The 72,089-nt window shown below is 33.2% G+C and overlaps 2 protein-coding genes and 3 non-coding genes across 6 annotated transcripts; 2 read left to right on the forward strand and 3 right to left on the reverse strand.

The window, feature by feature from the left end:
- Window positions 1–3,744: 3,744 nt before the first annotated feature.
- LOC121221477 (small nucleolar RNA R71) lies at window positions 3,745–3,850 on the forward strand. The gene has a single exon (XR_005918869.1). It is a non-coding gene; the product is annotated as a small nucleolar RNA R71 (small nucleolar RNA).
- Window positions 3,851–19,713: 15,863 nt separating this feature from the next.
- Window positions 19,714–21,772, forward strand: LOC107891933 (sugar transport protein 8). Its single transcript, XM_016816853.2, has 4 exons — window positions 19,714–20,019; window positions 20,105–20,424; window positions 20,558–21,184; window positions 21,269–21,772. The coding sequence occupies exons 1-4, from the start codon at window positions 19,890–19,892 to the stop codon at window positions 21,713–21,715; spliced, it is 1,524 nt and encodes a 507-aa protein (XP_016672342.1). The 5' UTR covers window positions 19,714–19,889; the 3' UTR covers window positions 21,716–21,772.
- An 8,924-nt stretch (window positions 21,773–30,696) lies between these two features.
- Window positions 30,697–30,803, reverse strand: LOC121221512 (small nucleolar RNA R71). The gene has a single exon (XR_005918903.1). It is a non-coding gene; the product is annotated as a small nucleolar RNA R71 (small nucleolar RNA).
- A 5,821-nt stretch (window positions 30,804–36,624) lies between these two features.
- On the reverse strand, window positions 36,625–36,731 carry LOC121221485 (small nucleolar RNA R71). The gene has a single exon (XR_005918877.1). It is a non-coding gene; the product is annotated as a small nucleolar RNA R71 (small nucleolar RNA).
- A 21,866-nt stretch (window positions 36,732–58,597) lies between these two features.
- LOC107891934 (5'-nucleotidase SurE) lies at window positions 58,598–65,042 on the reverse strand. 2 transcript variants are annotated; one of them, XM_016816854.2, is made up of 10 exons: window positions 64,847–65,042; window positions 64,636–64,730; window positions 64,479–64,543; window positions 64,362–64,405; window positions 64,134–64,211; window positions 63,363–63,404; window positions 61,272–61,434; window positions 59,533–59,643; window positions 59,029–59,088; window positions 58,598–58,903 (listed from the first exon to the last, which is right to left on the reverse strand). In XM_016816854.2, the coding sequence occupies exons 1-10, from the start codon at window positions 64,996–64,998 to the stop codon at window positions 58,784–58,786; spliced, it is 930 nt and encodes a 309-aa protein (XP_016672343.2). In that variant the 5' UTR covers window positions 64,999–65,042; the 3' UTR covers window positions 58,598–58,783. The 2 variants fall into 2 exon arrangements, with proteins under 2 accessions (XP_016672343.2, XP_016672344.2); XM_016816855.2 differs by lacking the exon at window positions 59,029–59,088.
- Window positions 65,043–72,089: the final 7,047 nt, after the last annotated feature.

The following is a 72,089-nucleotide window of genomic DNA, read 5'->3' on the forward strand; positions in this document are numbered from 1 at the left end:
GTGTTACAGTGTTAGAGTGTTACAGTGAGTCCCGAGTGATGGATGATCTAGCTTGTGTTGCAGACACCTGACAGCCTGTGTGAGCAGGCCCGTGGACATTTCCATTGTTATTGATCAGTGGTAGCTTCGGCTACATATCAGTGTGGCACTTATGTGCTAAATCTCTATGTATCTGTCTATATTCCGAGTGTTCAACAGGATTAATAATGAGTTAAAGTGAGTATGAAATGAAGTGTGTATGCAGGTACGTTTAAAAGAATGAGCATATGTGATAAATGTTAAGTGTATAAGTGCATGTGCAAGTGAAATGGGTAAGATTATGCATGTGTAAGTGATTGAAATTGCTAAGAAATGTCTGATTAGTTATATGAGAGAAATTGTCAATTATTAAATGAGTACTTATTGTTTACATGTAACTTACTAAGCTATTTGTAGCTTACACACTCCTTTCCTTTGTTTTATAATGATTTGAGCTAGTTCGAATTGGGGATCGTCGGAGCTCGTATCACACTATCATAATCATCTCGGTATTATGTGTTTTCAAAATGTTTAAAACTATGGCATGCATAGAGTCTTAATCGTTTTGAGTATGTTCATATTATATGGCTAAGATTATCTATTGAAATGGTTAGTAAAGATTATGTTTTGGTGTTATGTATGTTTAAATGGTAGCTAATACAAAGAAGCAGTTTCTTTGACAGCAGTAGTAACGTAAATGTGAAAAATCACCATAAATAGTAGAAATGTAATTAGAGAGTGAATGATAAATAGAATTAAATCTTATCAAGTCTATTTTTACATGAAAGAAACAGTGTAAGCAAATGAATTTTATATTTTGAGATATTTGAATTTTAGTGAGACAGGGTCAAAATGGTTTTTGAAGTCCTCTGTTCTGACTTTAGAAAATCATTATAAATTGTACAGAAGAAATTATGGGTCATAATTTTATATCTAGATTACTTAGTGAGATATTTTCAAAAGAAACAAACGATAACATTATATGAATTCTGTAAAATGAGATAATTGATTTTTAGTGCCAAGAGGTCAGAACTATTGAGTAGTGAAACAGGGGAGAATTTAACGAATAAACTGTACTAATTGGCTAAACCAAAAATTCTAAAAATTTTATGGTAAGAGGGTATATGAGTCTAGTTTTAGGGAGAATTAATGGATTTAAATTTCAAGTTTCGTAACTTGAGAGATAATTAAATTAGTGACAGTCCCGCAGGTGGACAGTTTTGTTGTGAACAGTGAATTTAATTTTAAAAGCAAATTTTTATGCTCCGAATTGGTAAGTTAAGTTGGATGACATCTCGTACTCAATTCCGGCGATGGTCTCGGGTAAGGGGTGTTACAAGCCATGATCGATAAGCTTATTCTGAGCTAAAGAATAGTAAGCTCTATGAGCTAAAATGGTAAGCTTATAAGAGCTGATATATTGGTAAGCTCATACGAGCTGCGGTGAGTCCACAACAAATGCAGGAGCTGGACGAAAATGGTAACCCTAGTGACATGTCACTCGTATCCTACGATTTTCTATAGTTCAAACGGGACTCAGTATTACACAATACATTTCAAATTAAGAAATTAAATATTGTTTATTTCAACCATTCAATTCACATATATATATACCTAATCATTTCATACAATTGCAATTAAATGAAAATTTTATTCTAATTATACGAACTTACTTCAAGTTGCTCGGATGGAAATTAACGACTATTCGTCCGCTTTTCCTTTTCCCTGATCTAATCCCAATCTCAACTTATCTTGATCTATATATTATCAAAATAGCTTATCTAATCAACTATTTATTCAATTTAGTCCAAAACACACATTAGGGATATTTTAAACATTTTCCCCTAAACATTCACATTTTTACAATTTAGCATCTATTTCAAAACAACACAACATACACATAATTTCACTAAACCCATGCTTGGCCGAATTCAATACATGTTACTAGCAGCCCATATTTTCAATTTATTCACACTTTTAACCACCACATTTCACATTTTAGCAATTTGAAATCTATAACAGTTTCAAAAATAAAGGTACGGGCTAGCTAGTACTAGTTGCAACGATCACAAAAATATAGAAATTATCAAAAACGAGACAAAAATCACTCACCTATTGACAGAATAGGGTTGGCCGAACCTAGCTCAACAATGGCTTTCTTTTTCTCTTTTAATTTCGGTTGATGATTATGAATAAAAGATGAAGACTTGTTTTATTTCATTTGTTTTTATCATTATTTTAAAAATTACTGAAATAACCTTTAAAAACATCACTAATTACACAAATGCCAAGCGATCACATTCCACTATCTTTATTAGTGTTCTAATTACCATATAAGGACTCTTACTTTAAGGTTCTATAGCTATTTAATACTTTTGACTATTAGAACTCAACTTTTGCACTTTACGCGATTTAGTCCTTTTTATCAAATTGAGCATGTAAATGATAAAATTTCTTCTCGATATTTTCACCTAATAATTCTATCATCATGTAAACTTTAATATAATAATAAAATTAATATTTTAACTTTGAATTTGTGGTCCCAAAACCACTTTATGATTTGACCTAAAAACGGGTTGTTACAAGGTACCTAGGGAATTAGTTTTTAATCCTGAATGAAAACATCTCAAAGTTAGAATAACCACAAGACATAAAAAAAACTCAATAAAACTTCGAAAAAAATTAAAAAGAGATCTTTGATCTTGAAGGGGATCTGCTTCTGATTTGATTCCGTTGGTGTTCTTCGAGTGTTTTCTTCAATCTTCTCTGATTACCCCCTGATGTCTTCTTCTAATTGGTATTTATATACTTTAGAATTCTCAGAAAGCCTAAAAATTAGGGTTTTTCGCGTATTTGGGAAGCAAGGTGTGAAATCTACACTGGCTGACACATGGGCGTGTGTCGAGCCCATGTAGAAATGCCCAGGCCGTGTGGATCTTGAAAATAGCTATATTTGTCTGATTTTGGCTCATTTTGTGCTCCTTTATCTCCCAAATGCTCTCCTAAGTATAGAAACATGAATTTAAAGGATTAAGGGCATCAAATTCACTAATGTGCATAATTAATCATCCAAAAACGCATTAAGAATGGGATTAAAATATGTTACTTTTATAGCTTATCAATTGGTGCACTCAAACTGCACCTATTTGACATCTGTTCTCATTGATTGCATCTCTCCCTCAATTCTATCCAATTGTTGACTACATCCAGTATGGTCATTTGGGTTGACCCTATCCTAGGGTTTTTGCAAATAAGGAGGTTGGTAATTAGTGTTTTTAACTTGATTTAGATTATTACCTGCTCCTTGGTTTCCCCCATCCTAGATTCGGGTGATCTCTTCAGCTAGGATTATATGTATTTGAATAGTGGTTTCCACCCCTATTCTTGACGTAATATACATCCTCAGTCAGATTGTTGATATAGTGGAAAAGAGGTTTGTCTCCTCCATGCATAGACGGTGTATAAGAATATTCGATACGTTTGGGTCTATCCACTAACTATTGATAGTTATCATCCTCTTGGATAGCTTTTACCATACAAAGTTTTTGACCATATGTGAATCGTTCAATTGGCCACTGGTAGGATTTTAGTGTCATATTCTCAATGATTTCATATGCATCCTCATATGTTCTGTTCATAAGGGCTCCTCCTACTGCTCCATCTAATCAAGATCGTGCATTTGCATCCAACCTATTATAAAATACCTGTAGTTGCATCCACTCAGGAAATCCATGGTGCGGGCATTTTTCAATCATCATTTTGAAACATTCCCAGGCCTCATAGAAACTTTCTCCCTCTATCTATCTAAAGACAACAATCTCTCGTCTCAATTGAACGACTTTGCTAATCGGGAAGAACTTCTGTAAGAATTTCCAACGAGTTCATCCCATGTTGTAAGAGATCCTGGTGCCTGCGAGTCTAACCAATAAAATGTGTTATCAATCAAAGAGAAGGGGAAAAATCGAAGACGAATAGCGTCATCAGTGACCCCGTTAAGTTTAAAAGTATCACAAAGTTGAAGAAACTGTTTTAGATACTGATTAGGGTCTTTTGTCATAGTGCCCCTAAATTGCAGACTATTCTGGATCATCGGAATCATAGCCGATTTTATCTCGAAATTAATATTTGTAATTTCCAACCTTGATATACTTTCTTGAACCATGTCAAATCTTGGTAGGGCATAATCCTTAGGGTTCTCTTTTTTCGAGCCATCTGTACATTCGTGGGTAGCTGTGGTGCAAGTGGATCTCCTAAGACATTATTATCAACATCGTTAAACAGTGGATTTTTAGGTGGTACGTCACCTGCAGCAGGTGTAGATCTTGCATCTGCTGTTGCTGCTATTGTTGATGGCGGTTTCTTCGTATTCTTCTTTTTAGATTGGTGGCTGCTACAACAGGTGTGCCTCTACTACGATTCATACACTAACTTAGAATGAATAGATTAGTAACAATAAATAAAATCGTATCTATAACTAAAAAATTTCCTAATCATTCTAACTAAATGTGAAAATTAAAATTAACCTAGTAACATTGCCTCCTCAGCAACAGCACTAACAACTTGACCGCCTCCAAATGTACAAACGTCCAGATTGTGAATATTGCGTTAAAATATAAAATTACAAGGCGGTATTTGCAAGTATACGAGTCTAGCTGTAATATAGTTTTACAACGAAGTGGATGAGTACTCCAAGGATCATACCTAAGGGAGGCGAAGGCTAGATCAATTTTAACATATACACTAAAGGATCTAATTAATAATTTAATCCAGTTTTTGGAGTTTTATAGTACTAATAATAAAAACTAAATAACATAAAAGAAAAAATAAATTTCAAGAGATAGAAAAAATAGAAGGAATCAATCCTGATGATGGGTGATTAGCTTGTTTCGGCAATCACAATCAATTGTCGTTTCGGGTTTCTCATCAACCAACTAATTGGTACCCTAGTAGGATCTTCCAATTACATAACGAGTCAGCAAGGACTACTTATCTTCCGACCTCACAGTCTAGACTGGCATGGGGTAAAGGTGTTCACGGATGGCCAATACCAATTTGGGTTAATTCCCACCTCGATTACTTTCCAAGGTTGTTAGGCCTAGGGTTTGTTTCACTCTTTTCATTTCCCAAACAGCTGATCTATTGAGTAACCCTACAAAACAGTTAATGAATCATGCCTCCACTCACTAATCCCCCATAGAAGGATTAGTTCCTCATGGCTTTCATAAATAACATGAAATAGATGGAAGAATAAAGCATGGTGAATGAATTGTAGTGAAGAGTTTAAGAAAAGAATGATTTATATAAATAATAACACGAATCCTCAAAAGTTGGTCATCTTTACAAATCATATCTTTTGTTGGAAAGCAATGGACAAATAACCTAAACTCTGAAAAACCTAAGAAAGAAAGAAAACAAAAATAAATCTAAAGAGAGAATCAAGGTTAATGGAATGGTGTCCATAACATGTGTCAAAGGAGCCTATTTATAGCTTTTACATGGCCGTTATCCTTAACCCTAGGTCAGCTGACATTCTCGAGTTTTAATTTCAATTGCGTGAACCAAAATGCCCCTGCTTTGTATTTAATTTTTGTCCCAGAGTTGATGTTGCAACACCAAGACCTGTGTCGTGACATAGAAGTCAGTATGCTCCTCCTTGGGATGTCTTCAGGGGTATGTCATGACATCCTTAGTTAGTGTTGTGACATCGAAGGCAGTTTCGCACTTTCTCCATTCTACTCTCCATGTTGCATCATCAAACCTCCCGTGTTGCGACACAGTGTCTAGTATCAGCCTAAAATGCCTTGTACTGGTCTGCTGCACACTCACGAAGTATGTTAGCTCTCCCTTAGGCCTTATTTGGCCCTTATGGTTAATAAAAGACTCAATTTGCACATTTTATTAGATATGAGTAAAACTAAAAAAACTTAACTAAAATGTAATGAAAATGCATGTATTCAAGCTCATTAAAAGTGAAAACTATTTAATCTGCTACACCTAATTACGAAAGATCATTTAGCTACCTTAGAGTTTCCAAAAAAAATACTAAGCGAACCCAGCTCTAGACGGAGGCCCAAATAACAACAAATTGATTTCCAACACTACCATCTAACCCGAAACAAATTATCCATTAGATTGAAGGGTGACATAGAGCTTTCCTTGAACTTTCTCTTCTTTAGACAAACTAATTATGAAGATTAAAAAAAGGAGGAAATGAAAAGGAATTGAGAAGAATCTCCCCCCAGAATAACACTTCTCAACTATATATAATCTTACCGGCATGGTCACCTAAAAACCACATCAAAACCGACAGTCAACATGATTATGTTTCCCACTCAAGAACTAGACAATTCTAATGTAACTGAATCAAAATTGAACCCAACTATTTTCCATTTAGCCACTAAAAATTTCAGATTTTATAGTAGAGGCCACCAAACCCATGGTTTCTTTTAATTAGCTCCCAACTCCTTTCTAAACTTTAAAATTCTATTGCAAACCGAGTGTCACATGTCACAAGTGAATAAATTTATAAATGGATTCAGGATGTATTCTACTTTGGTCCTGTTTGATGTACTGCCAATCCAATTAGTCATATAAATGTCTCTATCTTTTGGGAGTCTTCCGCTCTGATGTTCAAGATAAAGCATATCCCTAATTGGACTTGATACATGGCATACTAGTCATTCAATGGGTTTGTCCATTTTCGATTAGACTAAGGACAAGTTTATGTTTATCAACTAATATAATTTGTGTTTTCGTATTACGATTCGACCACGTAATAACACTTAGTATTATTAAACATGAGATAACCAATGAACTAATATTTGCTTCCATACGTAAAAAAACCGTTGAGGACAATATACAAAAAGTATTAATGTAATTAATGGATAATTTTATTAAACTAATTTATTAAAAAAATACAACTATACAAAATGAATATACTACATTTAGGGCACAAGATCCAACAAAAGTCCTTAATTAAAGTTCAGGGACTAAATTGTAAAAGTTAAATCACTATTGAGTTTTAAATTAAAACATGCTAGAGGAACAAATTACAATTGTAACACCCATTACCTGGTCTGGTCACCAAACTTGAGTAATGGGATGCTATAAACAATTTCAATCAATTATAAACAATTTATATAAGTTTCATTGACATTTTATGCAACATAATAATTTTAAAAACTACAAGGACTTAATTTTGAAATTCAGGCATGAAATAGGATTGAATATTAAATCTCCAAAATTATAAAGTTTTTAAGTCAGTATCGATATTTAATTGTTGGGTATCGATGCCGTATCAATACCACTTCACAATTCTATTTGTCATGAAAAACAAGAGTGTCGATATTTAATTTGTGGTACCAATATTTTATGAAAAATAACGATACTCAAATAAATATCGATACCATTTTGGCATTCTGATTGTTTAAAACTATTCATATGGTCAAGTATCGATACCAAATGCCACAATATCGATATTTAAGTTTAGAAACTGTAAAAATCTATCTTTAAAATGTTCATTTCGTGCTCAATTCACATACCATTCAAAAGTTAACTATATCAACCAAGGGCATATCTCAATATCACCTATACAATCAACCAAAATGTCTAACCAATATGCCTTCAGTGGCACCTCATTATCAAGCCAAAACTACAAGTATTTAACCATTCAACATGTGATTTCATATACGTATTATAACCTAAATACTTGAACTATCAAATCTTTTTTCAAACAAAGCATAGATGTAAACATGAACTTACCAACTCCTTGCTAAACATTATCTAAGTACACATTTACCAACCCACATCCAAGCATTAACCAAAACACAAGGTTTAGCATGTTACTATCTCATTCATGAAGATTTTAAGCCTAAAAACCAAACAAACTACCAATTATCTACCAAATGACCATTGCCACTACACTTATACTTAATTACCTATTCTTAAAAGACCAACAAGATTCAAAATGATCATAATAAGGATTAAACATCCTAGGTACATGCCAAGACCAAAAAGAACCATTCACCAACACTTGAGTTCGGGATTACCGCTAGATGTTGAGTCGAGAATAGAACCGATAAGTACCTAACCTGCGCATGGGAAAAACAAAATCGTACACTGTGTATAACTCAGTGGTATTTCTATAATCTGAACATTTAAAACATAATAAAATTCATAATGATGCATAAATTAAATAAAGATAATATGCAATATGCAAATCCAATAGTTTAATTCACATCATTATTTGCTAATTCAACTAATATAATGGCACATTTCATATCAATTCATAATTCAAAAGTTTGTTGTTCGTATACAATCAATATTCATAGTTCAATTCACCATTCCATGTCACTTTTCACATTTCATTTTCATATTTCAACATTCGCCATTTCAACATTAAATATCCCGATTTTACCATTTGTTTTCTCCTATTAACAAGACATCGGGCTTGAACGGATAAACGAATCCAACCTACACACCAGTTTGGCACCCAGTGCCTCATCAAATAAATTCAAAGAAATTAGTTGCACCCAGTGCTATAGATAGGTCGACATCTAGTGTCTCATCGGTTAAACCAAAGAAAATTTGTACCCAGTGCCTCATCAACTTGTAGTCAAAGAATCCCTGAACTCTTCCTATCCTATGGCATGCCAACTATATCGAACTCTGCTCGAATCGTTAATAGGGTTTTCTTTTAGTATTGCAATACAAACCAATGTTTCAATTTCACATTTTCTCTCAGCAAGTATAGATTTATTCAACTTAATATCAACCGCGATTATTCCAAACACATTCAATTCATACATTTATAAATAAAAACATACATTTCTTAAATATGCATAATTTAATCCTTATAATCACCAATTGATTCGAATCAGCCCATTTGAGCAAGAATTCTCACCTCAAATGCTTAGCATGAACAATAAGTCAATATGCAACAATTTATAAGTTAGTTCAAATTACAAAAACACAAACCGCAAACTCCAAGCTATTCGTCGACGACTTTGTCTTTTCCTTTGTTTATCGAGGAATCTGGGTGAACATTAGCTACAAATTAACAAAAAAATATGAAATTATTAATATACAACCATTTTCACATTCAATTTCTAATTTATGCAACACTTGCATTTTATTCAATTTAGTCCCTAAAACTAAGACTAACATAACTTCAACAATTAACCACAAATTTTAATACTAATTTCACTCTAGGCCTAATTTAACTCCCTTTTTTTCTCGTTTCTTCCAAGAATTTCAAAATTGGTGCAATTTAGTCCTTAAAGCACAAAATCATCAATTTACTTTACAATTTAGTCATTTTTCAACTCTGAACTTTAAATCTATCAAACTAATCCCTAGAATGTCAACTATGCATCCATATAAACTTTCTTAATCTTTAATATTATCAAAAAATACGACATGGGTCAACTAGCCCAAGCTATCGGGATTCTGAAAACATAAAATTTATAAGAAAATGACTAAATTGCACTAACCAATTGAAGCTGGAAACTTAAAGAACCCTAGTTGTGCATTGACTTCTTCTCCACCATTTGGTTTGTTTTTACATGAAGAATGATGAATAAAAATGTCTTTTTATCCACCAAATTTATGTTTAAAACATAAAAACATACATGTTTTTAATTCCTTAACTGGCCACTATATACATATTAAGGGTATATTTACTTTAGAATTCCCTTACATGAGTTCTACTTAAATATTCTTTAAGAAATTATACTTTTAACACTTTTACATTTTAGTCCTTGTACATTAATTAAGCCCAAATTCGACAAATTACTCAACCAAAATTTTATTCACTTTTACACCAACTCTATAAATATTTAATAAAAATATTTACAATTTTTATTTACAGAAACGGGTTCTGAAACCACTCTTTTCGACACCACTAACTTCTTGGTTGTCATAACAATTAGTCAGATGACCAAATGGTTTATTAACCATTAAATTGAAATGAGTTAATGGAATTTGATGGTAATCCACTCTCTTGTGGTTAAGAAGGTTAATTAATGTATTAAACATTTTTAAGGTTAAAATTAAAGTTAATAAAGTTTAATTAAATGGTTCATCATCATATATAAGGTCATGTTAGTGGAGAGATGAAAGACATACACCCTTCATCCTTCCATTTTGTTGTTCAAGTGAAGAAACGAAAAGAAAGAATGTTTTTCCTTTTTTGCAATTTAGTCCAAAATCTCAAAGATAATGTTTTTTCTTTTCGTTGGAAAGTTTTATGTTTTTATTATCATCTAAGCTTGATTAAGCTTACCTATACCTTAGATTTTTCAATTGATAAATGCTTATCAAATTTCCATTAATAGGTAATTGATGAAATTGAATTTCACACAAAACCAACCATTGGCCACCTCCTCCCCTCATTGATCCATCCGCCATCTACTACACAATTGCCTCTTTCCTTCCTATATTCTACACAATCATTTCCACCCCCTAAAACCTTTCCTTTTCTCCCTTCAAAACCTCAACATTGTCGCCTCTCTTTTCCCCCACACCCGGTCCTTTGCCCTCCTCCTTACTCTACACATAATCGTCGGCCAATCCCTTCCATCGTTGTTCATCGCTAGCCATTTTCCTTCTCCATCATGCCATTGCTGACAGCTATCCCTTCCACCACCGCCGCTTGCATCACCGTCCATCCATCCCTTCCATCGTTTGTCCCAAATCTTGTCTTTTTGTTTATTTTTTTATTTTATATTTATTATCATATTATCATTACATTACTATTATTATTATCATTATTATTATCATTATTGTTGTTTATATTGTTACGTCTAATTTTTGTTCTATTTAGTTGGTTGTTATATTAGTTTTAGATTAATTTTTTTATTATTTTCTTTAGAATTATTTAGATTTTAGTTTGTGAGTTGATTTTCATTGTGCAGTAGATTGGATTGGGACCATTGTGCTTCATATTTGAATTCATCCATTTACTTTATTGATTTTTTTATGCTGATACATTTTATTATCATTCGTCTTTCAGGTACATGATGCCAAACACACGAGGAAAGAGTAAAGTGCCCGCTTATTCCAAGAAATGAAAAGTTATCGGGACCTCATCTTCATCCTCTTTGACTGCAACCACTCACCATCGATACCTCACATTCAACCAACCACCCTATGAAGAGAGGTACCAACACCTTAGGGTTATATCATTGGGTTTAGGTTGGTGTATTGACTGGGAAGCCCTTCAAACTGTAGGTTTATATGCACTGGTTCATGCTCTATTGGACTCGACTCCATGAGAGCAATTCTTCGCCATCGTGGAGCCAACATATGTTAAGCTTACTTTAGATTTTTTCTCAACATTCTCTCTGTAGACAGTGCTATTGTCAAGGGACGAACAACAAGTGATTTCATTCTGTCTTGATGGTATCACTTGACACTTTAGTGTTGCGGGATTTGGAGTCACTCTCGGCTTATATTCTGATGATTTCTTGGAAACACCCGAGTTCTCCACCCTCCCGTGGCACATCCATCGACTGACCTCTTTGTTGGTCTAACATATCTAAGGTTTCCATTTCGTACAAACCAAGCCAGTCCAAGGCTTGGTGCCTCCCCCTAGCCTTGCGATAATTCGCGCCACTTTAGCTCACACTTTGACTAGTCAAAAGGAGAGTATGAGTTTCGTGGGCATTTTAGATGCATACTTCTTATGGAGCATGCACAAGCAATACCCTATTCATCTAGCCCATTTCATGGCCTAGTGTTTTTGTCATCAAAGTGAGTGATCATTGATAGAACCTATCTGTATGGGTCCTTATGTAACACGCTTGGCTCATTACTTCAACCTTCTCGAGACCCCTAAGTAGATTGGTACTCACTTTGGTTGGGGAAATGGCACCACTGGACTTAAATATAATGAAACATATGAGAATGGTCACTCGTCAGCCTGGGCCTTTCGGTGATCAGTATGTGTTGTTGCATCTGACTCAGCAAAATGAGGATGATGAGCATCTAAACGATGATCTTCTACCACCATCGTGACCTATTCCTAATCCTCCCGCTAGTCACTCTACTACTGGGCCTGCGCATACGGTTACACTTGAAGATATTTATTGTAATAAAAAATAACAGTCAGTGGGATCGATGACATTGAGGCGTATCTGTAGTGGATATGTCAAGATTTTTGTATTTCTCCACCCGGTGTTACGCCTCACGATTTTGATTTACCACCTACTGTCGATCACTGATTTACTTTAGTTTTCCATTTTAGTTATTTTTATTTTTATTTTCAATTGTACTTTTATTTATTGTTAGTTGTTTTATGTTATTTTTAAGAATTATATGTTTTTTTTTCATTCATTATACATTGTTATTTTTGTTAATTTTTAGGTTGTTTGTTTTTCTAGTTGTTATCTCTTTATCTTATTTAATTTTTTCTATTTTCTAATTAGTTTTCTCAGAAATATGTACTTTATTTAGAATTGCCTACGATTTTAGGTTTCCCTATTTCGGCAAGTTCATCTAAATTCAGGGTAGTTTCAGTTCTCTCCCTCCCTTTTGATATTGTGCTTATTTTGTGTCTATCTGTTTGTACATTGAGGATAATGTACATATTAAGTGCGGGGAGGATGTTTATATGCTTATGCGATGAAATCTTCGAATTATTGTTTGAGTGTAAGTAATTTTCTCACACATATCATTGAAGTGAATTCTTTTTTAATTTAGAGTTTTTATTTATTCTATTTTAGAATCATTTGTGAGTTTTTATGAATTGTTTGATTTATACTTTAAGACTTGAGAGATTCAAGCATGATAAGTTGTTTTTTAGAAATTATTATTTTAGGTTATCTCTCTGAACTAAATTATTATTTTGAAATTTTAAATTTGCAAGTTTGACATCAAGACGATAAAATTTTTGTGAGCTTTTGAGCCTCTAGAGCATATATTTTATTTCGTGCTCATTTTATTTTTGGTTGTTAGTATGTCAACTTAATTTTTTATTCTAGAACTTGCTTCGGTTATACATGTCAAGACCACATTATTGATTTGATATATTGATATGATAGAGGCACTTAGGATTTAACCCACCTAACCTCTAATTAGCTTACCTATTGCATTAACCCTTAGTAAACCCGATTGATCCTAGCACATTTTTCTTCTCTCACCCATTTATGTTAACCCGTAACTCATATCTATGTTGTAAAATTATCCTTTTTTATTGACACATTTTTTTCGAGATTTGATTTGGTTAGTTGCTTAACTATGTTCCATCATTTGTATTGTTGAATTTTACTCTATCAAAAAACTGAAATGAAAGAAAAAAAAAAGGTGAAAAAAATTGATTGAGCTTGAATCGTTAGTTTCATATTCTATTGAAAAGCTCGATTTCATTCTTTATTTCTTGTTGATGTAAATTCTTTTAATTCAACAAATTATTTTTTTTAGTTTGATAATTTATCAACTCAACTCTCGATTGTAACCAACTCTTTTGACTTTTTCCATACCATTAACCTAAGCTCGATTACAACATTGTTAAAACCTCTTGATTAGTGTGTCATCTCATTTATATAGTGGTGGAGATTTGATTTCCAAGCAAGCATATAGTAAAAGCATTTCTCGTTCAATTGTTGAGTGCATATTACTTGAACCTTAAACACTTTGAGTGTTTTGAGTGAATCCTTAATGAGGATGTTAATTGTTGTAGAGTTTTAATTTTAGGTAATTATTGAGATATGGGAGATGTCTAATGTTTTTAATCCTTAAAATTCTCTGCTTGGATTGCTTATGTTGTTTAGTGTCATTTTAGTGTGAAGTTCTAATGCATGATTATTTGTATTTTATCCTAAGACATTATCAATGAAAATAATAAATTGAGAGAAGTTAACTTGATTGTGTGCTGAGGATTTTGCATGAGGACAAGGAAACACTTAAGTGTAAGGATATTTGATAAGTGCTAAAAGTAACATGTTTTAATCTCATTCTTAATGCGTTTTTGGATAATTATTCAATGTTAATGGTGAATTTTTTGCTCCTAATCCTTTAAATTCATGTTTTTATACTTAGGAGAGCATTTGGGAGCAAAAGGAGCGAAAAAAGATCGAAAATCATAAAACCATAGCAAGTTGCAGAAGCCACACGAGATGACCCCTTCCACACGGCCGTGTAAGCCACATAGCAAAGTTGTAGGCCGTGTTGATTTGCGAATTGGAAATCTCTGAGCTATGAGAAATCATGTTTTTTAGGTTTTTGGAGCATTCCAAGACTTATATATGAAAAAAATAAGAAGATAGGAGAGAGTCGTCATAGAATATTCAAGAAAAAAATTGAAAAACACCATTTAAGCCGATTTTGAAGCAGATTTCCATCAAGATTAAAGACTCATAGTTGATTTCTCAAGAGATTATCATGAGTTTCTTTATTTCTTTTGGTTATACTATTTTTGAGATATTTTATTTTCAAGCATGAACTAATTTTTTAAATACCTAAGGGAGATGAACCCTATGATCAACTCTATCGTTTGATATTTATTTTACGCAATAAATACTTAGATTTTTTTCTCAATTATGTGTGCTTAATTCTTGGTTTGATATTTCTAGATTATTGATTCATTTTTTATGTGCTTAAATCGGAGGAGGAACATACCCTATTTAAGAGTAGATCTAGCGTAATTGAGTGCAGTTGCATTCAATCCTAGAAATAGGATGACATAAATGTACTAGATTAGAGTCAAATCTAATAATGGAATCCATCAATCGAGTTAATGCAATAATAGGGGTTTTAATTAAAAAGAAATTTCAATTAATCATCCTAGAGTTAGTTGCTCTTACTCTTGAAAGAGATATTAGCACAATTTTGGGATTTCTACAGATCAAGATACTAAGTAAAGGAATTGCGTAATTTAGATTGATAAGGACAAATGAAATCTAGGTGAATTCTTTCCTGGGTATTGTTTCTCTTCTTGGTTACTATTCAATTATTTTCTTGATTTTTTATTTTTCATGTTAATTAATTTTGTTAATTTTAGTTTTGATCAATCACTCGAATTTATCGGTTAAATAATAGAAAGACGGTAAGTACTAGTACTTTTAGTCTTTGTGGGAACAATATCTATGCTTACCATAGCTATACCATTAATTGATAAGTGCACTTGCCTTCACAAAATTTTTACTTAGTTTACGACGCATTAGTAAGAATTTTATTTATCTCATGAATAGGTAAGTATGAGATGGTTGATGATTTGTGAAAAATGTGATGATATGAAATGGTATGAATTAATTTAGGTATGATTTGAATTAAATTATGCTATGTGAATCTTATTCATAAATTGGAATAATAGACACCCTATTAACTACCTCGGGTAAAGTCGGGTATAGTTGGCATTCTATAGGATTAGTCTATGGGATTATTCTTCAGTTTTTATATTGATGATGTAACACCTCTAGCCCGCATATGTCGCCTGATTAGGGCTACAGAGTATAATCGGAACATAACACCATATAAGGTACATTTTACTTTCAATATAATTCACCACATAAATCATAGCAATAAAAACCAAAATAATACATACAGTCCCTTTTACGAGCCCTTAAGGCCCTAAAAAGACAATAGAAATGAATCAGGACTAAATCAAAAAAATATGAAATTTTTCAAAAAAGGCAAAATTTTTCAAACTATAAGGGTCACACGGCCAAGTGACATGCCCGTGTCTTAGACCGTGTGGGAATTCGAAATAAAAACACACGGCTGTGTCCTAGCCCATATCCTTACTCGTGTATCTCACTGACTTGGGTCACACGACCAAGCCACACGCCCGTGTGCAAGGCCGTGTACCCTTCGAAATAACCCTACACACCTGTGTGCCCGGCCATGTGCTAGGCCGTGTTAGAGCTTGACTTGTAACCCTTAGAAAGCTACAGGGGACACACAGCTCTGTCATCTGACACATGGCTGAGACACACGCCTGTGTCTCTGCCTTTGTGGACGATAAATAGGTCATTTTCGAGCCAATTTTCTAACCCAATTTCCTACCACTTGCACAAGCCAAATACACCTATAATCAAGCATTACAAACTCACTTAACATATGTAAAATCAAGCTTAAAAAACCTAGAAATTATCAATACAATCAATATGCCAAAATGACACCTCAACTTTACCAATCAAACTTACCTAAACAACTATCCAATTCATTCATCATTTAAGCTACTAATTGAACAATCTCAATGCCACAATTGCCATAATGTTCATATACCAAATTTAAGCATAACAAGCACCATTTTGGGCCATTTTTCCTTACATCATACACCTTACCATTATGTCTCAAAGCCAACCACATTCAAGCTACCAAATCTAGTCATTAAACACATCATGAACTATCTCAATCCAAACCAACCAACAATTCATAAAAGAATATTATAAGCCTCATTTCAATTCCATCATATCAACCGCCAACTCATTAAAATAACAACCATACAAAATACCATAGATTCATAATATCATAACTACTAGCTCATCAACCAATATGTCATATATATATACAAGGCATACACAATGGCTAAATTCACCCAAACAAGACACCTATACATGCCATTACAACCATGACTCCAAATCATAAAAAATCTACCGATTTAGCCGATGGGTAGTGTGATGGATCTTTGACAAACGTCCAACATGAACGAGCTTCCGATTATCTAGAAACACAAAGGAAAATAACACGAAGTAAGCATATAATGCTTAGTAAGTTCGTAATTCATAAACAAAGCTTACCATTTCAATTTATAAGCATAAAAACAATATTGAGACAACCAAACATGACTTGGCATTAGCCTAAGTAGCAACAACCTTTCAAGTTAGATAATTACATAGCTTAGCAAATTATCTCAAAACATCATAGCTTTTATACACATTACTTATAAGCATTCATACTTTCAAGCATATGGCTAAGCACATTTCAGATATCATCAACTCACACCTTTTTATACTTTCATAGTATCACTTATTGAAGCATTTACTGAACCTACCCTTTTTTATACCCGTTGAGCCACTAGAATAATATCAAATACTTAGGAATCTCGCACACTAAGTGCTAACACGTGGTCGAAACCATTACTATCACATATCTCATATAAATGCTCTCTCTCGAGCCATAAGTGGGTCTACTTACACAAGCTGTCAGTCAGGACATAGCTACACGGTATTACCCACACAAGCTGTAAAGTAACCACAACACATGCTCGAAACTCAGCCACCGGTAGGACATACAAGACCAACACCTGAAACATGGTAACCCTTACTGACATGTCAATAGTAACCTATATATTGCTAAGGTTCAAATGGGATCTAAGAGTTGCCGAAACTTGGTTGGATATTTATGTAGAGCCGTAATAGCATAATATAATGTAAAAGCATTTAAAACAAACATAATTCAATGCTATTTAAATATATGAACTTACCTCAAACACGAACGGGGAAATATGATCAATTTATCCAATACTTTTTCTTTTCCCCGATCTAAATTCGTACGTTGCTTTTCTTGATCTATATAATCAAATTTAATTCATTCAATTTCCATTCTATTCAATATAATCCACAAATCATGTCTTGGAAAAATTACACTTTTACCCCTATAATTTTGAATTCATTTCAATTTAGTCCTTAACTCAAACAAATGAAAATTCATGCAATTTAGTACTAAACCACTATAGTCGAATATCACCTAAGCCCTTAGCAAGCCCTACATTTCATTTTTTCACATTTCCACCATGACCATTTTTTTATTTTTCTATTTAATCTAAAATTGACAAATTCATCAAAATTTCCTTTACAAAATTTGTTTAACTATCATCAAACATTCATTTTCATCCATCAAACAACAAAAACAACAAACATACATTCATGGTAAAACCTTAAAATTTTGACTGTTTTGTAAATTTGTCTTCGGGCTATCTAGATTAAGCTACAACGACTAACATACAATTTATTTATTACCGCACGCAAGGGTAGATCTCAAGGTTAGATCTCAAGGTTTCAAAAAGTGAAATAGCATCCAGAATTTAACTTTTGACTAAACAAATTTTGTATAGTTTCATTTTGGTTTAGGGCAATTGGCATGTACCTAAGGTCAAGAATTTGGGTTTAAGTCCATATTGAATGTTTTAGTCTATATGGTAGAAAGGTTTATGTTGAAATATGACTAATTTTGTTGATGGTACGTTTATTTCTAACTTAGTGAGTCAAAAGGTGTACGTGCTCGTTTTATATATGTATGATATATGAGAATCGAATTAATGTAATTATGCACATGGTTATAATTTTTAAGATGTTAAACATACCAAAGAAAGTAGTTGGCATTTGAGTTAATGTTTAAATTGGGAAATGATCAGTGTTGGATCTCTTAGACTATTTGAGTGTGTGTTTGACAGGTTTGGGATGATTGGAGTAAATTTTTTTAGAAATTGTCTTCATAGTTGTGACACTCCCATACCAGTGTCACGACATTGAGCTTTTGTTCCCGAGGTCGTGACTCTCTCCTGTTGAGGTTGCAATATTATGATCACCCAGGCTTCAATGTCATGACGTTCCTCCGTTGAAGTCACAATATCTAGATTCTATGGTTTGGGTCGTGACACACTCCATATGATGTCACGACATTCCTGTAATTGGGGTCGTGACATCATCCCTTGGTGTTGCAATAGCACATCCCCTACTTTGATTGCTTTACATTTAAGTCCTTTGTATATCATTAGATTAGCATGAGAGCTTTTGTAAGCTCATTTATAACCCATATTTGATTAAATAATGTATTTAAATGAGTTTGGAACTTAATGTTTTGATATCTAAAATGTAAATAAAACCATAATTGCTCCAGTGACGGATGTAACATCTCATTTATCAGATCCGACGATCTGGTTAGGAGTGGGATGTTATATAAATGGTAATTCAAGGGACCAAAGTGAATTCTTAGATTTATTGGATCCTGTTGTATCTCGTCTGAAGTAGGGTGGACAAAATGTAGGAGTTAAACGTGTTTATGATTTCAATGATCGAGATATAATGAAATTACGGAAGAAAAAAAGAATAAAAAGAGGAGAGGAAGATCGTTAAAGGGTTAAACGGGAAGAAAACAATGACTAATACCGTCCGAGAAATTTGTGAATAAATTGCTCACTGAATCTGACTTTGAGAATATGAAGAAGGCTAATCTGAAAGAGGCTACTAAAGCACGAGAGCTAAGTATGCTCCTAGGTTAACAGTGTGCTATATTAGTCCTTATAAATTTTATTTTGGGTGAGAAGAAAAATATTATACCTTTAGTTATGAAATTAGGAAAAGGCACGGAGGAGTATGAACTCGAAATATGACCAAAACTACGTAAAATTATGAAACGATGCGGAATCATGTTTATAGAGGTGGATTAAAAACTGTTTAGTGTAAGTAATCCTTTGTCAAGATAAAAAATAATGGATCAGGAATATCAGTCTGCGGTCGGGTTTTAGCCTTCCTATATTTATAGTTCCAAATCTGAATAAAGACAAATGAAGGTTAAAATTAGAAAAAGCAGTTAGGATAACTTTTCCTGATTTTAGTTTGAAGAAAATGCCAATTTTAGATTACTGTCGTAGTCTCACCTGCTGTATATAAACCGAGCTAAAATAAGGTCTAAGAGACAGAAGTTTTTATTTAGGACAACGAAATAAGACTTGTAGTGCTGGTCTTTAGTTTTGTTTTATTACTTATTAACAAAAAATAAAATAAAAAATATAGAAAAAGAAAAGAGAGCCATCATTCTTATCTATATTTTTATTTGTATTTTTATCTATTGCCATCATTCTTATCTATATTTTTATTTGTATTTTTATCTATATTTACATATAATTTTCATTATCACCTTGGTGTAAAATGCCGGCAGTCGTAAGCGGCTCTGGTGAAAATCAAGAATTTGAAGGCAGGATAACGGTGTATGTCACAGTTTGTGTGATCATAGCAGCCTTCGGAGGCTTGATGTTTGGATATGATGTTGGCATTTCAGGTTTTTAGTTCTCTTTATAATATTTATATTATTATAAGCAAAGTAAAAACTTATGCGAAGAAAAGGGTTTGATTTGGATTGACAGGTGGAGTAACATTCATGGATGATTTCTTAAAAAAATTCTTTCCAGTTGTGTATAAAAAGAAACAACATGCTCATGAAAACAATTACTGCAAATACGATAACCAGTCCCTCCAGTTGTTCACGTCATCCTTGTACATTGCTGCTTTGATAGCAAGTTTTGTAGCTTCAAAGGTGTGCTCAAAAGCTGGTAGGAAACCAACCGTGCAAATTGCTTCAATTTTCTTCTTAATAGGCGTGGTTTTGACTGCTGGAGATCTCAACATCGAAATGATAATTTTTGGAAGAATTTTTCTTGGCTTTGGTGTTGGGTTTGCCAATCAAGTAAGTTATATAATTAGTTTTAGTGATTCACTTTTCTGCATGTATCACATTAATTCTACCAATAAACCACCACACACACACACGCACACACATATATATGATATTAATGGCCTTTACATAATTATTATTGCAGGCGGTACCACTCTTCTTATCGGAGATAGCTCCAACTAATATTCGTGGAGCACTCAACATAAGTTTCCAGCTCTTCATTACCATTGGCATTTTGTTATCCAATCTGGTAAACTACTTTACAGCAAATATCCATCCTCATGGATGGAGAATTTCTCTTGGCATTGCTGGTATCCCTGCTTCAATGCTTTGTGTGGGATCTATACTCATTTGTGAGACTCCAACTAGCCTTATTGAACGTCACAAAGTTGAGAAAGGAAGGAAGGTTCTGCGGAAGATTCGTGGTGTCGAAAATGTTGATGACGAGTTTGATTCTATTGTACATGCTTGTGAGATGGCAAGGCAAGTAAAGGACCCTTTCCGCAAGCTAATGAAGCCAGTTAGTCGACCCCCACTAGTGATTGCCATCTGTATGCAAATTTTCCAGCAATTTACTGGAATCAATGCTGTAATGTTCTACGCTCCTGTTCTATTCCAGACCGTGGGATTTGGGAATGATGCTGCATTGCTTTCATCTGTTATTACTGGCCTTGTCAATGTGTTTAGCACTATAATTTCAATATATTTAGTAGATAAGGCTGGCAGGAGAATTCTGCTACTTGAAGCTTGTGTCCAGATGCTCATTTCCCAGGTCAGGTCTTCATCTTGTATTTTGTTTCACTTCCTATAAATTAATTAATGTTAGTATCTAATGTATTGCATACATTACATGCAGGTTATTATTGGCATAATCCTTTTCAAAGGATTGAAAGCCACGGGTGCCAATCTTTCCAAAGGGGAGGCAATCTTTGTGGTGGTCTTGGTGTGTACCTTTGTCATGGGCTTTGCCTGGTCCTGGGGGCCTCTTGGCTGGTTAATTCCTAGCGAGACTTTCCCTCTGGAGACCAGATCAGTTGGTTTTGCCTTTGCAGTCAGCACCAATATGCTCTTCACTTTCGTCATTGCTCAAGCTTTCCTCTCAATGCTTTGCAAGATGCAAGCTGGAATATTTTTCTTCTTCGCTGCCTGGATTATCATAATGGGAGTGTTCACTTGGTTCTTGTTGCCTGAGACAAAAGGTGTTCCGGTTGATTCTATGGTTGATAAAGTCTGGAAGCAGCACTGGTTCTGGCGTTCTTTCGTAGCCGAGGATGAATTTAGGACTGATGTTAAGGTTGTCTAATTTTTTTTTGGGGGGTAAAAAGTGAGTAAAGCACAATAAAACATCTGGTTTCTTTCATTTCATTTCTTCTAAAATTTGCTGCTTATGGGGCGTACTGTCGGACACAACCCAAACAAGTGCACTCTCTCGTATGTTAATCTCGATGAACTTTGTGTTGTGTTAACCTTTCAGCATTCTTTTATAAAAAAAAAAAACGAAAAAAAAAAATAACAGTTTCGAGTCGTATTTGTTTATAACTTCTGAAAGGTACAAGGGATGGCCAGTACTGATAATGAATGTGCTGTCTACAAGCGTATTTGAGGTTTTTTTTATTTTTTATTTTTATATTAAACCGATATTTACATAGATAATGTTAAAGATAGTAGTTTTGTCATTTCAAAACTACATAATCTTTTCACCCTTTTAACTATTTGCAATTGAATTATTATTTACTTAATGAATTTTCCCTTGAAAAGCGCTACTTATACCTCTTAATGAATTATCCTATCAAGCAACTTGAATTACATAAAGAACAACAGGTAAAACATAGCTACAAATAATTTTATTTTTATTTTCTTTCTTTCTTTCTTTATTAGTATATTCAAGATAGGTTTCTCACTGTCACAGAGAAGTAGAAGAGAGATCGGGCGCTAAGGAGACAAATAGGGAAAGGAAATTTGGATTGAGATGAGGCTGTAGTAAACACCTCACTCTTTGATTCAGACATCAGCAACATAAAGAGGTTGATTCTCAGGGAAGCAATGACCGCGTGGGAAGTCGAAAAAAAGTTGGTGTTTAGTGTAAGAGGGGATGAGCATGAAGTTGTAGATGAAATAATAAGGCTCGAGGGTCTCTAGTGTCGTGTGCCAGAGGGAAGTTTAGGGGTCAGACATATCCAAGTAGGTTTGATTTCGTGCGGTTTTTGGTTTTTCTTTCACCGTTGTGTGGTATTTTTGGAAACACAAAAATATAGATTTTTTCACAAATATAGATTTTAAGCTCTAATTCATAAAGTTTCGTAGTAAATTTTGTCAAAAGTCACACTTTAATTACAACATAATTAATATTCACTTAAATTATTAACATATTGAATTTTAATTATTTTTATAATAAAATTTCACAAATTTGGTTTATTTTTTACAGTTTTGCACAAAAGGTGAAAATTGACTAGGCAGACACCTTGAAAGGCTTGAACCGTTTGGGAATTTTTGCATCAAGTGAACCAAGGGCAAGATTAAATATTTTTCCAGCCAAGGTTTGTCCAAATGATATCATTTTATATACTTTATATTTAATTTTTATCCAAGTTAAATTGGATTAAAATTTAATATAAAGCCTGAAGGAGGAAGTGGCTCAGTGTGCTAAGCATTGAAGACTGATCCAATAAGAAAATTTGCAGCCCAAAATCGACCCAATAAGTTGACCCAATCAGCTTATTTAGCTGGTTAAATTAATTGTAAAACAGCCCTCAAGTTTTCTTAACATCCTATTTAAACCCCTCCACCTTTTTTGCCTTTGAAGATTTGCCCCAAGCTAAATTTAACAAAGTTTGAAACATTCAAACTTTGCTCCATGTGTGGCTAGCCAACAAAAGTGTGTGGCTACTAATTATCTTGTAATAGTCTGGATTTTGGGGTTAAAAGTGTTGAGGTATGTGTTTAGGGACAGTGAGTAGTTGAGCAATTGTGTTTCTTTTTGCGTTTTAATGTCAGAATGAGCCTACTAGTTTGGTGGTGGTGAGTGTGTTGGTTTACATTTGGGTTTCAGGTTCAGGTCCCCATGTGCGTTTTGAGGAATTTGTTTTATTTTTGTTGCTTTTAAGTTTTGAGTATTTATTTAATTTTATTTTAATTTGTATATAAAAAGTTTCTCAAAAAACGAAAGCATGTTCTTTTCTTTTCTCTGGAAGTTTTCTTTCTTTTCTTTTTATTTCCCAATTTTGAGTTTTCTTCATTTTCTCTTTTGTTCCTCAAATTAATTTCGGGTTTATCATCGTCATTGTTGATTGATTGTTCTCGAGTGTTTTGTTTGATTGGTTTCGAAGCCGAGTATGTCTTGCCTTTTGGATTTATGAAGAACTTCTTTGATTTCGTTTATTTGCGTAATTGAAACTTTTATAATTCAATTTGTTTGTTAATTGAGGTTTCCAAATAGCTTGGTGGAGCGAATCGAATGATTCTAGGTGCTTGATATCGCATCTAAGGTGTGTGTGTACAAAAACTCCGTAATTTTGATGTCGAATTTTCGATTTGATTCTGTGAAATTCGAGAAATTCTATGTGTTCTGAAATTGTTCAAAATCAGCATTGAATTGTATGTTTTCTCTATAATTTGGTATCATGCTGAGTTAGCTAGGGTTAGGCAAACTGTTTTGGCAGTAAATGCACGTTCTGCAGCTTGTTCCAGTGTGTTTTCGTGACCACACGGGCAAGTGCCGCACACGGGCGGGTCACACGACCATGTTAAATTGGGAATTAGGATTTTTCAACGATTTTTGGTGTCACACGGTTGTGTGGCTTCAATTTGGGGATTTTAGTCGATAATCACATATGCGTGTGTTCTGGACACACGGCCGTGTCCCGTGGGCACACAAGTGTGTGAGACTTTCACACAGTCGTGTCTGCCCTGCACCTTATTTTAGCAATTTCAGACAGAGAGTTGCATGGGCTGTTCACATGGCCATGTCACTTGGTCACACGAGCATGTGCCTTAGCCACACGACCGTGTGCCTCATTTTACATAGGCGCGTGCTTCTTCACACGGGTGTATGCCTCTTCCACATGGGCGTGTAGACCTCCACACAGCCTAGGCAGTTCCACACGGCCGGGGCACATGGTCGTCTGGCCTTGTTTCATAAATTTTTGTTCTATGTCAGATTTTAACTCATTCATGTTTCTGTGTATTTCGACCCTCGGCTAAGCCATAGTAAGGGTGGGTTGGGACTCCTTTTTGGCCCGGACTTATGCATTATTTGTAATCATAGCACCGATGTAATGATTGGTTTAAGTATTAAATGTTGTTACTAAGTAATTAAGTACCATTATAACTGATTCTGACTCTGGTTGATTGAATATGTGCACCTCTGTTTTGTTTGACTATTGTGTGACTGTCTATAAGCTATGTACATTGAGAATATGCATGAAAGTATGGGTTTTTGGTTGTGAAGAGAAGGAAGTCTGATCCGACAGTTTAACTGCACTACTTATTAGCGGCGATACCGCAACACAGACATATGGCAGCTCAGCTGTATATTTCTATCAGAGTGGCTTATTTGCACATTGTGGTGTGTAGGGTGGATGAGCCTTTCAAGGCTCTATGTGGTGTGCAGGGTGGATAGGCTTGATATAGCTCATATGTGGTGTGTAGGGTAGTCGAAGTGGTGTTTGGATGGTTGGGGTGAGTTTTATATTGTTGCATTCGTTTCACGTTCGGTCAAGTCTGTCTGATTGATTGCGAGATTAACTGGATATAGATCAATCTGCTTTTGTACTAATGTGATTGGGTACATGAGTGTTTGGAATGATGATATTTTTTTTACGTTCAATTTATTGTTGGTAACTATTCGAATATCGAATTTTCGTTGAGGTATTTGCATGTGATATGTAAACATATGTTGCACTGGAATATTTTGTTATGTCACTTCGTCTTTTGTCTTCTGATGAGTTTCAAACTTACACTAAGCTCGCGTAGCTCATCCCTTAGTTTTCCCCTTTCAGGTACTCTTATGATCTAGAGTTGGACTCAGTGATCGGAGATCTCAGATGGTCAAGTTTTGATTTGGTTAAATAAAGTATTTCGTACCAATTTTTTAATTTTCAAATTGTTTTGGACTGTACATGTTAAAAAGGGACTGTGGTATAAGTCTCATTGCGATTTTTCCTAAATTGTTATTTGGACTGAAATTTTAGAAGCTGAGGATTTTATGTCTTAATTTTTTTAATGCCAATTAATTATTGTTTCAAAAGATAAAATGTCAAACGTGTTAGCTAAGCCTAAGCGAGCCATGTTCGGGTTAATTTCAAACAGTTCTTCTGTAAAAACTTTCTTCGATCACTTCGGTGGTCAATGTGACCTCCGAGATCATGTCGAAACTTTTAGGTCTAGTTTTTGGGAGTCACATATCTGCTATTTTTATCACCACTCCCACTTATAAATACCCCCTTCACTTATTAAATCAACACACCTCTCATCCCACACATCTCTCTCTCTTTCACTCACTTTCTCTTATTGTTTCCTATTTTTTCCCTTCTACTTTCCTTTGTCGATTTCCCTCTTGGAAAAGAGCCTTTCAACCACCTTGGGTAGCATCATTCAAGTGCTTATAGAAGCCTTCGAATAACAAGAATGTGCTTCATTCAGGAAACAAATAAAGATTTGGTTATTGTCGACATAGTTAGGAAAGTCTAGTTTGACAACAATTTAGACTATAGATTTTTGGCAGTTGATGGGAGTTCTAGAGATTTTATTATGATTTGGGATAGAGGTAGTTTTGAAGTGGATAATTATCTCATTTCTGAGAGATTTATAATGGTGGAAGGTAAATGGATAGTTGAAGGTATGGAAGCAACCTTGATTAATGTATATGCCCCTAATGTGGTCTCGGATAAAAAATCATTATGAAGGGATCTCCTAGCCTTAAAGAACTCGTTTGCTAGCCTATGGATCATTGGTGGCAACTTTAACATAGTAAGAAACATGAGTGAAAGGAATAGATGCGTGGGTTTGGTGAATGGCTCAAGGGAGTTCAATAGCTTCATCGTTGACAACAAGTTGGTGGATTTACCTCTAACGGGGAAAAAAGTTCATTTGGTTCAGACCAAATAATAAGAAGAGTAGATTGGATCGGATTGTATTGGAAGAACAATGGCTGATTCTTTTCAATTATTTTACTCAGCAAGGATTTAATAGATCAGTTTTTGACCATATTTTGATACTGTTATTTAATGAATTAGTTGATTGGGGTTGCATCCATTAAAGTTCTTTAATGCGTGGCTTACCAAAAAGGTTTATTCGAGTTTCATCAATAATGTATGTGGAGAGATAGGAAGGTCTAACATGCATATGTTGGGTAAAGTGAGGAGATTGAAGTTGGCTCTTAAAAAATTGAATGAAAAATCTAGTTGTGATGTGGATAAAATAATTTAGTTGATTGAAAAAAAATTTATTGGAATTGGATGAAATTAGCAATTAAAAAGATTTGAATGGCACAACAATAGAAGAGCTTAGTTGGTCGAATATGGAGCTGTGGAAAGCTATTAATTTCTGTGAAAAATCGCAGATGACCTACTTATAAGAAGATGACTCCAACTCTGCTTTTTTTATAAAGAAGTAAAATTTAGATCGAAGATGAAGATGGTGTATGGCCTAAGATTCGAGTTTTCTTGGTGCAAAGAACCAAAGTTGTTGAAGAGAAAAATGTTTGATTACTTCAGTAATTATTTTAGCTACCAATCTAGAAACTGGGAAGTCAATATTGTAACACCCCAATTCTGGCAGATCTAAAGTTTTGGGCGTATAGTTGTAAACAACTTGTTTGGCGTGGTGTTATCCGCCTAAATGGCCATTTTGGCTTATACGTGTGGGCGTATAGTAACCGCCACTTGAGTTGGTAAGAATTTAATTTCATGATAGTATGATATATGAAGAAGACGTTCATGTTAGGGATAAAAGTGAATTATGGGATGATTATTGGCCAAATGTATAGAACGTCTGGTTTGTAAGGAATATTGTGCTAGTTAGACTTTAAGTAATCTGGTTAGAAACTAACTGTATTGTCCAGCCTAATAAGTTTGATGAAAGGAACCTATTTATACTTTTTTCTGAATTGTAGGCCAATAAAAAGGCAAGTTCTGATAAGTATGAGACTTGTTAAATTCCACTAAGCAAGACAAGTCATATTTATATGTGAGAATGTGTTCTGATAAGTGGTATCTACTGAAACCTTCCTTCAATCTGAATGTATCATACCTTGATGATCTAGAGCCTAAGGTTCTTTTAAGATTAGTAGCTACTTTGCATCAGGGTAAGTATTTTAGCTCTGCATGTTAAGTTCTATATGAGTAAATCTGTATTTAGTAACTAAAAAGTGAGAGTGTAAGTACAAGGTTTCTGCATGGAATTGACAACGATTGAATTGATAACCAATTTGTATGTGTAAAAGTAGTAATGGTGTTCCTATGTTTTGTAAGCAGTGGGTGTCAGGTGAGTTCTACACTGACTCCTTCATGTATACTATTCATATTGTGAGTCATCTATGGAAAATTGATTAAACTATGGATCTGAAGTCATGAAGGGTATAGTATGAGATTATTGGTGTATGGATATTGAAACATTGAAGTATAGTTGAATATGTATAAGTCTTAAATGTATGTTATGAGATGTGTGTTCTGTTTGGGTGTATGATAGTGAAGTAAAAGGTTGAAATTAGATTGTGTCAGTGTATGAAGAGTCTATTAAGAGAGTATGTGTCTGTTTACCGTGGTGGCGCCTAATGGAGTTCGTGGGGATTAAAAATATGAATTTTGATATCAACTGCACGATCCAAAAATACGAATTCAGAAAACACTTCTTGATGAACCTTCATACAAAACAATTTGTAGTTACCCTTTTTCTTTGGTCCTGAACTGCACGACTATAGGCACTTAACCATACGTATTGAGGTTTAAGTAGATACATCAAGGTGGTTTTTGTAAAAATAAGAGTGAAATAGGAAGAAACAACGCAATATAGTGACTATAGGTTAGAAAATATGTGCCAAATAAAAGAAAATTTCAAAAAGAAAAACAAAACAAGTAGAAATAGTAATTAAAAAAAGAAAAGTAAAAGCATTTGTGAGTGGACGTACTAAAATAGAAAAATGTGACAAACTCACAAAATTAGAAAAAACTCATTCATTAGTGCATAAAAACTCATGAGTTAGCCATAGTTTTTGTATTATGCTGTGACTTCCTATGTGGAGAAATAAGGGAGATGAGAGAAGGGGAAATAATGCGATGAGTGGGTAAGGGTCGCTAAGGGGGGAGAATAGGGAACAATACGATGTGCCAAACTATTTTCATGCTTGAAACTATTTTGATGCTTCCTGTTCTTCAATTCTATACCTGTACTAAGCCTCAGAACGTTACAAGCCAAAAAACCCTATGTGAAGGTAGACTTATTCATGAATTGACATCATATCAAGTAATTCCATTTATGATTGTTTGTATTCTGCTACGATAATCAAATTACCTTTGTAATCTATTGAAGGATTCATATGTTTGAAAACCTTAATGTCTATGTACTTCGTAATATATTGAACTTAGGTGTTTAATATTAAAAGTGGTAAGTTGTTTACATATCATGTCAAGATTATGTGTAAATATGAAATACCTAGTTATGTGATCCAAAACCAATACTTGCACTATACTTGCTTAAGGGTCGTCTTTTATGTTTCTGTTTTAAATTTGCTTTGCTTGAGGACAATTAAAGACTTAAGTGTGGGGGATTTTTATTTGCCATAACTTGGTGTAGCTGATTAAACTAGTTTTTGCACTAAAGGAGTTTGAATACAAGTGCTTTTATTATAATTTAGTTATGATTTGAATGTCCAATCCATGAGCTAAATTCATTAGGTTTGAATTGTTTGGGTAAATTTTTAATTTCTTTAATGCCCATGGTTTGATTTTGAGTAGATTACAGTTTTTTTTATTTGTGATCATTTTAAATGCATGCATGAAAGATCTAGACATAGATGATTGTATGATATGTTGTTAGATCTGATTTAATTCTAAAAATATTAAATAAATTGGAATATTATCGGTTGATATAGGGGAGTATTTAAAAGAATAATTGCAGCACTCTAAACATAGAAGTTGTTATCTGTAAAGGGAAAGGAAGAATAGTTTGGATATCATTCTTGAGTTTTGTAGAAATACAAAAACTCAGAATGATAGCTTAATGTTTGGCTCTCGAAAGAAGCAGACTACAGTAGTAAATCCATGAGTAGTAGAATTGTCAAGATTTTGCCATGGCACTATTATTTTATAGAAATAAAACTTGAGTAATTCCAACATTTATATTCAATAGTACAAATCCTCACCATTTATTCTTTAAGAATTGCCACATCATTTCAATTGCCCTAGCATTTTTTAATTCATAATTGATTTTATTAATCCATTTATTAATTCCCTTCATGAATTTTTCTTATGTTTCTTTTGCATAGTTTAATTAGTCAAATTCATAGTAATAGCATAACCATTTTTTTTTATAAATTTTGATCCCTGTGGAGATGATACTCACTCATCACTTTATAACTTGATTCAACGGTATACTTGCACAATCACATTACACGTTCACATGCAACAAGTTTTTGGTGCCGTTGCCGGGGATCTATAATATTGGTGAAAATTTGGTGTGTTATTACCTTTTTAATTTTGTTAGTTTCGCTTAATTAATTATTTTGATTTTTATTAGTGCATGAGTAGAGAGATTTCTGTACTTGAAGAGTATCCTTTTGATCCTGAAATTTAGAGAACCATGAGAAGAAGGAGAAAAAAATTACAAGAAATGGAACGAATTAGAAATTTTCCGGTTAAAGAAGAGCCATTACATCAGAATGGAAGGGATGCTGATATTCCTCGAATAATAGATGATAGAGGCATACCCATCAGAGAACATGTAGTGCCGATCTTGGATTATCTAAATCCAGGAATTGTCAGGCTGCATATTCGAGCTCAACATTTCGAGTTAAAGCCGGTGATGTTTCAAATGTTAGAAACTGTAAGGAAATTTACTGGATTGCCTATTGAAGATCCAAGCTTGCACATAAGACTCTTTTTAGAAGTTTGCGATTCATTTAGACAGTAGGTTGTTCCTGAAGATGCCCTAAAAATGAAGTTATTCCCTTATTCATTGTGAGATCGTGCTAGAGCATGGTTAAATGCATTGCCGTTAGGTATGGTGGCATCTTGGAATGAACTTTGTTAGAGGTTTTTACTAAGATATAATCCTCCAAACATGAATACAAAATTAAGGAATGATATTATGCCCTTTCGATAATTTGAGGATGAAACATTATATGAAGCATGAGAGCTATTCAAGAAGTTAATTAAAAAATGCCCAATGCATGGTTTTCAACATTGGACGCAAATGGACATGCTTTACAATGGATTGAATGCACTTACAAGGATGGTGGTTGACACATCTGCCAATGGGACTTTGCTCAATAAATCATATAATGAGGCATATGAAATTCTGGAGAATATAGCAAACAATGATTATCAATACCCGACTACAAGTGTAGGGACTGGTAGAAGAGTTCCTGGAGCAATGGAACTTGATGCGATTACTTCCTTGATAGCTCAGGTATCATCTTGAATGAATATGATTAAAACACTAAAAAGACCAGTTGCGGTGCAGGAAATGAGAGTACCTGAGTAAGCATGTGTTTATTGCAAAGAAGATCATGTTTTTGATGAATGCCCATTGAACCCAGCCTCAGTTTAGTATATGGGAAATTTTAATTGCAACAACAACAAATCGTATTCCAACACATATAATCTGGGGTGGAAGCAACATCCCAATTTCAATTGGAGTAATCAAGGGGTGGTAAATTCAGGCAATACTATTCGACAGATTGTTACGAGTGCACCAACAAGTTACAATCAGCCCATGCCACGACAAAATGCTTAGCAAAATTCAGCTTCGAGTTCTTCATCTATGGAAGCTCTATTGAAGGAATACATTTCCAAGAATGATACTATCATTCGAAGTCAAGCTGCATCTTTAAGAGCTTCAGAAGATCAAGTGGGGTAAACTGCAAAAGCATTAAGCTCAAGACCGCAAGGAGCACTGCCGAGTGATACACAAAATTTACGATCTCAAGGGAAGGAACTATGCAAAGCCATTACACTCAGAAGTGGTACGCACTTACCAGGAGTTGTTAATGACACCACTATTAAAGAAGATAGTTTACATTTCACAAATAAGAAGAATTCAGAACCAGTAGTAGAGTAGGCTATAAAAGAAATGGGCAACAAGAAAAATGTTGAAGTAGATTCATCTTGTATTGCCAATAAAAATTCCGCAGCAAAACAAACTCAACAAATGGAAGTAAGGCCATCACTACCATTTCCTCAGTGTTTCCAAAAATCTAATCAAGATTTCCAATTGAAGAAATTATTGGTTGTCTTGAAGCAATTACATATCAACATGACGTTGGTGGAAGCATTAGAACAAATGCCCAACTATGTGAAATTTATGAAAGATATTTTATCAAATAACAGAATGTTAGGGAGTTTGAAACTATTTCTCTCATTAAAGGGTACATAACAATGCTGAGAAACAAATTGCCACCAAAACTGAAGGATCCAGGGAGTTTTACTATACCTTGCTCTTTTTGAAATCATTATGTAGGCAAAGCATTATGCGAATTAGGTGCAAGTATAAATCTAATGCCTATGTCTATTTTCAGGAAGCTGGGAATAGGGAAGGTGAGACCTATAACTGTCACATTACAATTAGCTGATCATTCATAAGCACATCCAGAAGGTATAACCGAAGATGTGTTTGTAAGAGTTGACAAATGTATTTTTCTAGTAGATGTTATTATTCTGGAATGTGATGATGATAAAGAGGTACCAATCATATTTGGGAGTCCTTTTCTAGCAACTGCTAGAACATTAATTGATGTACAAAAATGTGAATTAACAATAAGAGTTAATGATCAGCAGATAACCTTCAATTTTTTTGATGCTATGAAGTGTGCAGATACAGATGAAGCATGTCACGCTGTTGAGATTGTTGACACAATAGTTCAAGAAGAATTTACAGAATTTTATCACAATAATTCTAATGATGATGCAAACTCATTTGAGTTAATTGAAGCATAAATGATTGAAGAGCTTGGTGGACTTATGGAAGTTAAGCAAATTGAGAATGGATCAAGGAGAAGTTTCGAATCATTAAATTTATTGAACAATTCTTTTAAACCTCCTCGACCATCCATAGAAGATCCTCTTACGTTAGAATTGAAGCCTTTGCCAGTACATCTAAAGTATGCTTACTTGGGAGATAACAACACATTGCTAGTAGTTATCTCTGCGGTATTGACATCATATCAAGAGGCTCAATTCTTGAAAATTTTAAAAAAATCTGAGAAGGCATTGAGGTGGATGATTGTGGATATCAAAGGAATCAGTCCAGAAATCTAGCATGCACAAGATATTACTGGAGGCTTGCCATGAAAAATCTATCGAGCAGCAGAGAAGAGCAAATCCTATTATGAAGGAAGTTTTCAAAAAAGAGATTATCAAATGGCTGGATGCTGTAATTATATACCCATTTTTTTATAGTTCTTGGGTGAGCCCCGTTCAATGTGTGCTTAAAAAAGAAGGTGTCACTGTGGTAAAAAATGATAATAACAAACAAATTCTTACTCGTATTGTCACGGGATGGAGAGTTTGTTGTAAACGAAAAAATATATAGGATTTTTCCTATGTAATTAATTACCTTTTTACTTAAATCAGTTGTTAAAACTAAGTAATTGTTTAATAAATTAATGAAATATGTGACAATATGAAATTAGGACATAGAAATTAGTAAAATATGATTTTATGCTTTATTATATAGTTTTCATGCAATAAATGGCTTATTTTATATTAATTTGAATATATTATATTTTTTAAGACATAAAGTGGGTCATGCATGATTAAATTAAATAATAAAATATAAAATTATATTTAATAATTCATTTTCAACTATTTAATTAATAATTTGGGTTTTTAATTAATTAATTAAATTGGATAAATTTTATTCTTTGGTCCTCTAACTTGTTGATTTATTCTGGTCAGGTCTGTTAGCTTTGCTGGATTACAAAACTGTCCGAATTGGAGACCAAGTCAACCCCAAAATTTGGCTACACATTGCTGTCCATAAACCACTATTTGGTTTAATTGCACAAGGTCCTTGAAGAGTTGAAGAAATTAGAGATTTACCTGAAGATTTGCACTTGACCGAGTCTCAGTCCTGAGTTGTTATGGCACTCAAATTGAACAAAAATCAAGGAAAAATCAGCTCAACTTGCTCAATTTATGGCCGACCACCCATGGAAGATGCTTCAAAAGATGAAAACTCCTATTTTAGTAAACTATCCCCCTCTCCTCACCTATAAATAAGACCCGTTCATTCCTTCATTCATCATCCCTCAAGCATCCCTCAAGCATCATTCTCTCTTTTCTCCGAATTCTCTTAGCCTTTTCCATTCCCACGCCTAGCATCATCTCTTCATAGAGATTTTAGCAATTAAGCCTATTAAAGAACCCTTAGTCAGCCACCTTGGAGAGCCATCAGCAAAGGAGCAAAGCAAAGGAACGAAGGAGCCTCATCAGTTAGAGTCTTGGGAACAGCCACTCTGAATTGGGTTTAATCTTCCTTTTCTTTAATTTAATATAAAGATTTTTATGGAAACATAAAAATTTATGTGTTTTTACATGCCCTTTTTAACTTAAAATCATGCTATTTCGGTTAAATTCTTGTCAAAAAATAATTAAATATTATAAAATAATCAAATTATGTTAAAAATATGAACATGATGAATTTTAATTAATTTTATAGTAAATTTTGATTAATTTTGACTATTTTCGACAGATTCGCACAAAGGGCAAAAATTGGCTCAACAAACAATGCTCGAAGAACAAAACCGAGAAGCAATTTGAAGCATCGAGGCAAATTTATTTCCAGCCTAAGATGGTCCAAAAATGTGTGTTAATTCATAATATAATTAATTTTAATTTATTCCCAATTTAATTTGGCTAAATAAATTATTATTAATTAATTATGGAAAAAAGGGTTCAGTTGAACAACATTGGTTGAACCGAATCTAGTGAACCGAATGAGCCACCAATTGGGCTGCCAAGAACTATTCATATGCTGACCCAAATTAGCATTTTAGCTGAGTAAATAAGCTTGCAAAGAAACCCTTGAAGAACTTTCAACCTTGCATTCAAACCCCTCCAAAACATGTGGCTTTATGGATTTGCCCCAGGCTAGTTTTAACAAAGTTAAATCTCTCAACTTTGCCATGTGTGTGGCCAGCCAAGGGGGGTCTCTTTGGCTGATGAAATTTTATATTTTTAGCTGCCACAATAAGCTATAAAAGCCACACCTTGCTGATCATTCAACTCATCCCTCACACTCTCATTCTCTCTTCTCCTCTCTCACTTTCTCTCAACTTTTCCTTCCCATTTTCCCTTTTGTTCAAGTGACGATTTCTTCCCTTGGAAAAGAGGTCATCATCAGCCATTGTTGAGAAGCAATTAAAGTGTTCATAAGCCACCTTGATAGCTGAGGACAATGGAGAACGAAGAACGGAGAAATCGGTCAAGCCACGGAGAAACACCAGATTTTCTTCTTGTTCCCTATCTCTTTAAATTTCGTTGTTGTTTTGAAAAACATGTTTATGAATGTTTATGCTATTGAAATGATTATTGTAATCAATCTAGCTTGAATTTAATCCGTGTTGGGTTGATTATATTTTGCCTGCTTTAATTATTGAAATTGTGTTTGTGTTGTTATAGGCCTCGGTAAGATATTTGATTAAATAAAATCATGCCTAAGTTATTCTTGCAATATTAATTGTTAGAGAACTAATAAATTAATTATTAAATCATATTGAAATTGTAATTAGTCGACACAATATTAAATCAGTGCATGTTCATTCTTCTAAGGTAGCTGAAGTTAATTTAGCATTGTATTCGGCGATACATATGCCTTGCATAACTTGCAAGATTATTGTGATTAAACTGTTTCAAGGTAGAAATACTCTGTTACCTCACTTGATCTTTTATATGCTTGTGAAGATTGATTAATCGCTTGGATTGATATTGAAAAATGTTCAAGAGATGGGTTAATTGAATAAGTATGTATGAACAGTAGTTAGCAAATTACCGAGTTTCCATGAATTTGTTCGTAGCAGTATAAAGATAAGTTTAATAATTCTAAGTTAAAAGAATGTAATTAATCCAACACAATTATATTATCTTGATTAAACCTTATTTGAAATCGTGCATTAGAAGCTTTTTATTTTAATTTTTTTACTTAGTTTTTAACCCTTAGTTTTTAATCATCTTTAAACCAAAATATTTTTCATCATCAAAGTATTTTAACATTAGTTTCATAAATATTCTTTTTACAGTCCCTGTGGCTACGATAACTCGACATTTTCTTGTCACTTTATTACTTGTTGCGATTGTGTACACTTGCACATTTTCGTCGTTTTAAGTATTTGGCATCGTTGCCGGGGACTGTTTTAAAAAAGCCATTATTTGTGAATCTATTTTTTACATTTTGGTTTATTTATTTTCCTGTTTAAATATTTACTTAACCTTTCTGTGATTCTTTCAGGTGTTTATGAGTATTGACCAGATTATCAACTTACTCCCTGTGGACCCTGAAATAGAACAGACGTTTCGACAGCGAAGATGACAAGCGGACCAGAGAAGGACCGAAGAGATAAAATTTGAGAATATGAATCAAGGAAATGGAGCAAACCTTGCTCAAAATCCTATCCTTATTATTGATGATAGGGGTAGAGCTTTATGACAGTATGCCATGCCAGTATTTAACGATATAAATTCGGGTATTAGGAGACCCAAAATTGAGGCACAACTATTCGAGCTGAAGCCAGTCATGTTCCAGATGCTTCAGACTGTGGGTCAATTCAGTGGAATGTCTACTGAAGATCCTCATATTCACTTAAGACTATTTATGGAAGTGAGCGATTCTTCCAAGTTATCCAGAGTACCCGAAGATGCATTACGACTGAAGCTGTTCCCATATTCGCTAAGGGACAGAGCTCTTGCCTAGTTGAACTCATTGCCACCGAACTCTATTTCTACATGGCAAGAGTTAGCCGAGAGATTCCTCATGAAGTATTTCCCACCGAGCAAGAATGCCAAGTTGAGGAATGAGATCACTACCTTCCAACGAATGGATGATGAGTCCCTGTATGAGGCATGGGAAAGGTACAAAAAGTTATTACGAAAGTTCCCTCATCATGGAATCCCATATTGCATTCAACTTGAGACATTCTATAATGGTCTCAACGCTCACACGAGGATGGTAGTGGACGCCTCTGCTAATGGTGCTCTCATTTCTAAGTCTTATAATGAGACTTACGAAATTATTGAGAGGATTGCCAGCAACAATTATCAATGGCTAACCAATCAAGCAGTGTCAGGAAGAAGAGTCGCTGGAATACATGAAGTGGACGCTCTTACTTCACTCATATCTCAGGTATCTTCAATATCTTCAATGCTTAAGAATCTTACCACTAATGGGTCTAACGGTTTTGCAGCCCAACCACCTAACCAATTTGAGAATATAGCCTGTGTGTATTGTGGGGAAGGACATTTGTTTGAAGAATGTCCATCGAACCCCGAATCCGTATATTACATGGGTAACCAAAACCAAAACCGAGGGAGCCAAGGAGTGCAATCCAACTTTTATAACTCATCATGGTGAAATCACCCGAATTTTTCTAGGAGTAACCAAGGGGCTGGAACCAGTAACACTTAAGCCCAACCTAGACCAACTCAGCCGCCTAGTTTCCCCCAAGAAGTTCAAAAACCAACCTAAGCGGAACCATCCAATAGCTTAGAGAATCTATTGAAAGCATACATGGTAAAAAACGACGCCACTCTAAGGAATTTGGAGAATCAAGTGGGTCAGAGTGCTACTGAACTCAGGAACTGACCACAAGGTGCTCTACCTAATACCACGAAGAATCTGAGAAGTCTGTGGAAGGAACATTGTAAAGTGTTGACATTGAGGAGCAGAAAGACAATAGAGCCCAACACTTTCGAAGTTGAAAAGGAGCCAGCTGACACTCAAGATTTAGAAAAAGTTCAACCAAGTGTTGAAATTCCAGTTTCACCAGAACCAGAATCTGTAAAACCCGACAAAGTAACCTCAGGACTAGCTAATTTTGATCAACTAACAACGTCGTTAGATGTAAAATTGCCGCCAAGGAAGAATCAATCAGAATCAGTCCTAGTAATGAAACCACCACCACCCTACCCTTAAAAACTTCAGAAACGGAAGTAGGAGATTCAATTCAAGAAGTTCCTTGACGTACTCAAGCAACTTCACATCAACATCCCGTTGGTTGAAGCACTTGAGCAAATGCCGAACTACGTCAAGTTCATGAAAGATATATTGTCTAAGAAACGAAGACTTGGAGAATTTGAGACGGTAGCTCTAACGAAGGAATGCAGTGCATATCTTCAAGACAAACTACCCCCAAAATTGAAGGATCCTAGATGTTTTACCATACCGTGCAACATTGGAGCAACATATTGTGGTAAGGCATTATGTGACTTAGGTGCAAGTATCAACTTGATGCCTATGTCAATATTTAGGAAGTTGGGGATAGGAGAAGTTAGATCAACTACATTTACGCTTCAACTAGTAGATCGATCCTTAGCACATCCGAAAGGAAAAATTGAGGGCGTATTGGTACGTGTAGATAAGTTTATCTTTCCTGCTCACTTTTTAATTCTAGATTTTGAAGAAGACAAAGAAGTACTAGTCATCCTAGGAAGGTCGTTCCTAGCATCTGGAAGGACCCTTATTGATGTGTAGAAGGGCAAGCTCACTATGCTTGTTCAGGATGATCAGGTAACATTTAACGCCTTTAAGTCTATGCGATTTCCTGGCATAATGGATGATTACTTTGCAGTGTCCAATTCAGAGGATTTAATAGTGGAGAAGGAACTCAACTGTGTTGAGGACCCACTGGAAAGAATTTTGATATCGGATCCTCCAAATGGTGAAGAGGAGGATGAATACTTAGCTTTGCTAGAAGCTAATCAAAGGGGATTTAATCCGCAATCCTGTTTTGAATCTTTAAAGTTAGAAAAGAGGGACTACTATCAACCAAAAGTGTCGATCAAGGAGCCACCTAAATTAGAACTCAAGGTATTACCTTCTCATTTAAAATACGTTTATTTGGGTAACGCTTCTACTCTGCCTGTGATTGTTTCAGTAGAATTGACCACTAAGCAAGAAGAGAAACTTATCTTAGTTCTGAAACAATTTAAGAAGGCCATCAGATAGACCATAGCCGATATTCGCGGCATTAGCCTGGAAGATGGCAAAAAAGGGACGACCGATGGACAACGGAGACTAAACCCCATCATGAAGGACGTAGTAAAAAAAGAGATCAACAAGTGGTTAGATGCGGGTATCATTTATCCCATCTTAGATAGTTCATGGGTAAGCCCGGTCCAGTGCGTGCCAAAAAAAGGAGGTATCACGTTCGTAGAGAATGAGAACACGAGTTGATACCGACTAGAACAGTTACGGGATGGAGAATCTGCATCGATTACCAGAAGCTGAACAAGATGACTAGGAATGATCACTTTCCTTTGCCGTTCTTGGACCAGATGCTGGATAGACTCGTAGGACGAGATTACTACTATTTTCTCGATGGATACTCAGGGTATAATCAGATTACAGTAGCAGTAAAAGATCAACACAAAATGACATTCACCTACCTGTACGGTACGTTTGCATTTAGACGCATGCCATTTGGTTTATGTAATGCCCCTTCTACATTTCAAAGATGTATGATGTCTATTTTTATTGACATGGTTGAGAAATATTTGGACATTTTTATGGATGATTTTTTAGTATTCAAAGATACTTACGATGATTGCTTAGCCAATCTAACTAAGGTACTAAGGCGATACGAAGAAACGAATCTCGTACTCAACTGGGAAAAATGCCATTTTATGGTACGAGAAGGAGTTGTTCTAGGGCATCGGATAACGAGACATGGGATCGAGGTAGACAAAGTAAAGTAGACATTATTGAGAGACTCCCACCTCCAACATTTGTAAAGGGTGTTAGGAGAGTTTTGGGCCACGTCAGTTTTATCGAAGATTTATCAAGGACTTCTCCAAAGTTGCTAAACCCTTATGGAAATTATTGGAGAAGGACTCTATATTCAAGTTTGATGAGGAATACTTAAAATCCTTCAACGATTTGAAGAATCAATTAGTCATGGCACCCATAACCGTCACACCAGAATTAGATATGCCATTCGAATTGATGTGTGACGCAAGTGACTTCGCAATTGGAGCTGTCTTAGGCCAGCGAAGGAACAAAGTTTTTCATCCCATCTACTATGCAATTCGAACCCTAACAGGAGCTCAAATGAATTATACAGTAACAGAAAAATAGTTAATTCCTATTGTGTTTGGTTTCGACAAGTTTCGATCTTATCTGGTAGGTACCAAAGTGACTGTCTATACGGACCACTCGGCAATTAAGTATTTACTTGTGAAGAAAGATGCTAAGCCAAGGCTGATCTGATGGGTACTTCTACTTTAAGAGTTCGATCTAGAAATTCAAGATCGAAAGGGAGTCGAAAATCAAGTAGCAGATTACTTGTCTAGATCAGAACCACAATAAAAGAATTCTCCTATTATACCAATTCAGGAGACGTTTCTAGATGAACATATCCTGAAGGTAAATCATGTCCATAATACCCCTTGGTTTGCTGATATTGCTAACTATTTAGCTTGTGGTTTAATTTCAATTGATAAGACGTATCAACAAAGGAAAAAGTTTCTTCACAATGTGAAGTACTGTTTCTGGGAAGAGCCATATATGTTTAAAAAGTGTGCAAATTAGATGATTAGGAGATGCATGGAGGAAGATGAAATACCGAAGATTTTATACCACTGTCACTCAACTCCAACTGGGGGACACTTCGGAGGTACACGTATAGCAGCCAAAGTATTGCAAGCCGGAGTTTTTTGGCTAACACTATTCAAGGATGTATATTGTTATGTGAAGAGCTGTGATCAATGTCAAAGGGTTGGAAATGTCACCAACAGAAATGAGATGCCTCGAACAAACATTATTGAGGTAGAGTTGTTCGATGTATGGGGTATTGACTTTCTTGGTCGTTTTCCTCATTCTTGCCATCACAAGTACATAATAGTAGCAGTAGACTATGTGTGTAAGTGGGTCGAGGCTAAGGCATATCCAACAAACGATGCTAAGGTTGTGATGAAGTTTCTGCAGAAGCATGTGTTCACAAGGTTTGAAACCCCAAGAGCTATCATCAGTGATGAAGGATCCCACTTTGTGAAAAGTGGTTAAAATGATTATTAAACAAGCACAAAGTGAAACACAAGGTTGCAACAACTTACCATCAGTAGACAAATGGGCAAGCTAAACTGCCAAATAAGGAGATCAAAGGCATACCTGATAAGGTAGTTTGCCTGAACCAACGAGATTAGTCCACAAGATTAGATGATATTTTATGGGCTTACAAAATAGCATACAAGACACCGTTAGGGATGTCACCCTATAGGTTGGTCTTTGGGAAAGGCTGCCATCTACCATTGGAGTTAGACCACAGAGCTTATTGGGCTCTTCAATAGCTTAATTTGGATCCTAAGCTCGCGAAAGAGAAACGAATGTTCCAACTCAATGAGTTAGAAGAGTTCCGAATGCTCTCATATGAAAATGCCAAATTACTTAAAGAAAGACTCAATAAATGGCATGACAACCACATTCAAGTTCGAGAATTTGAAGCAGGTCAGCAAGTCTTGTTGTTCAATTCCAGATTGAACTTCTTTCCAGGTAAGCTAAAATCACGTTGGTTCGGTCGATTTATGATTCATCAAGTCTATCCATACGGAGTTGTTGAACTCCAAGGTAAGGGAGGTAATTTTTGAGTTAATGTTTAGCACCTGAAACATTATTGGGGAGATAAAATTGAAAGAGATAAAATCTCGTTCATTTTATCGGATACTTACTTTTCGTTTTCCTTTTTAAATAAATGATTTAGGGTATATTTTTTGGTAAAGTATGTTTAAATAAATTCTGTCTAGGAGATTGGAACTTAAGCGGAACCGTTTGTGACCTCTCCAATCTTTCCTGGGAATTTATTTTGACATAATTTTTCCAAGAAATTATCCCCTAAATTGAAAATTAAATTTTTAGTTTCAAATAAAAGGGTCAATTTTGATCCAAGTTTTAATGTGCAACTCAATTTTAAATTTCCATTAAGTCTATGGACTTAATTGAATTATTTTTAAAATTTATTCTCTCTTTTCGTAAATAAAAAAAACTAGGTACCTTTCTTTGTGAATATTTTCAAAAAGCATCTAGAATAAATATCTTTAATATTATTAATAATTTAATAAATTTTAATATATAATTATATTATTTATAATTTATATATTAATTTTTATCAACATAGCTTAGAATTAGGATTAATTAGGAATTTTTTTATTTCTGTACAATAAACTAAGAGATGGGAATCAAAAGTAAATATGGACAAGTAGCAAAGTCTAAAGTGGGGCAATAGGTATATACATGTCTAGGATTGGATCTAGGAAGAGCTAGGTACTTAAGCAGTCAAATTGACTCACCTCCTCTTTTCTGGAATCCTACATGGTGTATAGTATCTGTTCACTTTAAACAATGAGAACATTGTTCATTTTAAGTTGGGGGGACCGAAAATTGAAATTATTTCCACTCAGAATAAAATTTTTCTTTTAATTATGAATATTATATATTTTTGTTCAATAAATTTTAATTTTGTTAAGTATGCAAAATTTAAGTATGAATAAAGTTAATGGTCAACGTCTCAAACACTACTAGGATGGTGAAGTTGAGCGAATTGAATCCTCGCTCAAATTACCAGACCCTTAATTTTTCATGAACTTATTTTGTAAATAAATAAATAAATAATTAGAACTTATTTTCTTAACTTATTACATTTAATTAATTCTGTCTAAGGAAATTGGAACTTAAGTGGGACCGTTGTGACCCCTCCAACCTTTCTTGGGAATTAATTTAATGTAATTTTTTAAGAAGAATTTTTCTAATTAAGACATAAAATTTTTAAATTTCATTTGTTCTATTTAAATTTTAAATTTTTATGTTAATAAAGAGAGTCAAATTTGTCCCAAGTACTAATTGGTTTTTTTTAGTAGGATACAGTCTGAGTTTGAGGCCCAAAACATCAAAAAGGAGGGAAAAATCCATGCCTTACCGTCACACCCATTGCTTGCCGCCCAAGTAACCCTAATGTAGCTAAATTTTTTCTACATGTTGCCTTAATTTTTCCCTATATAAATCCCTCTCCATTCTACTAATTTTCATATCTCTCAAAGCAATTTGCTTACACCCTAAAAATTCCTAAATCTTCCTTTTGTTCCGTCAACCTCAAATCTCGAAAGAAACCCTAGTTCTCTTCCCTTTTTTTCGAAATTCCCTATTGCTGCCATAAAGAGATTGCCGAAGCACCACCATTGCTGTTGCATGTCGTCGTCACCGCCACACCATCCTTGCTGTCGCAAGATTTTTACCGTAGCAAGTTCTACCCACTTTGCCGATTTCTCTTTTCTCTTTTGTGCAGAAACTTTGCTGAATTTTTGGGAAAAGGTACCATGTCTCGTAAAAGAACCAAATCTTCAAAGACTACTCCTGAAAACCCGATTTTGATCGATGAAGAAGTAAAAGAAATATTTGATACAATCTTCAAGCATCAACCTATGATACCGGAAAAAGGTTTTGAATTGAAGAGTAATGATTTGATGGTTGTCCCTATATCGATTCGAAAGAAAATCAATGCTCTCAAGTGGGAACAACTTTTTGATACTCGTTCACTTCCCGATGATGAACTAGTTCAAGAATTCTATGCTAGTTTGACTACGCAAGATGCTATTGAAGTAATCGTTCGAAAGAAAAAGGTACCTCTTACTTCTAAGTCCATCAATGATTTGTTTAATTTACCTGATGTTGAAGTAAATGAGTACTACCCTATGATGAACAATATCAATTGGGATTTTCTTCAACAATTGCTTGATGTTGTGACAAATCCGAGATCCCAATGTATTATAAGAAAGTATGGGACTCATTCTTGTCGAAGAGAATACTTAAAACCAGTAGCAATGGTATGGTTTTATTTCGTTCGCTACAGTTTTATGCCTATCTCACATAGTTCCACCATCTCGATGGAACGAATGCTTTTGTTATATACAATTTTGACAGAAAAGTCCATTAATGTTCGGAAAATTATCCTCAAGGAGATTCACAATTGTGCTAAAAAGAAGGCAGGAAGTGTTTATTTCCAATCATTAATCACTTCACTTTGCTTAAAAGCTCGTGTTAAAACACAAGCAAATCTGAAGGGGAGATATGTTCAAGGATGCATTACAAATTATGATCTTGAAAGATTAGTAGAGAGGGTGCACGAACTGAATCAAGGCGAGTAAGAAGAGCCAACGGAGCCAGATACAGAGGAGTCAATAGATGGAACTGAAACTGAAGCTAATTTAGTCACAGACACTGAAGAGGAAGAATCTAATAAGGAACCGAACATTCTTGAACCAAGGGTTGAGCCTAAAAAAGAACCAGTAAAGCTAAGTGTTGAACCTGAATCCCATGCTGACTTCTGCAAGTACTTCAAGGAAATCGAAGTTGTCAATTTTGATGGATGTGTGCAAGTTCATGCACAATCAACAACAAACTTACTGGAAATATGCAAAAAATTGAGATGACTCAATTTGAAATAATTTTAAGAATATTTCTAATACTTTTGTTTCTAAGTTCCCAGATGCTATCTTTGAGACATGGACGGAAGATACTGACGATGCAAGCGGAGATGGAGCTAAAGAAGACAAGGGGGATAAGTAAGAAAAATAAAAGGGGGGATCTTGTCATGTTATTTATTTAATTATTTTTAGGTCTTTAGGAATTTATTTCTTTCGTAATTAGGATTTAGTTTCTACAGAATAAAACATAGCAAGCATGAACAAACTTAACACTTCTTTAGAAAAAATAAGACTAAGTGATGTGGTAATGAGAATGAACATGTCTAGGATTGGGTTATTAGGGAAGACTTGGTATTAAGGTAGTCTTAATGACTCACCTCTTTTCCTTTACAACCCTACCTGGTGTTTAGTTTTCATTCATTATTCTGTTCTTGCAATGAAAACATTACTTCTTTTTAAAGGGGGTAAGGCAAATAAATTGCTCAAACTTTTAAAAAAAAATTTCAAGTATGCTTCAATTATTTCTTTCATAAGTATGTTTTAATAAATGAATGTTTAGAGATTTTTTTTTGTTACTGAGATAGTTTGTATGCAAGTATGAATGATGATTTTATCTAAGTGAAAGTATGTTATCATGAAGAATGAAATGCTTGTATGATCTTAGCTTTAGTAATGTTCGCCATGAAAACTTAGTTTCTTTTGAGATTAGACATGCATGAAGGTTTATATATTTAGAATTGACTTAGTAACTTTCTTGAGGTGAAATCTTAGGGGACATAAAAATCTAAAATGATATAGGCACTATTTCTTTGGACCGTTTGAGCCTTTTCAAGCCAACCCTATGATATTAGACCCTTGAAACTGTAATTTTGAGCTTAAAGGCCTGTTTTTGCAATGAAACTACATTATAAGCCAGTTACCATCTTTTTAAAATTATCCTAATTTTGTGCACCAATCTTAACTAAAGTTGTCTTGGGAATCAACATTTGAGGAAATTTTCGTAAAGATGTATGTGCTCATGCATAAAAAAAACGAAGAAAAGTTCGCTTAGTCTCCAAAAAGGAAAATGTATGAGCTTAAGTTCAATATAAGTTTGGGGGTGTTCCAAAGGTTCACTTAAAGAAAAAGGTTGTATTACGAGAAAACCAAGACAAAGTTAAAGGTTAAGATTTTTAAAACTGAAATGACCCATCTCTTAAAATCCCTACCTTTAACTGAGCCCCATTACAACCTTATAAAACACCTATTTATTTGATGATTATGTCACCTACATTAGTGGAGAGGAAGTCCTAAGTTCAACATATGATGATCCTAAATAAGCCTTGTGATTGTTTGCTTGATTGATAGGAAATTATGTTGAATGAAGAATGTTATTTATGGTTGTGACATACATGCAAACTATGATTCATGTTGGCATATTTTGAAGCTTAGTATAATCTTAAGGAATGTTTGCATATAAATTACTTGTTAATAATGAAGATCGATAAGCATGAAGTTATTAATGCATGATTATGGGACAAAGATTGATGCTACTTACACAATTAGAAATTTTGCCTTAGCAAGACCTTTTGCTGTGCTTAAACATTACTCGGGACGCGTAATGATTTCTGTTTAAGGGTGTGTAAACGGAAAAATATATAGGATTTTTCCTACGTAATTCATCACCTTTTTACTTAAATCTGTTGTTAAAACTAAGTAATTGTTTAATAAATTAATGAAATATGTGAAAATATGAAATTAGGACATAAAAATTATTAAAATATGATTTTATGCTTTATTATATAGTTTTCATGCAATAAATGGCTTATTTTATATTAATTTGAATATATTATATTTTTTAAAACATAAAATGGGTCATGCATGATTAAATTAAATAATAAAATATAAAATTATATTTAATAATTCATTTTAAAATATTTAATTAATAATTTGGGTTTTTAATTAATTAATTAAATTGGACAGGTCTGATAGCTTTGTTGGGTTACAAAACCGTCTAAATTGGAGACCAAGTCAATCTTGAAATTCAGTTGCACATGGCTGTCCATAAACCACTCTTTGGTTTAATTGCACAAGGTCCTTGAAGAGTTGAAGAAATTAGAGATTTACCTGAAGATTTGCACTTGACCAAGTCTTAGTCCTGAGTTGTTGTGGCACTTAAATTGGCCAAAAATCAAGGAAAAATCAAGAAAACATTGAAATTTTTCAAAGTGCAGGGTACACATGCCCATGTGGCCAGACCGTGTATTTCACACGGTCAAGAGACACGCTCGTGTCTCAGGCCATGTGGGCATTTGAAATGGGATCACATGGCCGTGTTTCAACTCGTGTCCCACCCTGTGTAACTCACTAACTTGGGTCACACGGCCAACCACACACCCGAGTGCTAAGCCGTGTGAAAACTATAGAGTATGCTGACTTGTGCCACACGGCCAAGCCATACGCCCGTGTGCTAGGCAGTGTGAGGCTACCTACTTGTTTCCTTTAGAACTTACAGGGGACACACAACCATGTCACCTAGTCGTGTGTCACACACGACTGAGACACACGCCCGTGTCTCTGCCCGTGTGGACAAAACAAGCTATCTTCCAAGCCACATTCCTCACCCAAAATTTTAGAACAACTACACATTTACCAAATAGCATATAACCATATCATCAATAGGTATTCAAACAACCACAACCAAGTCTAAATCATGCAATTTCATTACCAACAATGATAAGCTCTTAAGCATCTCAAATGATAATTTAAATACATGCCGGAATCACCTCCAAAAGCTACCCCAGTGGTCAATTTCATATATGCACTATCTTGCCCAAAACCACTGTTCCGATTTCATAGAAAACGAGCTGTTACAACTTTCTTGGTGTGTTTTGGATGGATGAGTTCGGGGGAGAACTTTATTTTTGTGTGTAACAAATTTTGGGAAGACTGTACCTGATAAATCTGCATTTTGATCTGTTTAAAAAATACTGCATCTGCATAAACAGACATGTTATGTTCTGCTCTACTCCACTTTGTTCTGTTCTGTTCTGTTCTGCTCTGTTTTGTATCATTCAGTTTTGTTCTGTTTTGTTCTACTCTATAACATTCAGTTTTGTTCTACTCCATTATTTTTTTTCTTTGTTCTATTGTACTACCTTTGATTAAATCTCTGTTATACTCAAGAGTTGTCTTTACTGGTGCTACAACTGCTCTTAAGTTATTTGCGTTACTACGACTTATATAGTATTCCCTTCTTATTTGTATTTGAGCCTAGTTATACGGGGTGTTGGGTAACTATCCCTTTGTCTTACCTTCATCTGTTCAAGAAAACATCTGATTTATGATCCAACGGCGTACGAGAGGTCGGATTATTTTACACTAAAATAATTACGAATTGATCTTTAGGGTTTGAAAATTGTCTTGGATTTGCCTTGCTTTCCTTTTGATAATCTCGTTCGTATAGATAAATTTCTAACACAAAACTATAAAATTACCTAAATCGAGAAAAATGAATTTCTAGTTTTCAAAATTAAAATCCCAAAAGGAAATCAGTTTTCAATGCATTATTGTAACTCGTCCAAGTTTGGCTTAAACTTTCAGGTCGGATTTGGTGTGTTACATTTAGTGGCATCAACCCGGGATGACTTTCTCAGTGTGTTTTGGATGGATGATTTTCAAACAAAACTATATTTTTATGTGTATCAGAGTTTGGAAAGACTGTATCTGATAAATCTACATTCTGATCTATTTGAAAAATACTGCAACTGCATAAACATACATGTTCTGTTTTGCTTTGCTCTGTTTTGTTCTGTTCTGTTCAGGTCCACTCTGCTCTATACCATTTTGTTTTGTTCTTCTATATTCTTTTTTGCCTGTTCTGTTGTACTACCTTTGATTAAGTCTCTGTGATACTCTAGAGTTGTTCGTATTGGTTATGCAACTGCTCTTAAGTTATTTGTGTTACTACGAGTTATATAGTATGCTCTACTTATTTGTATTTGAACCTGGTTATACACGGTGCTTGGTAACTCACCCTTTGTCTTACCTTCATCTGTTCAGGAAAACATCTGATTTAGGATCCAACAGCGTACGAGAGCTCAGATTGTTTTACATTAAAATAACTGCGAATTGATCTTTTGAGTTTCTAAATTTTCTTGGATTTGCCTTGCTTTCCTTTTCATAATCTCATCTGTATAAATAAATTTCTAACACGAAACTAAAAAATCACCTAAATCGACAAAAACTAATTTCTGGTTTTCAAAATTAAAATCCCGAAAAAAATTAGTTTTCAATGCATTGGTGTAACTCGTTCAAGTTTGGCTTAAACTTCCAGGTCAGGTTTGGGGTGTTAGATGTAGTGGTATAAACTCGAGATGACTTTTTTGGTGTGCTTTGGATGGATGAGTTCGGAGGAGGGCTCTATTTTTTAGTGTAACGGAGTTTGGGAAGACTGTTTCTGATAAATCTACATTCTGATCTATTTGAAAAGTATTGCATTTGCATATACATACATGTTCTGTTCTGCTCTGCTCCATTTTATTCTGTTCTGTTCAGTTCTGCTCTACTTTGTACCATTCGATTTTGTTAAGCTCTATTATGTTTTGCTTTATTCTGTTGAACTACCTTTGATTAAAGCTCTGTGACACTCTAGTGTTATCCGTACTGGTTATACACTACTCTTAAGTTATTTGCATTACTACGAGTTACATAGTGCGTTCTACTTATTTGTATTTGAGCTTGGTTATATACAGTGCTTGGTAACTCACCCTTTTTCTTAACTTCATCTATCCAAGAAAACATTTGATCTAGGATCAAACGGCACATGGGAGCTTAGATTGTTTTACAGTAAAATAACTACGAATTGATCTTTTGGGTTTGTAAATTGTCTTGGATTTGCCTTGCTGTCTTTTTGATAAATTCATCCGTATCAGTCAATTTCTAATACGAAACTACAAAATCACAAAATCAACAAAAATGAATTTCTTGTTTTCAAAATTAAAATACCAACAAGAAATCAATTCACAATGCATTGGTGTAACTCGTCCAAGTTTGGCTTAAACTTCTAGGTCGGGTTTAGGGTGTTAAATTTAGTGGTATCAACCTGGGATAACTTTTTTGGTGTGCTTTGGATGGATGAGTTTGGGGGAGAACTCTAATTTTGTGTGTAACAGAGTTTGGATAGACTATTTTTGATAAATCTGTGTTCTGATCTGTTTGAAAAATACTGCATCTGCAGAAACCTACATGTTCTATTCTGCTCTGCTCCGTTTTGTTCTATTCTGTTCAATTCTGCTCCGTCTTGTATCATTCGGTTTTGTTATGTTCTGTTCAGTTCTGCTCTGCTCTGTACCATTCCATTTTCTTCTGCTATATTATGTTATGCTTTGTTATGTTGTACTACCTTTGATTAAATCTCTGTAATACTCTAGAGTTGTCCGTACTAGTTATACAACTGCTCTTAATTTATTTGTGTTACTACGAGTTGTATAGTATGCTCTGCTTATTTGCCTTTGAGCCTGGTTATACGCGCTGCTTGGAACTCACACTTTTTCTTACCTTCATCTGTTAAGGAAAACATCTGATTTAGGATAGGACGGCGTGAGAGAGCTCAGATTGTTTTACACTGAAATAACTATGAATTGATCTTTTAGGTTTGTAAATTGTCTTAGATTTTCCTTGCTTTCCTTTTAAATTCTCGTCCGTATTAGTCAATTTCTAAAATGAAACTTCAAAATCACCTAAATCTACAAAAATGAATTTTTGGATTTCAAATTTAAAATCCTGAAAAGAAATCAATTTTCAATGCATTTGTGTAACTCATCCATGTTCAGCTTAAACTTACAGGTCGAGTTTGCAGTGTTACATTTAGTGGTATCAACTTGGGATGACATTTTTGGTGTGTTTTGAATAGATGAGTTCGGGGGAGAACTCTATTCTTATGCGTAACGGAGTTTGGAAGGACTGCTTCTAATAAATCTGCATTTTGTTCTGTTTGAAAAAAAAACTACATTTCCATAAACATACATGTTTTGTTCCGCTTTCCTCTGTACCATTCTGTTCTATTCTGTTTACTTCTACTTCACTCTATACCATTCGGCTTTGTTCTGCTCTCTTATGTTTTGCTTTGTTTTGTTCTACTACCTTTGATTAAATTTCTGTGATTACTCCAGAGTTGTCCGTACTGGTTATACAACTGTTTTTAAGTTATTTGCGTTATTACGAGTTATATAGTATGCTCTGCTTACTTGTATTTAAGCTTAGACGCGGTGCCTGGTAACTCACCTTTTGTCCTCCCATTATCTGTTCAGAAAAACAACTGATTTAGGATTGGACGGCATAGAGAGCTCAGATTTTTTTACACTGAAATAATTACAGATTGATCTTTTGAGTTTGTAAATTGTCTTGGATTTGCCTTGCTTTCCTTTTCATAATCTCAACCGTATTAGTCAATTTCTAACACGAAACTACAAAATCACCTAAATCAAAAAAAATGGATTTGTTGTTTTCAAAATTAAAATCCCGAAAAGAAATCAGTTTTCAATGCATTGGTGAAACTCGTCCAAGTTCGACTTAAACTTCCAGGTCGAGTTTTAGGTGTTACATTTAGTGGTATCAACCTGGGATGACTTTCTTGGTGTGTTTTGGATGGATGGGTTTGGGGGAGAGCAAAATTTTGTGTGTAACGGAGATTGGGAAGATTGTTCCTAATACATCTGCGTTATGATCTGCTTGACAAATACTGCCTCTGCATAAACATACATGTTTTGTTCTGCTCTGCTCCATTTTCTTCTGTTTTGTTCAATTCTACTCTCCTCTGTACCATTCGGTTTTATTCTGCTCTATTATGTTTTGCTTTGTTCTGTTGCACTACCTTTGATTAACTTTCTGTGATACTCTAGAGTTGTCTGTACTGGTTACGCAACTGCTTTTAAGTTATTTACGTTATTACGAGTTATATAGTATGCTCTATTTATTTGTATTTAAGCCTAATTATACGCGGTGCTTGGTAACTCACGTTTTGTCTTACCTTCATCTGTTTAGGAAAGCTTTTGATTTAGGATCAAACGGTGTACGAGAGCTCGAATTGTTTCACACTTAAATAACTGTAAATTGATCTTTTGGGTTTTAAATTGTCTTAGATTTTCCTTGCTTTCCTTTTCATAATCTCGTCCGAATCGGTCAATTTTGAACACGAAACTAAAAAATCACCTAAATCAAAAAAATGAATTTCTTGTTTACAAATTTAAAATCTGAAAAAGAAATCAGTTTTCAATGCATTGGTGTAGCTCGTCCAAGTTCAGGTTAAAGTTCCAGGTCGAGTTTGAGGTGTTACATTTAGTGGTATCAACCTAGGATGACTTTCTTGGTGAATTTCTTATGGATGAGTTTAGGGGAGAACTCTATTTTTGTGTGTAACGGAGTTTCGGAAGATTGTTTCTGATAAATCTGCGTTCTGATTTGTTTGAAAAATACTGCATTTGCATAAACATACATGTTCTGTTCTTCTCTAATCCGTTTAGTTCTGTTCAGTTCTGTTCTGCTCTGCTCTATACCATTCAGTTTTGTTATGCTCTATTATGTTTTACTTTATTCTGTTGTACTACCTTTGCTTAAATCTCTATGATACTCTAGAGTTGTCCGTACTGGCTATACAACTACTCCTAAGTTATTTGCGTTACTACGAGTTATATAGTATGCTCTCTTTATTTGTATTTGAGCCCGGTTATAAGCGGTGCTTGGTTACTCACTCTTTGTCTTACCTTCATCTATTCATGAAAACATCTGATTTAGGATCGGACGGCATATGAGAGCTCGGACTGTTTTACACTGAAATAACTGCGAATTGATCTTTTGGGTTTGTAAATTGTCTTGGATTTGCCTTGCTTTCCTTTTCATAATCTCGTTCGTATAAATAAATTTCTAACACGAAACTACAAAATCACCTAAATCGAAAAAAATGAATTTTTGGTTTTCCAAATTAAAATCCTGAAAAGAAATCAGTTTTCAATGCATTGGTGTAGCTAGTCCAAGTGTGACTTAAAATTTCAAGTCAGGTTTGGGGTGTTACATTTAGTGGTATCAACCTAGGATGACTTTCTTTTTGTGCAATGGAGTTTTGGAAGACTGTTTCTGATAAATCTGCGTTCTGATCTGTTTAAAATATACTACATCTTAATATACATACATGTTTTTTTCTGCTCCGCTCAGTTTTGTTCTATTCTATTCAGTTTTGCTTTTCTCTGTACCATTCGATCTTATTCTACTCTATTATGTTTTTTTGTTCTATTGTACTACCTTTGATTAAATCTCTGTGATACTCTAGAGTCGTCCGTACTAGTTATACAACTAGTGTTAAGTTATTTATGTTACTACGAGTTATATAATATGCTCTGCTTATTTGTATTTGAGACTGGTTATAAGCGGTGCTTGGTAACTCACCCTTTGTCTTACCTTCATCTATTCAGAAAAATATCTGATTTAGGATCGGACGAAATACGAGAGCTCGAATTATTTTACACTAAAATAACTACAAATTGATCTTTTGGGTTTGTAAATTATCTTGGATTTGCCTTGCTTTCCTTTTGATTATCTCGTCCATATAAATAATTTTCTAAAATGAAACTACAAAATCACCTAATTAGAAAAAAAAATGAACTTCGAATTTTCAAACTTAAAATCCCGAAAAGAAATCAGTTTTCAATGCATTGGTGTAATTCATCCAAGTTCGGCTTAAACTTCTAAGTCGGGATTTAGGGTGTTACATTTAGTGGTCTCAACCCAGGATGACTTTCTTTGTGTGTTTTGGATGGATGACTTCGAGGGAGAACTCTATTTTTGTGTGTAACGGAGTTTAGGAAGACTGTTTCTAATAAATCTGCGTTCTAATCTGTTTGAAAAAAATTGCATCTGCATAAACGTACATGTTATGTTCTGCTCTGCACCGTTTTGTTTTGTTCTGTTCTGTTCAATTCTGTTCTGTTCTGTTCTGTTCTGCTCTGTACCATTAAGTTTTGTTCTCCTCTGTTATGTTTTGCTTTGCTCTATTGTACTACCTTTGATTAAATCTTTGTGGTACTCTAGAGTTGTCCGTAATGGTTATACAACCGGTCTGAAGTTATTTTCATTACTACGAGTTATATAGTATGCTCTGCTTATTTGTATTTTACCCTGGTTATACGTAGTGCTTGGTAACTCACCTTTTGTCTTACCTTCATCTGTTCAGGAAAACATCTTATTTAGGATTGGATGGTGTACGAGAGCTTGGATTGTTTTACACTGAAATAACTGCGAATTGATCTTTTGGTTTTGTAAATTGTCTTGGATTTGCCTTGCTTTCCTTTAGATAATCTCATCCGTATAAATAAATTTCTAACACGAAACTACAAAATCACCTAAATCAACAAAAACAAATTTCTGGTTTTCAAAATTAAAATCCCGAGAAGAAATCAGTTTTCAATGCATTGGTGTAACTCGTCCAAGATCGGCTAAAACTTCCAGATCAGGTTTGGGGTGTTACATTTAGTGGTATCAACCTGGGATGACTTTCTTGGTGTGTTTTGGATGGATGAGCTTCGGGGAGAACTCTACTTTTGTGTGTAACGAAGTTTGGGTAGATTGTTTCTGATAAATCTGCATTTTGAAATGTTTGAAAAATACTGCATCTGCATAAACAAACAATATCTTTTCAGCTCTGCTCCATTTTCTTTTGTTCTATTCAGTTATGCTTTGTTATGTACCATTCAACTTTGTTCTGCTCTATTATGTTTTGCTTTCTTCTATTTTACTACCTTTGATTAAATCCCTATGATACTCTACAGTTGTCCGTACTGGTTATTCAACTGCTCTGAAATTATTTGTGTTACTACGAGTTATATAGTATGCACGGCTTATTTATATTTGAGCATGGTTATACACGGTGCTTGGTAACTCACCCTTTGTCTTACCTTCATCTATTTAGGAAAACATCTGATTTAGGATAAGATGGTGTACGACAGCTCGGATTGTTTTACTCTGAAATAACTGCGAATTAATCTTTTAGATTTGTAAATTGTCTTGGATTTTCCTTGCTTTCCTTTTCATAATCTCGTCTGTATAAATAAATTTATAACACGAAACTACAAAATCACCTAAATCGACAAAAATGAATTTCTGGTTTTCAAAATTAAAATCCCGAAAAGAAATTTGTTTAAATGCATTGGTGTAACTCGTCCAAGTTCGGCTTAAACTTCCAGGTCGAGTTTGGGGTGTTACATTTAGTGGTATCACCCTGGGATGACTTTCTTTGTGTGTTTTGGATGGATGAGCTCTGGGAGAACTCAATTTGTGTGTAACGAAATTTAGGAATACTGTTTCTGATAAATCTATTTTCTGATCTGTTTAAAAAATACTACATCTGCATAAACATACATGTTCTGTGCTACTCTGCTCCATTTTGTTCTTTTTTGTTCAGTTCTGCTCTACTCTGTATGATTCGATTTTGTTCTGCTCTATTATGATTTTCTTTGTTTTGTTGTACTACCTTTGATTAAATCTCTGTGATACTCTAGAGTCGTCCGTAGTAGTTATACAACTGCTCTTAACTTATCTTCGTTACTACGAGTTATATAGTATGATCTACTTATTTTTATTTGAGTCGTGTTATACGCAGTGCTGTGTAACTCACCCTTTTTCTTACCTTCATCTGTTTAGGAAAATATCTAATTTAGAATCAGACAGCGTACGAGTGCTCGGATTGTTTTACACTGAAATAACTGCGAATTGATCTTTTGGGTTTGTAAATTGTCTTGGATTTGCCTTGCTTTCCTTTTGGTAATCTCGTTCGTATTAGTCAATTTCTAACACGAAACTACGAAATCACCTAAATCGAAATAAACAAATTTCTAGTTTTCAAAATTAAATCCCAAAAAGAAATCAGTTTTCATTGTCTTGGTGAACTCGTCCAAGTTCGGCTTAGACTTCCAGGTTGGGTTTGGGGTGTTACATTCAGTGGTATCAACCTGGGATGCCTTTCTTGGTGTGTTTTGGATGGATGAGTTCGAGAGAGAACTCTATTTTTGTGTGTAACGGAGTTCTGGAAGACTATTTTTGATAAATCTACGTTCCAATCTGTTTGAAAAATACTGCATCTGCATAAACATACATGTTTTGTTCTGCTCTGCACCGTTTTGTTCTGTCCTGTTCTATTCTGCTTTACTTATCTTCGTTACTACGAGTTATATAGTATGCTCTACTTATTTGTATTTGAGCCTGGTTATACGCAATGCTTGATAACTCACCCTTTGTCTTACCTTCATCTGTTCAGGAAAACATCTGATTTAAGATCGGACGGCGTACGAGAGCTCGGATTCTTTTACAATGTAATAACTGTGAATTGATCTTTTGGGTTGTTAAAATATCTTGGATTTTCCTTGCTTTCCATTTGATATTCTCGTCCGTATCGATCAATTTTTCACATGAAACTAGAAAATCACCTAAATAGACAAAAGAATTTCTAGTTTACAAATTTAAAATCCCAAAAAGAAATCAATTTTCAATGCATTTGTGTAACTCGTCCAAGTTCGGGTTAAACTTTCAGGTTGTGTTTGGGGTGTTACATGTAGTGGTATCAACCTGGAATGACTTTCTTGGTGTGTTTCGGATGGATGAGTTCGAGGGAGAACTCTATTTTTGTGTGGAACTAAGTTCGGGAAGACTGTTTCTAATAAATCTACATTCTAATCTGTTTGAAAAATACTGCATCTGCATAAACATACATGTGCTCTGCTCCGTTTTGTTCTATTCTGTTATGTTTAGTTCTGCTCTGCTCTGTACCATTCGGTTTTGTTCTGCTCTGTTATGTTTTCTTTTGTTCTGTTGTACCACCTTTGATTAAGGGCCTGTTCTTCATTGCTTAAAAAAAGCACTTCTGACTCCAAAAGCACTTTTGGAAGAAAAGCTATGCACAACAAGCTACTTTTGTCTGAAATATTTCGCTTTTCAAGCACTTCTGAAAAGGAGAAGCTAAAAATTTTAGCTTTTCCTCTCCCAAAAACACTTTTGGTGCTAATTACTTTTTCACCCTTCCAATAACATAGTACTTTCTTTTTTTTTCTTGGTGCTTAATTACAAATGTGTTAAAATCATTAATTAAAAATAAAAAAAATTTAAAATACTAATTACAAATATTTAATGGTTATATTTAAATATTTAAAATATAGTTTATATATTCTAATTAAATTTTATAAATAATTAATATTTATTGCTTAAAAATATTTAAAATTTATATTTCATATATTAAAATATTAACAACAAGTTATAATAATTTTTTATATTCTTACTAAAATATAATAATATTAACTAATTTAAATATTATTTAAATGCATATTTGTTACTTGATAATAACATGTCTAAAATGGATATTTTATTTCTCAAAAGCACTTTTTGATAGCAATACTAAACATTCAAATTTTAAACCAAACTTTTTAAAAGCACTTCTCAAAAGTACTTTTCCACAGCACTTTTCAAAAGCACATTTTAAAAGTATTGCCAAAATAGTCCTCAATCTCTGTGATGCTCTAGAGTTGTCTGTACTGGTTATACAACTGCTCTTAAGTTATTTGTGTTACTACGAGTTATATAGTATAATCTGCATATTTCTATTTGAGCCTAGTTATACGTGGTGCTTGGTAACTCACCCTTTTTTCTTACCTTCATCTGTTCAGGAAAACATTTGATTCAGAATCGGATAGCGTACGAGACCTCAGATTGTTTTACACTGAAATAACCGCGAATTGATCTTTTGGGTTTGTACATTGTCTTGGATTTGCCTTGCTTTCGTTTTGGTAATCTCATCCGTATCAGTCTTTCTAACACGAAACTACAAAATCACCTAAATCGAAAAAAATGAATTTCTTGCTTTCAAAATTAAAATCCCAAAAAGAAATTAGTTTTCAATGCATTGATGTAACTCGTCCAAGTTTGGCTTAAACTTTCAGGTCGGGTTTAGGGTGTTACATTTAGTGGTATCAACCTGGGATGACTTTCTTGGTGTGTTTTGGATGGATGAGTTCGGGGGAGAACTCTATTTTTGTGCGTAACGGAGCTTGAAAGGGTTGCTTCTAATAAATCTTCATTCTGTTCTGTTTGAAAAAAACTACATCTGTAGAAACATACATGTTCTGCTCTGCTCTGCTCCGCTTTGTTCTGTTCTATTCTGTTCTGCTCTGCTCTATACCATTTAGTTTTGTTCTGCTCTATTATGTTTTGTTTTGTTCTATTGTACTACCTTTGATTAAATCTCTGTGATACTTTAGAGTTTTCCGTACTGGTTATACAACTGCTCGTAAGTTATTTGTGTTACTTCGAGTTATATAGTATGCTCTGCTTATTTGTATTTGAGCCTGGTCATACGGGAGCTTGGATTGTTTTACACTATAATAACTACGAATTGATCTTTTGGGTTTGTAAATTGTCTTGTATTTGCCTTGCTTTTCTTTTGATAATCTCATCCGTATCAATCAATTTCTAACACGAAATTACAAAATCACCTAAATCGACAAAAATGAATTTCTGGTTTTCAAAATTAAAATCCCGAAAAGAAATGAGTTTTTAATGCATTAGTGTATCTTGTCCAAGTTTGGCTTAAACTTTCAGGTCAAATTTGGGGTGTTACATTTAGTGGTATCAACTCGGGATGACTTTCTTGGTGAGTTTTGGATGGATTAGTTCGGGGAAAAACTCTATTTTTGTGTGTAACCGAGTTTGAGAAGACTGTTTCTGATAAATCTACATTCTGATCTGTTTGAAAAATACTACATCTACATAAACATACATGTTCTGTTCTGCTCTGCTCCGTTTTGTTCAGTTCAGTTCAGTTCAGTTCTACTCTGCTCTGCTCTACTCTATTATGTTTTTCTTTGTTCTGTTGTACTACATTTGATTAAATCTCTATGATGCTCTAGAGTTGTCCGTACTAGTTATACAACTGCTCATAATTTATTTGCGTTACTACGAGTTATATAGTATGCTCTACTTATTTGTATTTGAGCCTTGTTATACGCGGTGCTTTGTAACTCACCATTTTTCTTACCTTCATCTGTTGAGGAAAACATTTGATTTAGGATCGGACAGCGTACGAGAGCTCAAATTGTTTTACCCTGAAATAACTGCAAATTGATCTTTTGGGTTTGTAAATTGTCTTGGATTTGTCTTGCTTTCCTTTTGGTAATCTCGTTCGTATCAGTCAATTTCTAACATGAAACTACGAATCACCTAAATTGAAAAAAAATTCTATTTTTTAAAATTAAAATCCCAAAAAAATCAATTTTTATTGTCTTGGTGTAACTCGTCCAAGTTTCTGCTTAAACTTCCAGGTCGAGTTTGGGGCGTTACACAAAACATCCTTTATTTAATCCGATAAGCAAGCACACGACCTTATTAATATCACAAAATAAAATTTGAGTAAAGTTTGCTAAAATACTAATTTAAAAATACGAAACATTAAGAAATTTAAAGCAAATATTATTGATGGGTGGATCCTTAATCATCCATATCAGCATTTCCTTTCCACAACATTAATCCAACAAAGGATTATGAGATTGGTGTTGCTGAATCAAGTTTGGGAGCCAATCTTCAAAGTATGCCTTGCAATCCTTGTCTGGATGAGTGAGAATCCCCAGAGGAGTGATGCTTATCTGAATTATAATTCAACCAAAATCATAAAATCATTACTGTTTTAAAAGTTAGTTTAATAATTATGTACTATAATTGATGCGATAGACAATTATAACTCAAATAATTGAATATATATATATCTTACGTATCCTTCTTGAAGACTTTTGTGATCTGACTCGTCTATGTCAACTTGGAATCCACTCAACTATACAAGAAAAAAACAATAAAGAGGAAAAGAGTCCATTTTTAACTAAGGGGATGTCAAAATTCAAAGTAAATGTTTAAATTTATAAATTTAAATTTTTAAATAAAATTTGTATAAAGTGAATAATAGATTCAAATTCAAATATTCATCTAAAAATATAATTTAAATAGTAAATTCAAATATTATCAGCTCATGCATTTTTCTTTATTTTTAAAAAAAATATAAAGATGATGGTTGAATTGTTGGAGAATAAAAAAAAAAACTAAACTTGTCTATGAAAAATTTTATGTTAAGCCCCAATTGATATGAGCTGGCCTACTGGTAAGACATTAATGATTATATTAAATTAAAATAAGTTAATTGCACCGACAACGAACTTCAAAATCAAGATTAACTCCATCGAGGTGTGCGATGTAATTGAAAATGGGAAATTAAAGAGCTTACTTGTCTACGGAATAAAAGATGGTGGTCAATTTCAGAGGGTTGTCCATTACTTGTAATTTGCTTCCATCTTATCTTCATCGTACTTTTCCCCTGTTTTGTCACTTTGTACCCCTTTTAGGGGTTAAAAGAAAACTCTAAAATTACGTCATGAGTAAAATATAAAATAAAGTAAGAAAAGCTTGAAATCTTTAAAAATCAATGTATATAAGCTGGTAAAGGAAGCAATAGCCTTGTCATCCCTCAAAAGAAACAGCCATATCATTTATGTTTAACTAGTTTCACTCAAAAAAAATTATGTTTATAAATCACCAATTGTTATTTTTTTCTACAAGAAAAAATTAAAAATATTATTTTTATAAATTTCAATATTTTTTAACCGGGCTTGGAAGATGGCTTTTAAAAAGATGTGGACATGACATCAATATCAGAGCCATTAACTGATCAAATCACAACCCATTTTTTTATCCTCTTGCTTGCTTAGGCAAGTGACTCATTTACTAAAATATTAAAAAAGATTTTTTTATAGTAATATTTTTAGATTTTATAATTAAATTTAAATAAAAAGGCTTTTTATTATCAAATACTGATTTCCTTTCAAATTTGTGAAATTTTTGTCCATGGCCTAGCCATTAACCAGGTCTAATATGTGTGCTCAATTTTTAAATGTTTTTATCATATATTTGATAAACGAAAAAAACTCAAAATAACTTATAAGATTACAATTTTTCTTTAAAATTCTCGAAAGAGATAATTATATTTATTATGGATTAATTTGAAATTACTGTTGAGTTAAGAAATGCTTTTGAAAATTTTGATTTGAAACAAGTGTTTTTAAAAAATGTTGTGGAAAAAGTATAATTTGTTAAGTTAAGTGTTTGACATTATTGTAAAAAAGTAAGATGAAAAGTTAAAATATCCATTTTACACATAATGTTGAAAATTAAAAATAAATTAATATAGATAATATTTAAATGATTTAATATAATTCTACATAATATATATCTAAATATTTTTTAATGATCAATAAATTATTTGTAAATATAGTTAACATGAAATATTTTTAAAATTTTGATTATAATAATAAATAATATTTAAATAATTTAATATTAATTAATTAATTAATTAATCTAAAATTTTAAATACATTCTAAATAAGTAATATAAATAAGATTTTTTGATAATTTGCATTTCAAAACACAAAAGTAAAAAAATAAAAAACACCTAAACTCTAGCTTTTATGTTTCGATTGAAAAGCACTTTTTCACTATTCTTTGAACCCCAAAGTCAAGTATTTGGCATTGTTTTTAGGGTGGAAAAGTGCTTTTCCAACCCTGGAGCATTCTCGAATAAGGTTTATATTTAATATTTTGATTGAATTGGTGTTGCTCACCAAGTGAGTTCCAACTCAGTCCTAAAGTTACTAAAAACTCTTTACATTTGCAACATAATAGATATTAAGTTGAAGATAAATTTATCTTTTTACATAAAATCTAGATAAATACTGGCCTACGGTGATATTCGAGTCTAATAAATTATGATCTTTAATAAATTCACTTATTTATTTGTTATATCAAATTTTATTAAATTTGTTATTTATCATTTCAATGAAAGTCATATTTAATTGTTATATCAATTTTTATTAAATTTTTTACATAAATTTTCACTTATATCATAAATGAATGTATCATAATTTGAATAATGATAAAATAAAAAACTATAAGCTACAAGTAAGAAACATACCTTATGATTGGCAATGTCTTTGGGGAGGTCCATATTTAAAAAGCAACCTTGAGGATAAGTATTGTTCTTGATCTCAGCTATTATTCCACTTATTATTGGCAAGCAAGCCTTTGCAGCAGCTTCATACTCATAATTCATCTTAGTCTTGCTTCCAGCCTCAACCCTTGAGTAACCAGAATTCAGTTAAAAGAATAACATGGGAGAGGAGAGAAGGAAGAAAAAGAAAAGAAAATTGATTTTAATTAAAATTTTGCCTCGTGTAATAATTCAATTGGTCGTTCAAATATTTTTAACACAGAAAAATAGTTGAATTAAAAATTATTTACAGTTTAGGTATCATTTTTTATAAAAAAAAATAGGAACCTAAATGAAAAAAAATCCTATAATTTAGAGGTAAAATTTTCATTTAAGTCATTATTTTTTTACACATGTTTAATAATCGAAACTGAAAATAATCCGATAAAATTTTTCTATAATAAAGTGTAGAATATGATAGGCCGATATGAATTATTTATCATTTAATGGAATATATTTTCAATTACTTCGATTTTATTTTATTTATTTTAATATTATATTATCCTATAAAAAACTTTAAATTTAAAATTTGACTTTTTTATAATAAAGTAAAATGTTTAAAAATTAAATATGGAATGTAGAATATTTTTTTTTATAATTTAAAATGTATATTCAAACAATCTAGTTTTATTACTTAATTGATTAAGTAATGTATCAAACATAATTTATAACTTAAATTCAGCACTTAATTTTTTAACATTTATTTTATTTAGCATGTAATTTTTTAGTTGATCAAACAACACTTTAATTTCTCAGTTTATCAAAAAACACCTAAAATTTTAATACTTTAACTTTACCATTTCAATCAAAATATTATTTGCTTTTATATTAATTTATTAATATATTATTATACAATTTTGTACCATAATTTAATAGTAATTTAAATAGTATTAGTTTAAATCAATTCAAATTAAAGAACATAACTTGCAAGACTGAACGGATGACTCTTTTAGCCGTAAACATTTATGAGAGGCATTTTGAGCAGCGAAGGCTTAATTCCTCTACATCAAAAGCTAAACCTATAAGATCTTTTTCATAATGATAGAGGGACAAAAGTTTGTCCAGGATTCAAATTGCGGAAGTATTTTTAGTTGCAGTCATGAATTTTGTTTTCTTTTCATAATCAATTGTAAATAAAATAATTATAATCATTTTTATTATAATATTTTGTTTATAAAAAATAATTTATTTTTAAAATATAATTTAAATCTATATCTTGATTTTGATGGCTATAATTTATTATTTAAAGGGCTAATATTTGATGTGATTTTCTATATATGATCACACATCATCATAGAAATAATATTCGCTTAAGAAGCACCCAAATCTATGTTTTGTTAATTGTTACAACAACAATAATACCAATTGAATTAATGATCAATCAATAATATTAATCATTATTTAAATCTCTAGTTATAAATAGTTTAACCAATATTTCATCAATCAAAAATCAAATTTATTAATATTCCAGCCAAGTATTGAGTTTAAAAAAAATTAAGCGATAAATATTAAATTATATATAAAATTTGATTTAATGCATAATATTATATACGAAATTTAATTTCGTATAATTAAATACAAAAATTTTAATTTTAATTTAATTTTCATATTTCACTAACACATTATTATGTGGCATATTTTCGATTATGTTAATTGAAAATTGCTAATATGATTCTTTATTAAGCTAAAAGTCAAACGATTAAATTTAAATTATTTCCAAGTTGCTATAATGATAAAAAATTTGTACTTTGTTAACCTAAAAATAATTTGTTTTTCAAAGTGAAAATAATTTAAATTTTTTCATTTGTTTTTTAATTTAATAAAATATTATATTAACAATTTTTGCATATTTAAAAGAAAATAATGTTACATAGATAATATTGTTAGTATTATGTGAAAATTGAATTAAAATTAATATTTGATTCTTATCAAATTTTGTGTATGATATATTATATTAAAAATCGTGTAGAAATTTAAAATTTATTCTTAATTAACAAAAAGAAAAAATATTTTTACCTTAGCATCTTCTCGAATTCCTCCAAACTAAGACCACCATAACTACAAGAGGAAAAAAGATAAAAATAAAATACCACTGATAAAAGTAAATATTAATTTAGAGTATATGGAGGAACATAAATGGAAAAAAAAATGAAGGATTTAACTAGTTATTTCAACGCAATGTTAAAGTTATTATTTGACCATATTATAAAAAAAAATTATTATTTGACCATAATTGTTTTCTTTAAAAATCCCATATACTTAAAACGCAAATTATTAATATTTATTTTCAATAGTTACAAATAATGTTGAAATAAAATTATTAGGATTTTTTTGAGGTCCAGTGGCGTATTTAGGGCTGGCAGAGGCCCGACCTCCCTAAAATGGAAAATTATTCATTTAGGCTCTTTAAAAAAATTTAAAATTTTAAATTAATAAAAGTAAAATTGCACCTGGCCCCCTAAAAATAATACAAATTTGGTTTAATCCTTTAAAAATTATAAAGATATAAACTATTAAAAATTAAAATTTAATTTCGACCCTCTAAACAAAATTTCTGGCTTCGCCCCTATTGAGGTCATTTATATTTTTTGTTTAATTTAATAATAAAGTATCGTGCTATTATTTACTGATAATGCATAAGACTTATGCATAGACAATACATCAAATAGTATTCCATGTTAAAAATATATATCAAATATGAATTAAATACACTCCATTGAATTAAATTTTAAATTGGAAGGGAAATTGCATTGTAGTGGAAAAATAGTGAAAAATATTCATGCATACCAATCGTAGGATATGGAGATAGCTGGAACGCCATTTAAGAATGCTTCTCGAGCACCGGCAGTGGTACCAGAATAAACACTGCAGTTTTATTGATAGATAGGATTTAAGTATTTTCATGATAAAAATCTGTAGCAAACCCAGCTTAACTTGGTCCAACTCTTGTACCGAAAACATAAATAAATAAATAAAAATACACTTGATCATATGAATTTATCATATATTACTTACGTGTGATAACCACAATTGCTGCCCTGATTGATGCCACTGATAACCTGTTCAACATATATGGTTATCGTATTCATGTTAAAACGTGTTTAATATTATCTAAGGGAAGTGCCAGCCTACCAGGTCAGGAACTGAAGGAAACAGCACCGAGGAGACTCCCAAAGAAGCACAATCTGCCGGAGTTCCTAACCCCCCAAAAGAAAACATTATACGCATAAGGAAGCATAAATCTATTAAAATATGAAGTAGAATTCATGGGATGAAGCATCGAAATTACCAGAAGTCTTGAAAGCAGTGGCTCCATCCATTTCAACTTTCTCCACACGAAGTGGTTGACGCCATGTAATACTATGACTAACAGCTGACATTTCCCTACAATTAGCACATACTATTTTTCATTTTCCTAAAATACTCGTATATCCAAAACTCAACAATCTTAAAGCAAATCAAGGTTAAACCTAGAAGAAACATTTCGTGTTTTTACGTACAGCTGAGGAGCGCAAACAAGAACGTTGAATCGATGAGTGGAAACGAGGACGCTAACCAAAGCTTTCAAGCCAGGTGCCTGGATTCCATCGTCGTTGGTCACCAAGATTGTTCCCTTCTCGCCTTTGCTCTTTGAATCAGTTACATTTTCCATCTCTTTTTCTTTTGTATGTTATTTGTGTTCGCTTCTTTCACAATTTATAGGCAATGTGCTTTTTCTCTTTAATAAAATTCCCGCTATCCACTTAGGCGGAGCCTCATAGGAGCCAGGCAGTCGAAATTAATTAGTTGTATACGGTTACCACAGTCCTATCTATGCCCTACATTAAATGTAAATCCCTAAAAAGGCTAAGAATGCTGAGTTTGGAATTTAGAAGTAATCTCCGTTTGTCATCTAATTGATGTTTTATGCTACAATGTTGAGGGTAGTTGTGGGAATATCAAAGCCATCAACCTTTACATCAGGTTTGGTTGGGAGAATAGAATAAGATTGTAATGAAATAAAAATAAAGCTGTAATAGTAATTCAATTGTTTGGTTGAATGGAATGAAATAGAGCTGTAACAACATTTTTGTGTTTGATTGAATAGAATAGATATTATAATAGCATAAGGAAAAAGATTTATACGACCAGAATACCCTTAGTAGAATTTTTTTAGGTAGATGATTATTCTTATTGTTATTAAATTATAATAGGATTATTATTAAATATAATTTAATAATAAATAATTTAATCATATTTTCATATAATTATTATTAAATACAATTTAATAAAATAATAATTTTCATTTTTTATTTACATAATTTTTTATATAAAATTTCTTGTGTTATAATCTAAAATTGATGAATTGTATTAAACACAAAGTTTTTATTAAAAAAATAAATAGGCACAAAGCATCGAAAAGAAAAAGTGCATCTTTTTTATTTTTCCACTCATCCATTAGTATTAGGATCATTGAAACATTTGTATAAATAGTTTGAAATTTGGTACCAACATAATAAAACTATATAAATAGTCTAAATTTTTTATTTTTCTACTCATCCATTGGTATTAGGATTACTGAAGCATCAAAAACAAAAAGGCACAAACATTTTATTTCCAAATATTCAACACTTGGAATCCCTTTTCAAAAAGGTAACCTCCTTTATAGAAGAAGAGCCTTCATCAACCAATTGTTCACAGCCTTCAATGCTTAATTCACATAGAGACGAAAAACTTAAAATTGAAAGTACCAGCCTTCTATAGTCATAGATTACAAGTTTCTGCAAGGATTGAAGGATGGTTGGCAACCTTACCAACAATAAATGACATCTTTTAATTGAAAGTTTACAAAGGTTGGGAAATTTCAATACTTACACATCATCTTCACATAGGTCCAACTTTTCCCAATTCAACATATTGTCAAAACAAAGAGACTCTAATGATGCAAAAGCATTTGATTGATTTTCTCCAAACAACTTAGCACCAATCTTGTGTACTTGATCCAAACCACTAATTGAAAGATCTTTTAGCAACAACCTTCCAATCGATGGTAAAGATTTGTAATTTTTACCGGTACAAAGCTCCAATGACAACATATTTTTGAAGGAAGAATCTACAATCCAAGTAGAGAATTTCGCACCACCATAATTCTCAATGAATGGTTGCTCAAGTTTTTTCGAAGGATGAAGAGAGTCTAGCACCCATTCTTCAACTTTTTTTCCTTGTATCTGTCTTAAAGTCCCAACCCTATTCAAATACCAATCGTTCAATCCCCTGCTTCTCTTTTAACTTGGCTTCCCCTAAATTTTCACCATTAACATTCTCCAACCCAAAAAGACAAATATCATATTTAAGGTTTGATAAAATTTTCAAAATCTCTAATATGACTGATAACTCTTGAAAGGAGTTATATTTCATGCCCTTAGTCTAGGTCAATTGCCAATACATAAGTGTTGTTAGTTGAATTTTAGGATATTGCATTGGCACTTTTAAAGCCTTGCATTGAAGAGCTTGAATTGCGTTTAATTGTGATTACATGTTGCTTTTAACTGCTTGTGGGAAGGATTTGTTTGGCGATTGTTTGGCAGGTGTAGAGTGTAGAGCAAAGGTTGACGGTTTCCCGTGGCAAAGTATGGACAGTTTGCTAACACAAATGCCTTGGTAATGCCGGAAAGATGCCTAGTCAGCACTTAAAGTGTACCGCTCTTGGCCCCACATGTATGTGTACCCGATATATCTACCTGGAAAATAGAAGAAGGATCGTGGGCTGATGGACCTACCTTAGAAGGTGAAACTTATAAAAGCCAAGCAGGGAACCCTAATTAAGGGGCAACATTTAGATGAAACAGAGCAACCTTGAGCAGCTGAAAACAGACTGGGACAACAACCTTGGATGAAATAGAAAATATCGGGTAGGGGCCAAGAACAATGGCAACAAAAGAAGGAGAAAACATTTGCAATCATCTTTGGCAACTGCAAGATATTGAGCTGCCTGTGTTGAGAGCTAGATAGGCGAAAGTTGTCATCTCAGGTTTCCTCCTTTGTTTCTTATCGTGCTTTTTTTCTTTAAAGCTTTTTTGTTATTGATGATGTTGGTTATTGTATTAAACTCAAACTTGATTTGCCCAACCATGAGCTAAATCTCTTAGGCTCGAGATTACTTTGATGAAACCTTTATTTCTATTAATGTTTAAAGTTTAAGTTTGGTTTGTTTTACTATTTTATTCAATGGTATTTCATGTTATACACAGCCTGTACATTGACAAATGCGCGAAAGGTTTACAAGGATAACTTAATTCCAATAGGGCTAGGTTAACTAGATAGGAGTTGGATAATATGAGTAAATGATTAATCACTTATCTGTAGCAACCTCTAGACATAGAGCCTTGCCTTGTATGAAAGGAGGTAGGAAATATTAAGGGTAGTCAAACTCAAAGCCTATAGATATATAGTGCCCTAGGAGTGGTAACCCAAGGTCTTACTCTCGAGAGAAGCAGATTACTGTAGAAACCTATCGAGCAATAAAATATTCACGACTTTGCTGTGGCATTAATAGGTAGTGAAGGTAGATTCATTAGTAATCCCACCCGTTCTAATCAACATTATAGTTCCTCAACCCTTTTTCATAGTGATTTTGCCGTGGCATTCTTGTTCTGTTTACTTGTTTTGTTTTGCACATTTTATACATCATCATTCTCTCATTTTGCCACTACATTTTTATTCTTATTTTGCTTTAGCATTAATCTAACTTAACTATAATAACTCGACCAAATTATACCTATCTAATCCCTGTGGAGACGATCTCAATAATCACTTTATTAATTGTTCGATGTGTACACTTGCACGACTTACATATCAACTGTGCAACCAAAAATGACAACCATCACCTTCCCCTATGATAAAATCATACAACCTTTTAAGATTCTTTAGCTTATCAATTCTAAAAGGAATCTTTAGCCCAAAAAAGTACATACATCTTGACACACAAAAAAACCCTTAGCCCAAGACAAAAGAGCCACTAGCAATCCATTCCCAACACTAATCAGCATAGAAAAACACAACACCAAAAATAAAATGCATTTTGACAAGTATAGAAACAAGTATTATGCATCATTAACCAACAAATATTGAAACAAAAATTATTAACTTGAAGAAAACAAAGGCAGTGAGATATTGTGGTTAAATAATTCGATTACAAGAATAGTTCAATATATAAGACAGTATTGAACAAAGAATAGTTTAAATATATAAAAACATAAGATCACACGCTTCAATCGAAATGACCAACCGCAAAATATAAGTTACCATATCATTACCTTAAAAATTTAATGGTCTAGTCTTTCTTTATCCAAAAAAATTTAATCTGATTGAATTAGTTTTTCTACCCAATCAATTTTATTTTCTTTTTAGGAAGTTTAGCCTCTTTATGTTTTAAAAGAGAACATAAGTACTCTTATAACAATAGTTTAAATAAATTCATAAGAGATGTTTGTTGAATGTGATGAATTTAAGTGTAATAGCAAATAACATACTTAAAAGCTATATATGGTTACCAAATTTGAAGAAAAGCTAAAAACATACCGTGCCTAACATTTTCTCCTAAAATTTACTTCAGAATATCTCTCACAATGTAATCATCGACATAGAGAGGTCATCACCTTAGTCAAAGCTATCATTATGCTTTGCCAGAAACAAAGATAAGAGACCATTAAGTTAAAGCAATTTTAACCAAAATGGTAGCTCACCCATGAAAAAACATATAATAATGACTAAAGCTATCACTATGTGTTGCCAAAAGCAAAGAGGGACCATTGAGTTTAAGTTATTTTAACCAAAATGATAGCTCACCCATGAAAAAAAAGCATATAATAAAGGGTAAAATTTTAAATATATTTAATTGTACACTTGAAGTTTCACCCACAAAATACGCATTATGATTTCCCAAAGGTACAAAGATATAAAAATTGGCAATGGGTCACTAATATGAACCTCAATGAGTCATATGAAGTTTATTGAGGCTAATCTAAAGATACTCAATTATGGTTGTAAATGGTAGCTTCAAAAGGAGATCACTTGTTACTGCCTGCAAGAAAATGCAATGAGGCCAACTGTTAAAACAATGTTGATAAGGCCTACAACCATTAACTAAAAGAGTCAAAAGTTATATCAAAGATGAAACAAGAAGAATGATTAATTAGAATATTGACAGCCCATACAGCACGATAATTCTAATGAAAAATATCAGAAACAAAATTGAAAAAAATCAATAAAAATGCAAAATGAACCCTAGTTGAATTGAACTTACAAAAAAATCCATAATATTAATCAATATAAAAAAGTTTCAGTCATTTGGGATAGAAACTTACCTTAAAAACAAATAAAAAAAAGGAGAAATGAAAACTAAAAGGCGAGTATACAATGAGTAAATATTGCTGATATATAGATGTGTATAAATAGGATAATCACTAAGATTCAACCAACCATTGTTAGTCTTTTTTAATTTGGAAATTTTTGAATTCACATTTACATATTTAAGTTTTTATAATTTCATCATTTAACAAGTTAAGTGCTTTTTTGTGAATTATTTGAAGCTTTTAGATCCTACAAGTCCAATTGAAGAAAACCCACATATTGAAATTCCTAAATCAATGAAAAACTGGAAAAGAAAGCAAAGGAAAGAGAAGGTACCACTGATGAAACAATACTGAAAGCCATCTCTGTCAACAAGCTTAGCATTGAAACCATCAAAACAAGCAGGGCCTTGGTGAACACCAGGCGATACCAATAATGGGTTGGAATCGCTTAGGAGTGGTAAACAAAGTGTGGGTCTTTGGCCTTCAAGTTGATTTGCTTCCTTTTAGGTTGATTTGAGCGTGAGACTGTTGATGGCCAAAGAAAAAAAAGGTGAAAGTGTTGATAAATTTCATTTTAAAGGGTATTTTCGAAAGGGAAAAGAAGGGTCATTTGGTGGAGAGGATGCAATAGGCAATTCGACACCTCTTCCCCTAAATGGCTATTTAATGGTTTTTGGAATGAAACTGGAATTGTCATTCGGTGTTTTGAGCTTTCCACTAAACCAAACATCTGTTTTACTTTAGAATTTGGAACCATTTTGTAATGGCATAGTCATTACATTGAACCAAACAAGGCGTTCATTTTTAAAGCTAGCGTATATATTTCATTTTTCAAATATATATACATCGTAGAACATTCACAACCAAGACACCATAAAACTAATATTTATATATATACACTATAGAATATTCACACCTCCAACACTACAAAACAAATATTTTATTACACCTACTAAATACTTAAAGTAAATGAAATGAAAATATTTGGAAAACTAAATAGAGAACTTAATATTTTACTTTGAGTACTCAAAAACTTATAATATGTTTTTCTTATATAGGAACAAGACACCTTACTCATTGTTTTTTTAATAATGTAGGATTCTTTATCCTTTTTTCTTGAAAACAGCTAAAGTTAAAATTGGTTTTTAAAGATTAAACACAAAGGTTAAACTTGACTCCTATTAACCTAAAGGCAAATGTTAAACTTAGTATAACAATGACCACTAACAAACTTATATAAAATATATTTTGCAATATATTAAATGGTTATCATAAGTTGGTGTTGCTATATCAACACTACCCCCTCAACACCAATTTCCATCGTGCCAAGCTGACGACATAAGCTTTTGAGCTTGTTGTACCACAAGTCTTTTGTAAACAGATATGCAATTTGGTCTTTTCTCTTGACATGTTCCAACTTGATTTCTTCTAACAAGACTTTCTCTGTAATAAAATGGTAATGCACTTCCAAACGTTTAGTTTGTGCATGAAAAACTAAATTCTCTGCAGATGTATAGATGACAAGTTGTCACAATGTAAAGGAATTGGAAAATCTATTGGCTGATGTAACTTCTCCAATAGTTGAAAAAGCTAAGTGCTTTCTTAAGCTGCTATCGTTACTGCACGATACTCTACTTTTGTGGTTAACAAAGGTACTATTGGTTGTCTTTTGCTACACCAAGAAAATTTTCCATACCCAAGCATAAACACATAAATAGTAGTTGAGCATTAGGCATCACGGTCTCCCACTTAGTCAACATAACAATAGCCAACTAGCTTGTAATCTCCACTGTAGCATCTCATCTGGTGAAGTCTCAGTTTTCGGTTACTTTTTGACATATAAATGGTAAATTAAGGATAGATTTGAGTAAGTAAAGTATTTGTCATGGCTAAGCAGAGAATTCTATGTAATTCTCCATTTGGCGAACTCCTAGTTTGGTGAGCTCTAAGGTTTGGCTGACTTCTCTGTTAAGTATCCGCCCACCCTAGATGCTTTGGGAGAACTCGTTAAGTTTGTATTTGTTTAGGTTCGCTTATTATTTTAGTGCATGATGATTTTGTTACTCAAGTTCAGATTTAGTTTTAACTGAACTAGACTACTATAGATGATAAGACATAAAATTTGTTAAGTACACTTAATCAAAAAAATCAAGAATGTTAGTGGAATTATCTAATTTTTCCACTAATCCTTGTCTCCGTTGCTTAAGTATATAAGGATAGCGGTGGTTTTTCTGAAATACCTTTACGTCTTCTTCTACTTCTTCATTGATTTTCTGTGTAAGCCTCTGAAAAACCTAAGTCTAGAAAATTTCATAAAAGTGAAGGTTTGAAGTATTTGGCTAACATCTACATTAATACTAACTTCTTGGTAATTACTGATGAACCTTTAGGTTATTATTGAAGTCATTTA

The sequence above is a fragment of the Gossypium hirsutum genome, chromosome D09, assembly GCF_007990345.1.
Source record: "Gossypium hirsutum isolate 1008001.06 chromosome D09, Gossypium_hirsutum_v2.1, whole genome shotgun sequence".
Lineage (NCBI taxonomy): Eukaryota > Viridiplantae > Streptophyta > Magnoliopsida > Malvales > Malvaceae > Gossypium > Gossypium hirsutum.

Bases quoted from the DNA above. Each gene is read 5' to 3' on its own strand.
- LOC107891934 (XM_016816854.2), bottom strand. From the start codon at position 64,998: ATGGAAAATGTAACTGATTCAAAGAGCAAAGGCGAGAAGGGAACAATC. The intron at 64,731-64,846 runs GTACGTAAAAAC...TGCTAATTGTAG, and splicing joins CTTGTTTGCGCTCCTCAGCT to GGAAATGTCAGCTGTTAGTC. The intron at 63,405-64,133 runs GTATGCATGAAT...TTCCTCTTGTAG, and splicing joins ATCTCCATATCCTACGATTG to TTATGGTGGTCTTAGTTTGG.
- LOC107891933 (XM_016816853.2), top strand. From the start codon at position 19,890: ATGCCGGCAGTCGTAAGCGGCTCTGGTGAAAATCAAGAATTTGAAGGC. The intron at 20,020-20,104 runs GTTTTTAGTTCT...TTGGATTGACAG, and splicing joins ATATGATGTTGGCATTTCAG to GTGGAGTAACATTCATGGAT. The intron at 20,425-20,557 runs GTAAGTTATATA...TTATTATTGCAG, and splicing joins GTGTTGGGTTTGCCAATCAA to GCGGTACCACTCTTCTTATC.